This window comes from Camelina sativa, chromosome 5, assembly GCF_030686135.1.
Source record: "Camelina sativa cultivar CO46 ecotype springtype chromosome 5, ASM3068613v1".
NCBI classification, from domain to species: domain Eukaryota; kingdom Viridiplantae; phylum Streptophyta; class Magnoliopsida; order Brassicales; family Brassicaceae; genus Camelina; species Camelina sativa.
In genome coordinates this window covers 36,858,893-36,928,807 of record NC_141884.1, presented here as the reverse complement: position 1 = coordinate 36,928,807, position 69,915 = coordinate 36,858,893, and the positions used below count along the sequence as shown (strand labels likewise).

The 69,915-nt window shown below is 35.2% G+C and overlaps 6 protein-coding genes, 5 long non-coding RNA genes and 1 other non-coding gene across 43 annotated transcripts; 6 read left to right on the top strand and 6 right to left on the bottom strand.

Annotated features, from left to right (window-relative positions):
- Positions 1–17,609: 17,609 nt before the first annotated feature.
- Positions 17,610–17,683, bottom strand: TRNAI-AAU (transfer RNA isoleucine (anticodon AAU)). The gene has a single exon. It is a non-coding gene; the product is annotated as a tRNA-Ile (tRNA).
- Positions 17,684–20,964: 3,281 nt separating this feature from the next.
- On the top strand, positions 20,965–25,452 carry LOC104787970 (floral homeotic protein APETALA 1). Its single transcript, XM_010513635.3, has 8 exons — positions 20,965–21,387; positions 22,803–22,881; positions 22,985–23,049; positions 23,161–23,260; positions 23,487–23,528; positions 23,627–23,668; positions 24,450–24,604; positions 25,050–25,452. The coding sequence occupies exons 1-8, from the start codon at positions 21,203–21,205 to the stop codon at positions 25,150–25,152; spliced, it is 771 nt and encodes a 256-aa protein (XP_010511937.1). The 5' UTR covers positions 20,965–21,202; the 3' UTR covers positions 25,153–25,452.
- A 360-nt stretch (positions 25,453–25,812) lies between these two features.
- Positions 25,813–26,857, bottom strand: LOC104787969 (uncharacterized). Its single transcript, XR_768082.3, has 2 exons — positions 26,243–26,857; positions 25,813–26,042 (listed from the first exon to the last, which is right to left on the bottom strand). It is a non-coding gene; the product is annotated as an uncharacterized LOC104787969 (long non-coding RNA).
- Positions 26,858–33,920: 7,063 nt separating this feature from the next.
- On the top strand, positions 33,921–36,439 carry LOC104787967 (uncharacterized protein At3g43530). Its single transcript, XM_087451178.1, has 4 exons — positions 33,921–34,139; positions 34,378–35,094; positions 35,231–35,392; positions 35,676–36,439. Exons 2-4 carry the CDS (start codon positions 34,828–34,830, stop codon positions 35,712–35,714), a joined length of 468 nt encoding a protein of 155 aa, XP_087307304.1. The 5' UTR covers positions 33,921–34,139; positions 34,378–34,827; the 3' UTR covers positions 35,715–36,439.
- LOC147944833 (uncharacterized) lies at positions 35,218–35,835 on the bottom strand. Its single transcript, XR_015557824.1, has 3 exons — positions 35,698–35,835; positions 35,502–35,585; positions 35,218–35,356 (listed from the first exon to the last, which is right to left on the bottom strand). It is a non-coding gene; the product is annotated as an uncharacterized LOC147944833 (long non-coding RNA).
- Positions 36,440–39,413: 2,974 nt separating the features above from the next.
- LOC104787966 (uncharacterized) lies at positions 39,414–43,700 on the bottom strand. 31 transcript variants are annotated; one of them, XR_015557822.1, is made up of 13 exons: positions 42,716–43,143; positions 42,566–42,605; positions 42,270–42,385; positions 42,031–42,077; positions 41,880–41,921; positions 41,682–41,773; positions 40,899–41,237; positions 40,749–40,822; positions 40,602–40,667; positions 40,382–40,459; positions 40,244–40,278; positions 39,962–40,139; positions 39,414–39,889 (listed from the first exon to the last, which is right to left on the bottom strand). It is a non-coding gene; the product is annotated as an uncharacterized LOC104787966 (long non-coding RNA). The 31 variants fall into 31 exon arrangements; XR_015557791.1 differs by lacking the exon at positions 40,602–40,667 and adding an exon at positions 42,420–42,485 and having other exon boundaries at positions 40,899–41,288; positions 41,682–41,771; positions 42,031–42,165; ... (1 more) ...; positions 42,566–42,643; positions 42,716–43,138; XR_015557800.1 differs by lacking the exon at positions 40,602–40,667 and adding an exon at positions 42,420–42,485 and having other exon boundaries at positions 40,899–41,288; positions 41,682–41,771; positions 42,270–42,341; positions 42,566–42,643; positions 42,716–43,138.
- Positions 43,701–49,512: 5,812 nt separating this feature from the next.
- On the top strand, positions 49,513–50,888 carry LOC109133005 (uncharacterized). The gene is made up of 2 exons (XR_002037892.2): positions 49,513–49,676; positions 50,667–50,888. It is a non-coding gene; the product is annotated as an uncharacterized LOC109133005 (long non-coding RNA).
- Positions 50,889–53,704: 2,816 nt separating this feature from the next.
- Positions 53,705–55,474, top strand: LOC104787965 (uncharacterized). Of its 2 annotated transcripts, none has more exons than XR_768060.3 (5): positions 53,705–54,049; positions 54,238–54,425; positions 54,559–54,660; positions 55,104–55,154; positions 55,273–55,474. It is a non-coding gene; the product is annotated as an uncharacterized LOC104787965 (long non-coding RNA). The 2 variants fall into 2 exon arrangements; XR_768059.3 differs by having other exon boundaries at positions 55,270–55,474.
- A 1,869-nt stretch (positions 55,475–57,343) lies between these two features.
- Positions 57,344–58,526, bottom strand: LOC104787964 (E3 ubiquitin-protein ligase At3g02290-like). Its single transcript, XM_010513632.2, has 5 exons — positions 58,429–58,526; positions 58,138–58,252; positions 57,964–58,051; positions 57,755–57,864; positions 57,344–57,622 (listed from the first exon to the last, which is right to left on the bottom strand). The coding sequence occupies exons 2-5, from the start codon at positions 58,246–58,248 to the stop codon at positions 57,575–57,577; spliced, it is 357 nt and encodes a 118-aa protein (XP_010511934.1). The 5' UTR covers positions 58,249–58,252; positions 58,429–58,526; the 3' UTR covers positions 57,344–57,574.
- A 1,859-nt stretch (positions 58,527–60,385) lies between these two features.
- On the top strand, positions 60,386–62,066 carry LOC104787963 (uncharacterized). Its single transcript, XM_010513631.2, has 3 exons — positions 60,386–60,992; positions 61,081–61,211; positions 61,554–62,066. Exons 1-3 carry the CDS (start codon positions 60,731–60,733, stop codon positions 61,848–61,850), a joined length of 690 nt encoding a protein of 229 aa, XP_010511933.2. The 5' UTR covers positions 60,386–60,730; the 3' UTR covers positions 61,851–62,066.
- Positions 62,067–62,168: 102 nt separating this feature from the next.
- On the top strand, positions 62,169–66,503 carry LOC104787962 (uncharacterized). The gene is made up of 13 exons (XM_010513630.3): positions 62,169–62,679; positions 62,758–62,920; positions 63,013–63,065; positions 63,148–63,207; positions 63,288–63,410; positions 63,534–63,662; positions 63,799–64,461; positions 64,585–64,777; positions 64,871–65,064; positions 65,145–65,249; positions 65,429–65,568; positions 65,660–65,938; positions 66,033–66,503. The coding sequence occupies exons 1-13, from the start codon at positions 62,335–62,337 to the stop codon at positions 66,301–66,303; spliced, it is 2,718 nt and encodes a 905-aa protein (XP_010511932.2). The 5' UTR covers positions 62,169–62,334; the 3' UTR covers positions 66,304–66,503.
- LOC104787961 (uncharacterized) lies at positions 66,300–69,319 on the bottom strand. Its single transcript, XM_010513629.3, has 5 exons — positions 69,008–69,319; positions 67,222–68,726; positions 66,957–67,070; positions 66,717–66,866; positions 66,300–66,620 (listed from the first exon to the last, which is right to left on the bottom strand). The coding sequence occupies exons 2-5, from the start codon at positions 68,647–68,649 to the stop codon at positions 66,486–66,488; spliced, it is 1,827 nt and encodes a 608-aa protein (XP_010511931.2). The 5' UTR covers positions 68,650–68,726; positions 69,008–69,319; the 3' UTR covers positions 66,300–66,485.
- Positions 69,320–69,915: the final 596 nt, after the last annotated feature.

Here is a 69,915-nt window from a genome sequence, read left to right as displayed (position 1 = left end):
TTGCTTCTTATGGCTATACTTCTCTCACCAGTCACTCTTTCTATCAAACACTTCCCATGTGTGATCTCATCCTCCTCCTTTAGATATTATCTTCTCCATTTGCATAATAACATTTAAGGAAATAAGGAATAGTTTTGGTCGATAAGCCCCAAAAAAAATATAGAAAAAGAATAAAAAGAAAAATTGAGAACACGATAATCTATAATTGGGCCCATTTAGCCCAATAAGTTAATCGTATTTGATCAAAATGGGCTCATATGTTTGGCCCCACAGATGACAACTCTAGAACACAGCAATGCGCTTCTTTTTGAGACAACACACTGTGGTGGGTCTTCAAAGATAGAACACCATTTCTAACCATACGACAACTTTCATACACCACAATTTTTACATATACTCTATATTAATTTCATATATCTCATTTTCATATGCAAACAAAAAAAAGATGACACAAATTTTTCTTCTTGTTTCCGGGGGGTATTACGTGAAAATGAAATTGTATGTACATTAGAATATATAACCATTGGAGCAGTATAAATTTGTTACGTGTGGCTATCTATATTTTGATGACGACTTTTCAAATCTTGATATTCGAATTAAATAATAATAAATCTTATTATAGGAAAACTGTTGTGTTGTTTGAAATAACATACTCTCAATCATAAAATATTTTATTTATTTAAATAAATCATCATCTACTTAGATAACATATGAGATAACATTTAAGTATCATCTCTAATCTTGAGTAAGTGATTAATAATATAATATGGCTTTGAATGGTTGGTTCGTACCAGACCGGACTAAAATTGGACCAGTCCGTTATTTTTTTACCATTTACACACTTGTTTAATATATGCTTTTAAATTGTTGCTCCATACCCTCCATACTAGATAGTGCATACTAATATTTTAGTATGGAGTAGAAAGGATTGTAGTATGGAGTAAACATTGGTATGCACAACACCATACAATAGTATGTATAACACAATAATATTATGAATGGTAAAATCAGACTATAGTATAGAGTGATGTGTACAAAGGATTAAAATTATTTTAATAATATTTTTATCAATTAATAATAACTAATACAAGATGTATTTAGAATTACAAATAAAAATTTATTATTTCGATTATCCCATAACATAAGAGTTCAAATATAAAATTTGCTTTCTAAGATTATTAGTCAAAAGCTATTATTGCAATGGAAGAGAGTTATCTCTCATTGCTCTAGTTTTTTTTTTTTTTGAATGTGATTTTATATTTTGTGGATTTTTAATATTTATGAATGATCATATGTACACACATTTTTCAAAAGTACAAAGAAACATAAATTTAACCAATGAGAACAAAGAACTTGGATCCAATTCAACTAGTTAAAAATCATGTTTTTATCCAACTTTCACTTTTGGTATGGAGATTTTAAGGAGTAAACAGAAAAAATCGGACCAATAGTACAATCTCCATAGTACGCAGTTTCTTTTTCAATTGCAGACCAGTATGGAGTAGTGCATACTGGTCTGGAATTGTGAATGGTGAATTTACTGCAGATTGGAACAACTTTAGTCTGGTCCGGAGCAGACTAGACAACCATTCACAGGACCAAGTCCAGACTAATAAAACATATGTTAGTATGGAGTGAACAGTAACTCCATACTACTCTCTCCCTCTGTATTATAAAGAATGATTTTCGAAGATTTTTACATAGATTAAGAAAAGAATTAATGTTTAGTCATAAATGTAATTTTATTTATAATAACATATTTCTCATAACTATTAATCAATAGTAATTCATCAAAATTTAAAATTCTCAATTAATGAATCTTGAAATCTATAATTTCATAGCATCCATTAATAGAAAAAATATATATAATTAATCTTTGTGATACAGGAAAAATTCCTAAAACATCATCTATTTTAATACAGAGAGAGAGTAAAATTTAACTCTCTATCCACTTTTTTTTGGTCTGCTTAAAAAATGTTTATAATCTAGTATGGAATTTAGCATACCAAATAATTAGTACACATTATTTAGTATGGAGTATATGGACCACGTTTCTATCCATCGTTCCGGCTGATAAGTGATAACAATGAACCCAAACTTGTTGTAAATCCAATGAAATCGTCGTGACATTCCAATAAAATCAAATTCGCCGCTATTTTTGTCGGATTTCGTCATGTTTTCTTGTAGAAAATTACAATATGGCCAAAACATGGTTTTTGCTGAAAGTATTACCATTTCACATTAGTTTTCTAGACACCACATATTGAAAGTTCGTTACAAATACATCATCTGAAGTTTTCTAAGTGTTGTTTTAGGCTTTGTTTTTGTTTCACAAAAAAATTGTTGTTTCAGTTTTTTAAAAAACATAAAAACATAGTTTGTTCTTACAAAATAAACTTTATTAAGTAAACAAAAAGTATTTGCAAGATAATAAAAGGTATAAATTATTTTAATGCGGTCTAAATTATGTGTGAAAATTTAATTAGACATATATAATTTGAAAACACAGAGAATACACTTTTGAAATTCAAGATGCTCACCAAATGCATAAGTTGCACACATATAAACCAACAAAAAACAACAACATTGCTTGATATACTTTAATTATTCAAATTAAAAAGACGCGATTACAAAGAAGAGATAGAGGAATTATGAAGCCTCAAGGTCAACTAAGCCTTAGATGAGACACATGGCTTGGGAGCTTAATCGTAGGTATGTCCATAAGCTTATCCACCGTTCTTCGGGGGTGTCGGAGTGGTAGGGGAGGTCGGAGTCGTTGGGGTAGTCGGGGTCGTTGGTGTTAATGGTGTCGTTGGCGTGGTTGGGGTGGTTGGTGTCGTTGGCGTGGTCGGTGTTTTTGGCGTGGCTGGGGTGGCCGGGGTGTCTGTCGTGGTTGGGATGGCTGCTTTGTTTGAGATCACTGGGATAACCGGGATAACTGGGATGGCCGGGATGGCCGCGATGGCTGGGATGGCCGGGATGGCCGCGATGGCCGGAATGGCCGGGATGGCCGGGATAGTGGGGATCGTTGGCAATAATCTGGCAGATGTGCTAGTGAAGACGAGGAGGTTGAGAGCAAGGAAGAGTGCAAAAGAGGTCCGTGGAGTCATTTGTTTGTCGAGTGGAACAAGTAAAGAAGTAGCTAGTAGCGTATTTAGTATTCTTTCAAGTGTTGTGGGTATATGTATTTATAGGGTTTTCGCTAGAGGAATGATTAAAACTTTTATTCTTAAAACTATATATATATATATATATATTAAAACTTTAAATTTAGTTATATCTTATATAAATTTAATTTTCAAAGCATTCATATTATCTTTAGAGTTCTGAAACAAGTTACCTAAATATTCACAAAACACCTTTTTCAAGAAAAAAATATTCATAAAACATATATGCACAATTTGAAGAAACCCAATACTATTATTTTCAATGAAATATATTTTTATGAAAAATTTCTTTTATGATTATGGAATATAGAATAATATTTTTAACATTATTTTCATAATATAATTTATTAATGCCAACTATAATTTTAAACTTAATATGTAAGTTTAAAGCTTTAATTGTCTAGATGAAGAAGATAATGTGGCATATATATAGAGGCAATCTATTATTTTCAGATGATGATCGTAACAATATGTGTCATCATCGCTCCATTTTGTAGTTTCCAAAAATATAGTATATAGTCGTTCCACAGACTCCGACAACAAAATAAACTCTTCGTTTTTTTGTGCAAAAAGGAAAAAGAGTTAAGTTGAGATATTTCATGGTAGAACTGATAGCCCGTATAACTTTTACGTTGCCCTCCTTAACACGTTGGTTGAAATAAACGACATAATGTATTAATGTTTGTAGTGTCCGTTTATAACCGACGTTAGACACCTATATGTATAAAAAAGACCACGTTAACACTTGTTTATTTTGTAGTGTTGTAATGTAATTATGTAACTAGATTATGACCCGCGGTACATTAATTGTGGGGTAAGTTTTTTTTAATTTTTTTTGGTTAATATACTATTTTAATACTAATTTTGTTAATTTTAGTGATTCAATATATAAACCGTGGTATACCATACAATAATTTTTGTTTACTACAATCTTAATTAAATCAGTTTGATTCGACATAGTTTATATTGGTATTGTTAAAATATTAAAATGAGGATTTAATCCGTATTGAAATATCATATTATTGATAGTTTATTTTTTAGTATTATCAATTCAATTCTATAATGTCATATAACTCGTCATGTAATATAACTCGTTTGTGTAATTTTGAAAATTTAATATGTTTAAATATTTATAATTTTAAACTTTTTATTAAGTTTAGATATATCAGTTATAAATTATAAATTTCTTAAAATTTTATAATTTATTATATACAGTAAATTTATTATAAATGTCTATTGAACACGCACTTTTTATATTAATTAAGTAATATATGTTTGTTTTAAAAATTCAAATCACAATATTTGCAGGAAAAAATACACATTTTTATTAACTTTATGTACTATATGATGATTCACAACATTTAAATTTTAAAATCAAAAAGAGATAATAGGAGAATAATTTTTTTTTAATCTGGAATTATCTATATTAATTATAGAATATTATATATATAGATATTTAAAATATTTTAATTGTGTTTGGTTATAAAGATAGTAGAGAAAGTTAACTAAATTTTTTTGGATATGAATATAATCATCAAATGACATTCTAAAAAGTATTTTTGAGCAAAAACTGCTGAAAAATACTAGTATAGATGTTGAGAGGCATTAAATACTTTTAATTTTGAAGATAATAAGATAAGTATGTATGAATGAACAAAGATATGGAAGGAGTGGCGTTGAATTATTGGCTTTTGCCTCTTCGTGTTTGTTGCATTAGCCAAACAAGATCCGTCCACGATTGGACACGCAAAAAATAATTATTTGGAATTATTTTTTTCAAACCAATATTTTTACTTGTTTTTTTTTAAAACGGAAGAATCTTAAAACGAATTCCAAACTAATTTTTCAATACCCACAAAGTTCAGAGTTTTCTTTTCCCGTCAAAAATTTCTACACGTGTGACTAAGGTATAAAATGCAAACTTTTTCTTAAATGTACGTGATCCATAACCTATATAGATCTTAAGATCTATCTACATGAAGATTTCACATTTCAAGCAAGAACTCACCACGACTTGGTTCTCATGTGACCGTAAAAGTGTTGAACCTTTGACGTCATATATTCTTTTGTTATTTGAAAAATTGGTCGTTCAAAAATTTCTATTATGTGGAAGTGAATTTGGAGTAAAAAACACAAGATGTTAGTGTTACAATATTCTATTTTTACTATTTATGCATAGAAAAATTTTCAGCTTACAAATATTTTTGTTATTTACGACCCATGACTTTACATGAAAATTATAGTATATATTTAAATATATCATCATCATCATCTAGTTAGATAACATATATGAGATAACACATTTAAGTACCATCTCCAATCTTGAGTAAGTATTTGATAATATAATATTATATATATATATATATAGATATATATTACTAGATTAAAGGTATCCATCGTAAAACTCCCAACTGATAACGATGAAGCTAAATTCGTCGCAAACCCAACGAGATCGTTGAGAAATTCCGATAAAATCAATTTCGTCGCGAATTTTGTTGGAGTTCGCCATGTTTTCTTGTGGGCAAAAAATGTTTTTCGCCGAAAGTATTATCACTTTACATTAGTTTTCTAGATACCACATATTGAAAGTTCGTTATAAAATACATCATCTGAAGTTTTCTAAGTATTGTTTTAGGTCTTTGTTTTTGTTTCACAAAAAAATGTTGTTTCAATTAAAGAAAAAAACATAGTTTATTTTTACAAAATAAACTTTTTTACGTAAACAAAAAGTATTTGTAAAATAATAAAAGGTATAAATTATTTTAATGCGGTCTAAATTATGTGTAAAAAATTAATTAAACAAATCTAATTTGAAACAGAGAAACTACAACTTTTGAAATTCAAGATGCTCACCAAATGCATAAGTTGCACACATATAAACCAACAAAAAACAACAACATTGCTTGATATACTTTAATTATTCAAATAAAAAAGACGCGATTACAAAGAAGAGATAGAGGAATTATGAAGTCTCAAGGTCAACTAAGCCTTAGATGAGACACATGGCTCGGGAGCTTAATCTTAGGTCCGTCCATTAGCTTATCCACCGTTCTTCGGGGGTGTCGGAGTGGTAGGGGAGGTCGGGGTCGTTGGGGTAGTCGGGGTCGTTGGCGTGGTCGGTGTTTTTGGCCTGGCTGGGGTGGCCGGGGTGTCTGGCGGGGTTGGGATGACTGGTTTGTTTGAGATAACTGGGATAACTGGAATAACTGGGATAACTGGAATAACTGGGATAACTGGGATAACTGGGATGGTCGGGATGGTGGGGATCGTTGGCAATAATCCGGCAGATGTGTAAGTGAAGACGAGGAGGTTGAGAGCAAGGAAGAGTGCAAAAGAGGTTCTTGGAGTCATTTGTTTGTCGAGTGGAAAAAGTAAAGAAATAGCATTCAAGTGTAGGGTGTGTTGGCATTTATTTATAGGATTTTTATAGGATTTGCGCTAGACGAATGACGAAACTTTTATTCCTAAAACTATATATAATTTGTACTATAATTGTCGATCACTTAGCTTTCATAAATTTTTAAGTATATTTTCCGTACTTAAAATCTCTCTTCTTAACTTTTTTATACTCCCTCTGTATCAGAATACTTGATGTTCTAGAATTTTTTCTTGTATCAAAAAGGATGATTTTCTGTATACTTTTATCAATTAATACTAAGAAATTACAAATTTCAAAAATCATTAAATGAGAATTTAAAAATTTGATGAAATACTATTAGTTAATAATTATAAAAATATGTTATTATAAATGAAGAATACATTTATTGCTAAACATTAAATGTTTTTCTTAATTCATGTAAAAATTCTAAAACATCAAGTATTATGATACAGAGGGAGTATATTATTTTCTGTGATGTATGAATTTGAAATGTTATTTATATGTGTTTGTTATGCCCACAGAACACACACACACACACACATATATATATATATATATATATATATATATAGACCTGCTTGCAAATATATATACATATTTAAACTTTAAATTTAGCTACATCTTATATAAACTTAATTTTCAAAGTATTGATCTTAATTTAATCGTTTTGAGTTTTTGAAACAAGTTACCTGATGGAAAAAAAAAGAAACAAGTTACCTAAAAATTCATGAAACATGCACACTTTGAAAAACCCCAATACTATTAAACACTGTATTATTTCAATGAATTATATTTTTTTGTGAATTTCATTTTTATGATTTTGGAATGTAGAATAAGATTTTTGACAATATTTCATAATATAATTTATTAATGCCAACTATTATTTTAAACTTAATATGTAAGTTTAAAGCTTTTTAATTGTTTAAACGAAGAAGATAATGTGGCATATATATATATATATATATATATTTTTATTATATAAAGTTTCATTTCAAAATTAGTCATTAACATGACCATGACAAGAGTCAAATATATTTGATTATTTTTTTCAAAAAAGAAAATTGTGGACTTTTTTTAATTAGTTATGTTTTGTTATTTTCTTAACTATTTTTAATATTAACTAAGATATATATTTAATATGATAAGCATACTATTTGATATATTTATTTAGGGTGTTTTGGCATTTATTTATAGGGTTTTCGCTGGACGAATGACAAAACTTTTATTCCTAAAACTTTTATTCCGTACTTAAAACTCTCTTCTTAACTTTTTTTTTTTCAACCAAACATTAATAAAATTAAAAGAAAACTCCAAGGTTGGTAACCCAAACCGGAGGAAAAGAGTTTACAAAAATTGATTCAGAAATTAAAGTTCTTGAAGAACGAGCCAGACAATCGGCCCTTGCGTTTAAGTCTCGTGGGATCCTGACTAGGGTGAACTCTTCTTAACTTTATATATTAGCCAAATTAATTTTGTTTTTTGAAAACCTAGGAAGTCTTAATATACACATATAGTAATAAAATTTATCTTTCTTTACTGAGTTAGCGTTAGGTAAATATTCCCTTTTGTTTTTGGAATATGGTTTTTTATATATACAAGAAATACATAATATATCAACTAAATCTTTTTCTTTTTTTTTAATAATATTTGAATATATTCAGAAATATTTAAATTAACTTTTACACGTATCAAAATTCTGTTAATGACTAACTTTCAAAACTCAATTTTATATAATAGATATATATATATATATATATATATTATTTTCTGTAATATATGAATTTGAAATATTATTTATGTGTTTGTTATACCCACAAAACATATTTTTTTTTTGAAGAAACCCAATACTATTACACACCGTATTGTTTCAATGAATTATATTTTTGTATGAAATTCCAATTTTATGATTTTGGAATGCAGAATAAGTTTTTTGACATTATTTCATAATATAATTTATTAATGCCAACTATTATTTTAAACTTAATATGTAATTTTAAAGCTTTTTAATTGTTTAAACGAAGAAGATAATATGGTATATATATATATATATATATATATATATATATATATATATATATATCTTATTATATAAAGTTTTTTTTTTAATTAGTCATTAACATGATCATGACAAGACTCAAGTATATTTCATCATTTTTTTTTTGTCATCTAAATTTTTTATTATTGAAACTAGTTGTGGAACCATGGTGAAATACAACTCCCAAAAGAGGGAACCATAAGCCGGCGGACAAAGTTTATGTCCCTGGAGTCAGGCCGGAAGAAAAAGAAATTTTTCCTGAAAACTAAGCCCAAAACAAGGAAAACTAAAGAAAATACAACAAAACAGAAAATTTAAACCCAAATTGCAAGAGAGCGATACCTTTACTAAGAATAGAAGAAACGAAGCTAAAATCTTAAGAGAAGCAAAAAACTAAGAAGCAAAGAACCTCTTCTTCTCAAGCACCTGCGACTGAGATTTACCAAGGGTGCCCGCAGCCAACCCGAAAGTAACATCAACCACCTCCTATCATAATGAGAGCTGATCTCTTGGAACCATGAACCAAGGACTTCATAACCCGGCAAGCAAGACAACTGAGTTAAGAGAACCTCTTGCTATCACAAAGAACACACTTGCGGATACGACGACGACGACTAAAGCACGAATTACCCATTAACATCTAGTTAGAGCTATTTAAAATGCGATCCTATCTAAACAGATCAAGAAGCGGAGACAAGGAGAGAAGCTTAACCCCCAATGTACATCAGTCTCACAAACGAGAACGACAAATCAAGGCAGTTATCAAACACAGCGAGCAACACCAAAGAGAAAAAATAACTGCGAATTAAGAAGACTGTCACAACACCTCCTATTGCTTTATCAACCACCTCCTATCGCTTTGATTTTATTTTTAACTAACTATGTTTTGTTATTTTCTTAACTATTTTTAATATTAACTAATAAGATATAGATTTGATAATAGACATACTATTTTTGATATAAAGTTTTAGCTCTTGACTCTGTTACTTTGAGATGATGATCGTAACAATATGTGTCATCATCACTCCATTTTGTACTTTCCAAAAATATAGTATAAAGTCGTTCAACAGATTCCGACAAGAAAATAAACTCTTCGTTTTTTTGTGCAAAAAGGAAATAGAGTTATAGTCGAGATATTTCATGGTAGAAATGAGAGCCCGTATAAGTTGTATTCTTACAAAATAAAAGTATTTGCGAGATAATAAAAGGTATAAATTATTTTAATGCGGTCTAACTTATGTGTGAAAATTTAATTAAACATATATAATTTGAAAACACAGAGAATACAACTTTTGAAATTCAAGATGCTAACCAAATGCATAAGTTGCACACATATAAACCAACAAAAACAACAACATCGCTTGATATACTTTAATTATTCAAATTAAAAAGACGCGATTACAAAGAAGAGATAGATGAGACACATGGCTCGAGAACTTAATCTTAGGTCCGTCCATTAGCTTATCCACCGTTCTTCGGGGGTGTCGGAGTGGTAGGGGAGGTCGGGGTCGTTGGGGTAGTCGCAGGCGTTGGCGTTAATGGTGTCGTTGGCGTGGTTGGGGTGGTTGGTGTCGTTGGCGTGGTCGGTGTTTTTGGCGTGGCTGGGGTGTCTGGCGGGGTTGGGATGGCTGGTTTGTTTGAGATAACTGGGATAACTGGGATAACTAGGATAACTGGGATGGTCGGGATGGTGGGGATTGTTGGCAATAATCCAGCAGATGTGTAAGTGAAGACGAGAAGGTTGAGAGCAAGGAAGAGTGCAAAAGAGGTTCTTGGAGTCATTTGTTTGTCGAGTGGAAAATGTAAAGAAGTAGCTAGTAGCGTATTTAGTATTCTTTCAAGTGTAGTGGGTATATTTATTTAGGGTGTGTTGGTATTTATTTATTGTTGGTGTAAGCTTGAAGTAAAGCTTGGAGATCAAGCTTATCAAAGAGAAATAGAAATTGAGATTATATTTACGAGATATCTAAATGTAATAGGAATAAGAAAGTTTTCCATTTAAGATTAGGAGAATATACTTAAGAGTTTATATATATAGGGGATGCTGAGATGTAGCAGAACCTAAGAGAGATTAAGTTTGAGAGGTTGTGAGAGCTTAAAGTTTTGAGGTATTTTCTTTGAGCTAATAAAGAGACTTATTCTTTAAACTTCTTTGTTCTTAATCTTTTCGTGTAAAACTATATTTGGTATCAGAGCGTAAAGAAGATCAGGGATCTGTGAGAAAGAGATGACAGAAGACGGAAGCATGGATACTAAAGATAAGCAACTTGCGGTCGCAGGAGATAAACCGAAAGAAGGAGGAGCCTCGTCCTCAATCTCATGTCCTATGCTCAACACAACTAACTACACAGTTTGGGAGATAAAAATGAGCTATGTGCTTAAGGTCAATAAGGTCTGGGAAGTGATTGAAGCTGAGTCAACCGATGGTGATAAGAACAACCTGACCATAGCTTTGATCCTGCAATCTATACCGGAGGCACTGATTCTGCAGGTTGGAGGTTTGAACATAGCAAAGAAGGTCTGGGATACAATTCAAACTCGACATGTAGGAGCTGAGAGGGTCAAAGAAGCTCAGCTACAAACTCTAATGGCTGAATTCGATAGGCTCAAGATGAAAGAAACAGAGAAGATCGATAACTTTGCTGAGAAAATTTCTCAGATTTCTTCGAAAACTGCCTCTCTCGGAGAAATTATCGAAGAACCAAAACTTGTTAAAAAGTTTTTGAAGAGTCTCCCACGGAAGAAATTTATACATATGGTTGCTTCACTTGAACAAGTATTAGATCTTAATACTGCGAGTTTCGAAGACATTGTTGGTAGGCTAAAGGCTTACGAGGAACGCATCTCTGAGGAAGAAGATGCCAAAGAAGACCAAGGCAAGCTGATGTATTCTAACTTTGAACCACAAAGCCGTGATTACAGTGGAGATTACAGAGGAAGAGGACGTGGTGGAAGAAATTCTAGAGGTCGAGGACGTGGCTGTAGTAGTTGGAGAGATCCGTCGCAAGTCACTTGCTTCCGATGTGAAAAAGTAGGTCACTTTGCCTCCCAATGTCCTGATAGATTGCTTAAACTTGGTCTAACAGAACATAAGGAGGTTGAACAGAAGGACACAGAAGAAGCAGATCATCTCATGATGCATGAGGTTGTCTACTTAAACGAAGAACGTTGCATACCGAGTAAGTTTGAAGCAAATACAGTTGGAAGTAATGTGTGGTTTCTTGACAATGGTGCAAGTAATCATATGACTGGAGATCAAAGATACTTTGATACACTTGATCATTCAGTTACGGGAAAGGTAAGATTCGGGGATGACTCGAAAATTGATATCAAAGGAAAAGGAACGATTGCATTCATTGATTCATATGGGAAGCCAAGAGTAATGTCAGAAGTATACTTTATCCCCAATCTACGAACCAATATCATAAGCCTAGGACAGGCTACAGAGGCTGGCTGTGAAGTACGATTGAAAGGAGAACATCTCACTATGTGCAACCAAGAAGGAAATCTGGTAGTAAAAATAGAGCGAACCAAGAATCGGTTGTATAAGGTGAACATGGGTTTAACGAACAATGCTTGTTTGAATCTCACAGCTACAAGTGAATCAAGTAAGTGGCATGCTAGAATGGGACACATTAACTATGCTACCTTGTCGAGTATGTTCACTAGTGAACAAGTGATTGGTGGTCCGAAGAAATCTCTTGCAAAAGAGATTTGTGGTTCATGCTTGCTTGGAAAATAACCTACGCAGGGTTTCCAAGTACGACTGTTTTTCGAGCAACAAAGAAGCTGGAATTAATACATGGAGATCTTTGTGGTCCTATAACACCATCTACAAGTGCTGGAAGTAGATATATCTTTGTTCTCATCGATGATTATTCTCGATACATGTGGACTGTTCTACTAAAGGAGAAAAGCGAGGCACTACTGAAGTTTAAGAGGTTCAAAGCTATGGTTGAAAAGGAAACAGAAGAAAGAATACAAACATTTAGAACTGATAGAGTAGGAGAGTTTGTATCTCTTGAGTTCAATGTCTTTTGCGAAGACTCTGGAATCACTCGATACTTGACAGCTCCGTATACTCCACAACAGAATGGAGTGGTGGAACGACGCAACAGGACACTCATGGAAATGGCGAGAAGCATTCTAAAGCACATGAAGATGTCAAATTACTTGTGGGGAGAAGCTGTAAGACATTCGACTTACTTGCTAAACAGAGTTGTGACAAGATCACTTAAGGATCAAACTCCATATGAGTGCTATCGAGGAAGAAAACCTTCAGTTGGACATGTAAGAGTATTCGGATGTATTGCATATGCTAAAGCAGAGAGAGCACACTTGAAGAAGTTAGCGACAAATCTCGAATTCTTGTTCATCTGGGAACTGAACTGGGTTCCAAGGCCTATCGGTTGCTTGATGCAGAAACAAGGAAGATTGTTGTTAGTCGTGATGTTGTTTTTGATGAAAACAAAGGCTGGAATTGGAGTAGAAACAATCTTAGTGATGAAGAAGATGAGAATTTTGAGTTCACGATTGATGGAATGAGTAGTCATCATCAAGGAGAGAGTACAAATGGTGAGTCACCTGAGAACAATGATATTGTTAAAGTGATCTCTGATAGTGAGGAAACCGGAGAGGATGAGCAAACTGGTGAAACATCGGACAGCGAGACTAGGTATATAGAAGATTCACCTGCAAGGATACCTGAAATTGCAGAAAAGAGACACCGAACCAAACCTAAGTACCTAGAAGACTATTTTGTTTTCAGATTGCAGTAGAAGAAGGGGAACTGGCATTACTATGTCTCAACAATGAACCAAGGTCTTATGAAGATGCAAGAGAGTCTATAGAGTGGAGACGAGCTTGTGAGGAAGAACTTGAATCTATTGAGAGGTTTAAAGTCTGGGATCTTGTAGATCTACCTATAGGATCAAAGCCGATTGGATTGAAGTGGGTCTTCAAGATCAAGAGGAACTCGGATGGGAGCATCAATAAGTATAAAGCTCGTCTAGTAGCAAAGGGTTATGTCCAAAAGCATGGTGTGGACTTTGAGGAAGTGTTTGCTCCAGTAGCAAGGATAGAAACAATCAGACTTCTTCTTAATCTAGCTGCTTCTAGTGGCTGGGAGATACACCATTTAGACGTTAAAACGGCTTTTCTACATGGTGAGCTTGATGAGTAGTACATGTAAGTCAGCCAGAAGGATTTGTGAAGAAATGAGCAGAGGAGAAAGTTTATAGACTCAATAAGGCTCTGTATGGTCTAAAGCAGGCACCTAGGTGCTGGAACAACAAGCTGAATCGAATTCTCCTGTCATTTGGTTTTGTTCGATGTTCAAAGGAACCTTCGGTATATAGAAAGAGTTCTGGTCGTGACCTCCTGATTGTAGGAGTGTACGTTGATGACTTGTTTGTTATCGGAACAAGTCTAGATATCATTAAGAGGTTCAAGGAGGAGATGTCATCAATGTTTGACATGAGTGATCTTGGTAAGTTGTCATACTATCTTGGAATTCAAGTAAGGCAACATCAAAGGGGAATCACACTTGATCAATCGGGTTATGCATTGAAGATCTTGGAGGATGCTGGTCTACAAAACTGCAATTTAGTTCACACACCAATGGAAACAGAGCTGATGTTATCAAAGGCAGAGGATGAGAAAGAGATTGATGCGACGGTTTATCGCAAGAGAGTAGGGTGTCTTCGATATTTACTTCACACTAGACCGGATCTCTCGTATTGTGTGGGAATCTTGTCGAGATATATGCAGAGTCCAAGGTTGTCACATGGTGCAGCATTGAAGCAATGCTTGAGGTAGTTAAGAGGAACTGTAAGCTTGGGACTATCATATGAAAGATCGAGGGTGCCAAAGCTTATTGGTTACAGTGACGCTAGCCATAAAGGTGATCAAACTGATGGAAGAAGTACTTATGGACATATCTTCTATTTTGGGAGCAGTCCGATCACATGGTGTTCTAGAAAGCAAGACGTTGTGGCTATGTCGTCTTGTGAAGCTGAGTATATGGCGGGAACTGAAGCTGTTAAACAAGCAATTTGGTTGCAGGAGTTGTTAGCAGAAATCACTGGCAGTTCGGTGGAGAAAATTCTGATTCGAATTGATAATGAATCAGCGATTGCACTGACGAAGAATCCAGTGTTCCATGGACGTAGTAAGCATATTCACCGGCGATATCACTTCATAAGGGAATGTGTTGAAAATGGACAAGTAGAGGTGGAACATGTTGCAGGCATCAACCAAAAGGCAGACATTCTTACAAAAACATTAGGGAGAATCAAGTTTAAGGAAATGAGGGAACTCATGGGAGTTAAAGACTTGGCAACTTTGGAGTTCAAGCTTAAGGAGGAGTATGTTAGTGTAAGCTTGAAGTAAAGCTTGGAGATCAAGCTTATCAAAGAGAAATGGAAATTGGGATTATATTTAGGAGATATCTAAATGTAATAGGAATAAGAAAGTTTTCCATTTAAGATTAAGAGAATATACTTAAGAGCTTATATATATAGGGGATGCTGAGATGTAGCAGAACCTAAGAGAGATTAAGTTTGAGAGATTATGAAAGCTTAAAGTTTTGAGGTATTTTCTTTGAGCTAATAAAAAGAGTTATTATTTAAACTTCTTTGTTCTTAATCTTTTCGTGTAAAACTATATTTATAGGGTTTTAGCTGGACGAAAGACGAAAGTTTTAGTGATCGCAACAATATGTGTCATCATCACTACATTTGGTATTTTCCAAAAATATAGTATAAAGTCGTTCAACAGATTCCGACAAGAAAATAAACTCTTCGTTTTTTTGTGCAAAAAGGAAATAGAGTTATAGTCGAGATATTTCATGGTAGAAATGAGAGCCAACTTACGTTGCCCCCCTTAACAAGTTGGTTGAAATAAACGACATAATATATTAATGTTTGTAGTGTCCGTTTACAACCGACGTTAGACACCTATATGTATAAAACAAAACCACGTCAACACTTGTTTTTTTTGTAGTGTTGTAATGTAATGTAATGTAATGTAATGAGGAATTAAATACTTTTGATTTTGAAGATGATAAGATAAGTGTGTATATATGAATTGAACAAAGATATGGAATGAGTGGCGTTGAATTATTTAAATTTAGTTGGCTTTCTAACTCTGCGATAGAGAAAGACTTAACTAGTTGTGTTGAATGGGATGGTGAGCCCTGTGACCCTTGTTGGAAAGTAGTCATTGAGTTTGTTTTGCTCTTGGACTGCAATTTGGCTCTCTTGGATCACCTCAATGGTGTCTCCGCTTTACCTTGTATTGAGGTCTCTATTAGATTTGTTCTAATATTGTTTGTTACTAAGGGCTTTGTCCCGACCTTTAGCATAGGCATCTTTGTTTATGTCGATGTTATTTGGGAAGATCAGTCTCTGCTTAGAGCTATGCTTCCTCATCTTGGCACCAGCAGCCTCTTTCTCTTTCCAAATGTCCCTCTTGCGAGTGGTTTGGATGATCAAGCTTCACCGATTTTGCAAGGATCTTCCTCCTGGTTGTTAGCTCCCTCTGCCTTAGTTGCGGAGCTTGTAACCCTTCAGGTTGCAATGGATACAATCTCTCATGGAGTCGTTGTTGGGATTGTTATGTTTCGATCTCGCGTATCTTCGTTTGTAAAACTGTATCTTGCACTTATCCCTAGTTTCTTTTCTTTTGGAGTTTTTGTAGGCTCTTCTCGCCTTGTTTCTTTGTATTTCCCTTCTATTTGGGCTGTAACTCCTCATCTTTTGAGTGAGTTTGAGACTTAATTTCAATGAAAATTATGAGTTTGACCAAAAAAAAAAAATATATGTGATCTATAACCTATATAAATATTAAGATCTATCTACATGAGAAATATACATTTCAGGCAAGAATGACCAACCCACAACGACTTGGTTCTCATGTGACCAACGGGTCGGATGACCACAACAATGGGTCGGGTCGGGTTGGTTTTTTCGGGTTTTCGGTGTTTTGGTTTTTCAAAAATATGTTCGAAGATAACCGAAATTGATTTCGGTTCGGTTCGGGTCTCGGGTAATTCGGTTATTGAAATTTCTACCGAACCAAACCGAAATTTAAAATGGGTTGTCGAGAAAAAGTAAAAAAACGTTGGGCCAGGCCCAGTACAACAATTAAAACGAAAAAGAACAAAGGTATTTGGCTTTTAATAAAACGCTGTGTTTTATTCATCTGCAACCTTTGCAAAACCCTAAAATCAACAGAAACTTGATGGCCGCCGATACCAAAACCAGCAGATCCGACGAAAGAAGAGGAGGACGCCAACGTTTTCGGTTAACCATTCGGGTATCCGAACCTAACCAAAAAATCTCGGGTAACCGAAATAATCTACAAAGCTTCCGATCGGTTCAATTCTCCTAACCGAAGCCTACCCGAAACCGAAAATCTCGGTTCGGTACGGGTTGGAAATTTCGGGTCGGGTATTTCTCGCAGGCCGATGACCAAGTGTTGAACCTTTGACTCATATATTCTTTTGTTATTTGAAAAATTGGTAGTTTAAAAATTCTATTATGTGGAAGTGAATTTGGAGTAAAAAACACAAGATGTTACGATATTCTATTTTTACTATTTATGCATAAAAAAATTTTCAGCTTACAACTTTACATGAAAACTATATATATTTTGGAATTACCTGCCTACCAAGACTTGGTTTCTCATACCTCATATATTGGTTTTTGATAAACAAACGGTAAGAGTTCCATAACATTCAATATATTTTTCTTTTATTATCTAAAATTTGTGGAAGTGAATTTGTAGTTAAGTTAAAGTGTTATTAAAAAATAAGCATTAGAAGAGATTACAATGTTTTTCTCTTTACTATTTATGGATAGGAAAAATTTTAGCTCATGAACATTTTTGTTATTTGTTAACGCAAAAATTCTATGAGTGAGAGACCACTGAGTAAGAAAATAAAATGTATAAATATTGATGTGTAGGAGTAGGAAAAAAAAAAGAGTAGGAAGTTGGAACGACGTTGTCCAAAGATTAAATGAAAAAGTGGCCTATACAGGGATCGAACCTGTGACCTTCGCGTTATTAGCACGACGCTCTAACCAACTGAGCTAATAGGCCTTTCGATTAACTTCTAATGAAAACATTACTTACTATAAAATTAAAGGCTTTGATCGTCAGCTTGATGGGCCTTGACGTACAATTTGGGGCAAAACTATCCAAAGCCTCTCACAGATCTAAATTTGAACAATACTATATTTTTTTGGGTACGTTGAGAAAGTCTAGAAAACTAACAACTTTTTTTTTTTTTTTTTGTTACCTAACGAGACCATTTGCTTTATTTCAAGTTCTAAGCCTCTAAAGGAAAGAGAGATCTGAAAATGAAATATAGAGTTTTTGTGGTGTAAGTGCAACAAGAAGGAGATATACTGAACGTGGTGGTTAGAAGATAGCGTCAACATAGATGCTGCGTATACATCACATTCATATGTACTTCTCCTTTTTTTTTTTTTTTTTTTGTGTGCACACCAACATATGTACTTCTCTTATGTGTGATTTTGTTCAATGCGATTTAAACTACTAATATATTTTTTTTTCTTAAAATTGCAACCATGTTTGTATCTGTAAGAAAAATGTTGATAAAACTGATAAAGATTTCAAAAGCAAATCTCAACTATACGAATCCCATTAGAAATTACCTCTTTCGTTATAACATGAACTTACCAAAATCTGTTTTACGAATTGTTAAGGTTTCAGTTTAATTTATGAAATTTTTTATATATGTTGAGACCTTTCTAAAGATACATATGCATATATACATGTATGTAGCTGTGTATGTATCGAATGGTGGGGCTAAAAGGTTAATGATGTGTACATTAATTGGACATTTGATGTGGCTGGATTGGACCCAACTTGCTCTATGATAGAGACCTAACTAAGACACCTTTGCTCTTCATTCATTTCTCCCGTATACATAATTGAATTAACTGTACATATGTTCACAACAAGCGATCTTGCTATATATATTTTAAAATAATAGGATTGAGATATATTTTAATCTGGTCTTCTGTTGAACCAAAAAAAAAGGAAAAAAAAAATCTGATTCGAAGAAATAAATTATTTGTTAGAATAAATTAATTATCGAACCTCTTCTTTAATTTTATTTATTTTTAAAACCGCTTGCAAGTTGGGTTATTCAGATAAATTGTTTATTATAAGACTCACTAATATATCCTCCTTATACTGAAAAGTTATGATAATTGTAGATTATAGATGTTAATTCTTATTTATTTAGCATTCGGATGTTGAGTTTAAATCCAATATGTTAATACTGAATAATAAATAAATAAAATTTCGTCACCGTGATACAAAGCAACCTCACAAGTCACAACTCTCGTGACTACAAAGATCTCTCATTATTAAATCTCCTTGCCTTCTTTTATTTCTCGAGTTGGACACACACCTCGATCAAAGACTATTATTGGCCTCTTGGGATCTGCCTCAAAGCGACTATGTATGCTTTTATGTGTTCTATATATTTTCTAAAACCACTCCGGATGATGACTAATTTCTGGGAATTGGGACAATGAAGATAGAGCTTATTACGTGCTTCTAACGAGAAGTAATCATTTTTAGTATTGGAGAATCTAAGATACAGTTAAGTGGATCGAGATATTAATGTATATATAACATGTACGTTTACATCGAATAATAAAATGATAGGAAGTATAAAAAGGATATTTAATGGGGGAAAAAGAAGGGTCGAGATGTAACAAAGGCGAAGATAATGGATATTATCGGGATGTTGTCTTCAAGGCCACGAGCTTAGATTCTTTTAGTTTTGCTCAGTTTGTTTTGTTTCTACTTTTTCTTTTGCTGCTTACTACTTTTGCTCATGATCTACCATACATATATATGGTATACTATCTTATAACTTATGTATCTTTTCAAATCTCTGGACGTACATGTTTAAATTTGGTTATGTAACCACGACCATTTCAAGTATCTATGGTCATACCATACCAGTTTTAATAATATAACTGCTACGAAGAAAACACATATGATATCTATATATATAGTTCGAGATTAAAATACAATCTACACCTTTTTAAGCATAGTTCATGTGGCACTTAGAATTTAATACTTTTGGAATAGTTTTTCATTAAATTACAAATTTTTTTTTTTTGTAATTTTCTAAATTTAGTATGATTGTTTTCATGAGACAATAATTACGTAAGCATTAGTTGTAAAGGATGTCTTAATCTGAAAAAATATAAGATAATTCAAATTAAAAAAAGAAAAGATTTTTTTTTTTGACAAGAACAATCAATCAATTAGTCTTCAATCGGAGATATTTAAAGTAATCAACTAAAACAGGAACACTTGACTAACAAAGAAATTTTGAAGTGTGGTCAAGCTTTCACTTAATTATATTGTTATCGAAAGCTACTGCCTACCTATATATGCCTTAACCAATTGCCGGCTTTGTTTTTGTTTTTTTCCTTCCTACTGAAGATCTCAAATGAGAAGACTATTTTTACAACTGGAATTCATTGTAAAATAAGTGTTAAAGCAAATTGAACAAAGTTTTTTTCATAATATTTGCCGGCACAAAGATTATATGTTGTTTATCTTTATATGAATTGACATCAAATATTGTATATATGGATTGTTTGAAAAGCGAAGTTATTTGTAACTGTGATGTACCACAAACTTGAGTTTAATTAGCAACAAAGCACATACTCAATTGATCTTTGTCCTGATCATCAGAAGCTTAATTAGTACAGACAACACTGCACAAATTAATCTTTACAAAATACTTTATCGGCCGGGCTTGAATACTTACTATTATTCTTCCTCTTCTTCTTCCTCTTTTTCTCCTTAAATCCTGCGTACAAATCCGTCGACGCAATACATTACACAGTTGTCAATTTGGTTCTCAGCTCTACCAAAAACATCTATTGCCCAAAAAAAAAAGGTCTATTTGTACTACACTGTTACAGCTGAGAACATTAAATATAAATAAACAAATTTGATAAAACAAAGGGTTCTCACTTTATTCCAAAAGAATAGTGTATAGGAAATTTTGATAAAAAGGAAATTAAATAGATATTTTTTGTTGGTTCAGATTATGTTTCGTAGATCTACAGGGAAATCTCCGCCGTCAATGCAAAGTGAAGGTGACACTTGGGGAAGGACCAGTGGTCCGTACAATGTTACTTCTACCTCTGACCAGTGATCTCTTCACGAGACGTCGATAATCAAATTTTTTTTATTTTGTATCTCTTCGTCCGAAAATTTTGGTAAAAAAATAAATATGGACCCGACAACAAATAGTACAAAATTCACCAATGAGAAATCGACACGCAAATCCTTAAGAAACCACTATGGTTTTTGCAAATAAGAGAAACCAGCTTTAGCTTTTTCCCTAAAACCACTCTTACCCAAATTTCTCCATAAATAAAGATCCCGAGGCTCAAACACAAGTCTTCTTATAAAGGAAAGAAAGAAAAACTTTCCTAATTGGATCATACCAAAGTCTGAGGTCTTCTATTATCTCTCTCTTGTAGTTTCTTCTTGGGGAGTGTTTGTTTTGTTTGGTTCTTTTAGAGTAAGAAGTTCCTTAAAAAAGGATCAAATATGGGAAGGGGTAGGGTTCAATTGAAGAGGATAGAGAACAAGATCAATAGACAAGTGACATTCTCGAAAAGAAGAGCTGGTCTTTTGAAGAAAGCTCATGAGATCTCTGTTCTCTGTGATGCTGAAGTTGCCCTTGTTGTCTTCTCCCATAAGGGGAAACTCTTCGAATACTCCACTGATTCTTGGTAACTTCAATTAACTCTTTCCTTTTTTTTAACGAAAAATCTTTAATTGACACTACTTTATCTCCTTTTGTTTGTCCCTTAAATTGACACTACTTGATTTGCCCTAATTATCAGCTACTGCTTTAATTTATGTATTCTCTAGGGCTTCGATCAGATTTGTAAATGTTTAGTACTAACTTCCTTGCATTTGTATACAACTATAAATCAAAAGATCAAAAGTTTAAGGCTGGGAGAAGTAAACCCTAGCAAGAACTATAGTAATTACCCTTGATATTTATGTGCATATATGCATAATTTCGTCAAATATGAGAGCCTGTAGAAGGATGTATGTTTATTTTTTAATGAGCTAGGGTTTTAAGCCTTAAACTCGTTATTAATCTTTTGTTCCCCTAGCCATGTCTTTCAAAAATTTATAGATCTAAGATTAATTTGATGCCATAGTAAGAAAAGAAAATGTCTATAAGTGTCGTCCCACACTCTTAATTAGGGCTATGAATTCGACTATTAGATATAATGTTGCTTTTTCATTTTTTACCACGGATTACGATCAAACGAAACAAACGAGAATAAAAAAAAATTAGCTAGAAATATCAGGATCTCAAATCGAGATATCTAATATATAAGAATGAATGGTTTAACTGACGAACTAGAGTTTTTTTAAGCGTTAAACGGATTTTGTTAATTCTGACAGCTGTGTTGTCAAAATTGTTTTTGCAAATCTAAGTGAAGAAAATGTTTAATTTTCACTCGACGCTTAGGAATAATGTACTCGTAATATAAATATATGTAGTCTTAAATTTAAACTTAAGTGTTGCTTATATTTTTATATATAAATTTTTTGAATTAAATTAAAAAAACAAACTGAAATAAAGATGTCAAATCTGAGTAGAGAGGCTTTGACCTCTGGGGATCCATAAAAAGAACTAACTCAATCCTAAAATCGGCTTCTTACCGATGGTCAAAATTAGCTCCAACAGGCAACAGCTGTTCTTCTTTCTTTTATTTTTTTATAAATATTATTCTTGTTCTGAAGAAAATGATGTATTGACCAGATTATAATATATTGTACAATAATGTGTGTTCTAACAAGATTTTCCTGTACAGTATTATAAACCTCAGTTAGAACTCTAAGCTAAAGGCATAGGGTTAATTATGGTTCTTACTATTTTTTTAATAGAAATTGGTACAGGGTTTGAATAATTTGATATAGGAAATCCTGGTTTAAGGCATGAAACTGTCACTGATACCTAGCTAGATTTACCCTAAAACGTCATGAAAACACAAGCATCGTACATGATTTACTTACTTTTCGTATATAACTATGCATAGATAGATGTGTATAATCTATATATATGATAATAATTTAGTGGTTGATGGCATATTTGAAGCTAGCCCTAATTCTGTGAATTGAACAGTATGGAGAAGATACTTGAACGATATGAGAGGTACTCTTACGCCGAGAGACAGCTTATTGCACCTGAGTCCGACGTCAATGTATATCAACGTCTCTCCTTTATTTAACTCACATAAATATATAATATCAATCTATATTTGTAGTGTTAATGAATTCTATTTGTATAAAACTTGTGATACACAGACGAACTGGTCGATGGAGTATAATAGGCTTAAGGCTAAGATTGAGCTTTTGGAGAGAAACCAGAGGTACACACTTACACTCATCACATATTATATATAAGGCACAAATGTATATATATAAATTAAAACTGGTAGCATTAATGTGAATTAAAATGCATGAATGCTATGCAAATTCAGGCACTATCTTGGTGAAGACTTGCAAGCAATGAGCCCTAAGGAGCTCCAGAATCTGGAGCAGCAGCTTGACACTGCTCTTAAGCACATCCGTTCTAGAAAAGTATTGCCTTCTCCTATTTCGTTGAACGTATCTATATAACATAAACAATTTACAAGTGTTAATTTTATATGTGAATATTCAAATACATATGTGTATGAGTACACATAATCAATATCACGTTGGTATGGATATGCCTAGATAGGTTTGTTCAAATGATGAATCACGTGTTGTCTAAGACTCCTATCACCAAAGTAATGGTTTGTTAATGTGATATGTGTGTTTGCAGAACCAACTTATGTACGAGTCCATCAATGAGCTCCAAAGAAAGGTATGCAAAAACCCTATCAAATGTATGTCTTATAGAGAAACTACTAATAAGAAACGCATAGGGAAATTTAACAATCGTGCCGTTTCCGAAATGTACAGGAGAAGGCCATACAGGAACAAAACAGCATGCTTTCCAAACAGGTAACACGTGTCATCATTTATCTTTCATCAACATGTTGTCCCATTGCATTACTGTTACCTTCCACTGTTTTACTCCACATTTCCAGTGAAGCTATACCTACGAGATCTTCATATCTCCACTTAACTTCGGCAGCATTAAAGAAAATAAAAAATTGAAACATGTTTGTAGTTTATTCATATAAGCCTAGATGTTGTCTATTGATTGATATAATCATCAGTCTGCACGTAGATGGCCTTTGTCCGTTTAGTTTTAAGGTTGTCTCTCGGATTGAAAATATACATTTGAATTTTGAAATGTCGTCCCATCATTCTACTTAGGTCATCTATATATAATTTATCTGCATATAGACTCCTACTACTTTTAATTAATAATATATATATATATATATGTATATATATGTTTGCACTTATATAAGTGTTCATTGCATGATGCAATTGTGCAGAAAATTATTTGTAAACTGAGATGTAACGTAATTATATTGGATAATCTATATATTTATGAGAATATAGACACTACTCCAAATTTGAAAAATATATATACTTATGTAAGAGTGTATTTTTTTTTTTTTTTAGAAAGAGGTTATATAAGAGTTCATTGCATGAGTGCAACAGTGTAGAGAATTCATTCAATGTAATAACGGTTTCGGAAATTGACAATGATTATATAATTACATACATTCAAAAAAGAAAATGTGCACAGAATTATTTGTAAATTGACATGTAATGTAATTATGTTTAGAAAGTGGTAAGAAATTGGTTTGTGAAACCTGAAAATTGGCAGATCAAGGAGAGGGAAAAGATTCTTAGGGCTCAACAAGAGCAGTGGGATCAGCAGAATCATGGCCACAATATGCCTCCCCCTCCACCACCGCAGCAGCACCAAATCCAGCATCCTTACATGCTTTCTCATCAGCCATCTCCTTTTCTCAACATGGGGTAACTGGATTTTACTAATTCTCTCTTGTTTTCAAGTATTACATTTAACCAGATATGCTATGCAAGCTAGTTACGTGTTGTAAGTTATAGTTTCTGTGTTCCAAGTTTAAGTTGAGTAGATATACATGATCTTGAATTTAGAGCTTTACTGAGAAACATTGCGTAGGTTAATGCAATGGTCGCCAAACGAAATTATACAGTGTAGTGGAAAAGGTAAATGTAATGGTTGCCAAAAGCCTAAGAAACAATTGCGACCAGCTCGTTTTTCGTTGTTGCTGTTGGTTTATGTGTTTATAGTATAAAATCAGAGTTTGTTAGATAAATGAACTTATCTCATTTACATTTTAAAGTGGACTTTAAATCAAAAAATTTCTTTATTGTACGATGAAACATGAATTTTTTTATACCCTTTCATACATATCATCTTGTACGATTGTGAATGCAGTGGTCTGTATCAAGAAGAAGATCCAATGGCAATGAGGAGGAACGATCTCGATCTGACTCTTGAACCCGTTTACAACTGCAACCTTGGCTGCTTCGCAGCATGAAGCATTTCCATAAATATAATTTTTATAATCGTCAACAATAAAAACAATTAGCCACATACATATAAATTAGTGGCTAGGTTCTTTTCATCCAACTAATTAAGATATTCTGGCAAGTCCCATTTTCTTATATCATCATCATATATATATAAATTAGCTAGCTCCTTTTTCTTTGTAATTTTCTTAAGTTTTTTTTTTTGCTTCAATATGAGGCAAAATTGTAATATATTTGAAGGTCGGAGAGAATGAACGAGAACTTAATTGATCGGACCTTTTCTATTTATGAATTTTTGTTGCATTAAATTAGAAGTGGCAACAAGTGCTCGTTATTACAACAAGCCTACTTTAGTGTTTGGGTCCTATAAACCCAAACCAAAGTCGAATCCATTAATGTTTAACTAGTTGTGGACTAACCGAAAGCTGCGATTTAGTCTGGAAGGAAAAATAAACCAATAAAGCAATAACTGTGATTAGTTTGTAAATTTTATCTACACAAATATAGCCATTTTAGATGTAGTGAACGTACGCTCTGCCATCTCCCCCATCCCCACTCACCATAAATATTATACATGGAGACATGTACCGCATTCTGTGTGACTGGTAACATATATGTAGTATCAAACTATCAATGATTTAAGCTGAGTTATGAGTCTAATTCATATATAACTCATAAATGTTATCAATGATTTATTTTGGTTTTCTAAGCATGAAATTTTAGCTCAGTTGTATTTTACATCTTGATTTTCACTTTTGAGTGAAAAATACAACTCTTGAGTAACTCAAAATGTTTTTACTCTTGAGTAGCTCACGAGCTCTGTTATTACTCAAAATGTTTTTAGTAGCTCTTGAGTAACATGCAAACCAACAAACATGCAACTGCTCGATGATAGCATCTGCATATCAAAGAGAATTAGGATGCAATTAAACAACATGCAAGCCAACAATCCAACATGCAAGCAAGCAACCAACTCACAAACAAACATGCATGCAAAGAATTCAAGCTATCAAGCAAAGAAACCAAGCATGCAAAAATAGAAACTCAAGTAAAACCCCCTGGTTTATCATGTGCCATATCACATGCTTCCAGACTCACAGATTAAGCTGAAGATCCTTGGTCTGCTCCACTGATCGCGGACATGCAACGCCTCTCGGACACTGAACCTCGGCCATCTTGAACATGCAATGCAACCTTGATCTTGGACTAGCCTTCCTCTTCCTTCTCTCGCAGCATAACCTCCCTTCCTCCATCTCTAAACCGAATCTAACCTTTGAACATAATTTTCGAGGTGGAAACTAGTTCGCGGGTCTTGGTCGGAAACCAGCTCTGATGGTCGCCTTTCCTCGATGATGATCTAGATCTCTCGACGATTCTCGCTCGCAGCTCATGACGGCTCTCGGATCGACTTCTTGATAGCTTCACTGATCGTGTCTCTCGGTCGCGGATTAATGGTTTTTCGATGATCAGATGGATTTTCTCGATCGCGGTTCTTGATAACACTCGACAGTTCTTGGATTGGCTTTCTTCGACAAAGATAAACTTTCTTTGGCATTTGGTTAGCTTTCTTCGACAAAGGATTGATGAATTTCTCGATAGTGGTTCGACAGGTGATCGATAATCAAACGAATTCTCTCGATAATACTTAGACGCAATGAGTTTTTCTTTGATTCTCTCATTGACAGCCTCTCAGCGTCAATATCCTCTCCCCTTTCTCTCGAATGGGTGAAGTGTGATAATTATAGTGGCCTTGGATCGATTCTACGGTGACAAGCCTCTAGATAAGGTGTCACTTCGTGGTGATTCACACACCACATTTGGCGGATTCATTATTTTGCCCCAACACTTGTCTAAGCAACTTAAAATATTGCTTATGCTCCGCCCACTAATGTCTTCTTCTCTTGATAAAATATTGCCATAGTGAGTGTCCTTCCCACTTATTCGCCCATTTTCGATTTAAATAATACTTAGTGGGTTTTCTTCCCACTAGTGCGGCCATGGTAAGATGGTACTATCGTCCTTTGGTACCAACATTGGCCTCATGGCACCTGCGTTAGCCTTCTGGTACCAACGGTATCCTTTCGGTATTGGCCATCTTTTGGTTTGCCGGTTAATTGATATTCCTTCGGACATTCTTTGGCAATTCCTCTTTTACTTGAACTCCTCCTTCTTTCTAAGTCTTTTTTGAGGTCTTTTTTTTGGGAATTTTTACTTGGGTTTTTATCCCGTAGTACGGGTCACTACATTTTCCCCTCCTTATAGGAATTCGTCCTCGAATTCTTATGGTTTTCAAAAACTCCCTCCAATGAAATTTTCTTGTCTTGTGAAGCTCCATCTCCACGGTTCTGCGATCTCCAACTCCTAAGGCTTTACTTCGTCTGTCCTTGTCTTTAGTTCCTTAGAGATCTTGAGACTTAGACTCCTTTTGCATCATCTCCGTCTTGATTTCCGTATCATAATTGCCTTCATGGATTCTTCGCCTTACTGCACACTTCATTCTTTTACCTTGATTTGCACCGTCTCCACATCTTTCTTCCACTTGAATGCCTTTTCATAACTTGGTCTTCAACGCCAATACTCCTAGTTGACTCATTAAACTTCCTTTTTTCTTGGAAATAAATTATCCGGCAACTGCTACACGCCTTCTTGAGAAATTAGATTCTCCAACAACTCCTTTACACCTTTTGACTTTTCATCTATTTTCTTCTTCGATACTGCCTTTAATTTCTCCTTGAAATATTTTTTTTGATTCCTTCTATTTTCGTTCTGTCACATCGCATTGCATCTTCTTTATCTTGACTACCGATACTTCGTCTTCGGTATAGATGGTAAATGGATTACTCAATGGTTGAGATAACCCTTTCCATTAAGCTCACCACGTTTTTAGTCTTGGACCAATTCGATCCTTTAGACTTTGGCTGTCCTTCGCTTCGTTATCAACCATTGGCTAGGTGATAAAGAAAGCTTCTTCATTTCCAGCAATTTTTTGTTTTTTGTCTTCTCTTTTACTTTTCCATCGTCTCAGGGTACTAAGGTTCTTTCCTTAATGTACAAAGACTTTAGCTTTGTTCACTGTCTTTGGGTACTAAGGCTCCTTCCTTATGTACCAAGACTTGGCTTCGGGTACTAAGGTTCCTTCCTTAAAGTACCAAAGCTTAGGCTCCTTACCAACTGACTTCTCTGGCACACTCATCTTCTGGTCTTGAAACTTCTGAAGCAACACCAACTGATCGGCTGAAAAACTGTCTCGGTTGACCATTGATGCTTCAAAACTCGCTTCTTTGCTGTGAGGGCATGGCTTCGGGGAATATCTCAGGCTTGCTGACTAAACCAACGGTGAAGGTACCCACAAGCAACACGCAAAACTCTCAGTGCAAGGATAATTGACACTCCAGAGTTTAACACACCACCACAAATGCATGCATACTAATGAAAGTTAGATATGCAACATGCAACACACAACACGCAAGCAATCACACAAATGCAAGCAACCAAGAGAATAGACAGAACCCAACGTACCTCACTTGGGACCCCTAAGGTCATGAAGACTAGGGTAATTCTATTTCTAAGGGTTAACTCTTCTACCTTACTTGAGCTTGCACCTCTTCTGAATTTTGGACTGGCTGGGGTGGATGGACATACTTGCCGCTTACACCACTCATCAATCATGGACTGGCCGGGGAGACGGACTGCTGATGGCTTGCTAATGACTCTTTTTGACTAGACGGTCAAATAGCCTGGCTGATTCACTCTCTTTCAACCACTTCTTCGGGCACATCAATCTGTCACCAAAATTCTTTTTTTGGCAACTTGATATAGCCCAGAAATTCTCCACTATTCACTTGCAAGGACTTGTCCTTAGACTTCCTGGCTTGCACCGTTCTTTCTCCATTCGCTTTGCCTAGACTTAGCTTAATATTTTTTCGGGATTATGCCATAGGCTTCTCTGGAACTATCTCCACCACTTCATATCTTTAAGCATTGCCTTATGCATACTCTTGATGGCTCGACTCTAATGAGTCTCCTCTCAACGTCCTTCTTCTCTTATCTCTCCAATAGATATATTCGAGTTTAACGCTTCACTCCTTTGCGGTTTGGTGAAACTTCTCGATCACTTCACAACTTTGCCACTCGCCTTTTCCTTGGTGTGACGATTCCTCCTTGGTTTCCTCATTCACTAGCGCTTAAAAAATAATAATACGCATAACATTAAGATGGATATGCATATTTCTCTCCTTGTCTTCAAGTCTTCTGTGTAATTAGCCTTGGCTTCGTACACGACTTCTCCAGCAACGGCCTCCTTTAGGAGAACTTAGGTATTTCTTGGGTATTGAGGTTGTAGATGTGCTGATGGCATTTTCCTATCCCAAAGGAAATATGTGATTGATCTTTTGAATGAGACATGTTTTATGGAGGCTAAGCCAGCTAAGAGTACTCCCCTAGAAGATGGCTACAAGGTCAATTGAGAGAGGGGGAAGGAAGATGAGCCATTTGAACACCCGACCTATACCACAAGCTCGTAGGTAAGCTAATCTATCTCACACTTACCCGACCTGATTTATGCTTTTGTGTGAACCAGGTAAGCCAACAAATGAAGGTTCCTACCAAGTATCACTTGACCATGGTGGAGAGAATCCTTAGATACCTCAGGGGGAGCTTGGATCGTGGCGTATGGATGGGCAAGAATGCAAGCATAGAGATTGTTGGATACTGCGATGCAGACTGGGCCGGAGATAGGGTGGACAGACGATCCACAACCAACTATTGCACCTTCATAGGAGGTAACATGGTCAATTGGAAAACCAAGAAGCAAAAAGTGGTGGCATGCTCAACCGCTGAAGCTGAATACCGAGCAATGAGAAAGCTCACGAATGAGCTTCCTTGGTTGAAGGGACTCCTTGCTGAATTTTAAAAGCTAAATGATTTTTCCTTACTTTTTTCCTTTAAGTCTGTAGTCATCTAATGGACATGATGGAAACGACTATCTTTGAGTTATGGAAACGACTATGTTTGAGTTTGTATCTGCAACTTGGCACTCTATTGACCAATTTATGAAGTCTGGCTGCATAATTTATGAAGTCTTGCAGGCATATTCTAAAGTCTTGTAGCCTGATTAATACTTTTCAATAATCCTGATCAATAACATTCCCCTGCAGTCATTTTTAACCATATTTCTTAAACAAGTTTGAAACCATTCCTCTGCCGTCATTTTCTTTTTCTCCTCTGTATACTCTGCAGCTAGTTTAAAACCATTCTTCTGCAGTCATTCCCCTGTTTACAATGGTCAAGTTATATATCAAGCCCGAGTTTAGAATAACAACAAGCCAGACTTCGGCTTTGAAGTTTAAATTTTTAATCCAAAAGAAAAAATCTGGTTCATTGCCTACTAGTAGACTTTTATGTGAAACTGAGCAAACATTATAAAAAGAGAAGAAAAGCAAGCTGCAGTTGTTTGAGATGGGTCTTTTATGTGGTGGAAAGGCTTTGGGAACTGGTTCATTTCCTCTATGGTTTTGACTTACATTCGACACAGTTTCTAACCATATTTTCAAAAAAGGTTTGATACCATTCGTCTGCAGTCATTTTTTTTCTCTGTTTCTTCCCTCTCAAAACACTTTGAAGCCATTCCCCTTCAGTCATAGTTTTTCTCCTTTTCTTCCTCTTTTCCTCTCCATGGTTTCTCTCTTCAGAATCTTCGGGAGGGTTGGGAGCTGTATTATTTTCCTTATCAACGCTTTTAAAGCCTTGTTCCATCCAATTAACAGCTCCCAAACCTCCTTTGCATATGGCTTGCACAAGAGCGTCAATTTTCTTATCCCCACTATCATCATCCCAAACAGTTGGCTCGGACTTGTTGATGAAAGCATTCTCAATGTTTACCTACAAAGATGTAGGAAAACAAAAGTGAAATCAACATCTTTCATGGTAAAAACATATTGAATTTACCCAAACACGAAACATAAGTATCACTCCATATACCTCATTTCTTGTCCGATACCAATTTTTACCCTTGAACTTCATAAGAGGAGGACTTATGGTACCTGATGGATCACCAAACTGTTGTCCAAAATTAGGGAAAAGATTATACATCCATATTTGGAGTACTTGTAGGAAGCCATGTATTGTGACTGCGTCTCCCTCCAAATTTGCCTTCTTGACTGATTTAATCAGAGTCTTGAAAGCCAATCTGCCCCATGGATAACCCTCAAACTTGGGCAAATCGAATACCATAAGAGCTCGTTTACGTAGTTTTGTCTTGAGATCTCGGCCCTTGATGACAACAACTAAAATAGACAAATATGCATAGCGAGTTTTGTCTTCATCTGACCAAGTTGCAACATCCTTAACCACTTGGATCAGATCGAACGTACTTGGGTTCTCGTATACTCTGACTCTCTTCTTTTTCCACAAGTCTTCATGAACACCTTTCCCCACATCTATTTCCTTATCATTATTATCTAGTAAAGATGCACAGTTTAGATCTGTTATGTTTTCGAACTCTGATAGGGAAAACCGAGCTGGTGTACTACCGAACAAGCACCAAATCTCGTATTTTTGTTGCAGACAAGTTGCTTCACAAGCAGCGTTTTGACAATCTTCGACGACCAGTTGAATTTATTTTTATCAAACCGTGCAATTACCCCCAAAGGCAAATTACAAATGCGGTTCCACACTACTTCTCCAACAGTCTTTTTCACTTCTCATATAAATGCAATCTTGCTATGGTAGTTGAGGCTTTTTTCACACTCCGGCTCCCAACCAAGTGAGTATAATCTCGAGGGAAATCCCAATTCCATATTTGTTTTAGTCAACAATCTGTTAGCCATGAAAAAACCAAAACACGATAAATCATAAAACGATAAATCATAACTCTAAGCCACAAAGAAAACATGCAGCGAAAAAGGAAGTGTATCATGAGTTATACCAAAAAGGAAAAAACATGAAACACCAAACTCTCTTCTTTTCTCGGCGGCTGTAACAAATATACTTTTGTCTCTGCTCTCCCGTAAGAGTCTCTCCTCGTATTGTTTCTAGTTCTTTCAATACTTCTGAAAGCGCGTAGATGAGCATCTTCTTTATCTTTTAATTACCATGAAAAGTTTTAAATGGTGAGGCAAGTGAATGAATATATAAAGAAAAGAGCAATAGTAAAGAAGATGATTATCTACGCAGTCAAACAAACTCAAAAATTTGCTCGATCATTTAGAAGAGAGAAATTATGCCCTATCAAAGTACATATTTCTACGAGTTATACTAGTTCTTCTAGTTGAACCAGTGTGCCATTGGTATGGCTAACCTACACACGGCATCAATCAACAAAGACTGACCTCAACTTTGTCAACTTTGGATGAGTGGCCTATGGGAAGTCGGCGAAACTCTTCGGTCAGACACAGAGACTTACGGTTGTTCTCTGGTGACACAAAATCAACTGCAATTTTTGTGCACGACTGTTCATACAGAAACAGAGTTTTTGATTAGAGTTTCCACTACAAAACTAATGGTATGATGATAGTAAAAGGTGGAAGATCAGAAACTATTCAGTTTTACTTAGAGCTCTGCATTTCAGGTCAGGTCACCCAACCCTATCGACAAATCTTATACATATCCAACTCAAAACTTTTACGTTTAGATTCTGAACTTGATGAGGACAACTCGCAGGAATAAACACCGCTTCTCCTATATTTTGCACAAATGTCCATGGCTCAATCCCTATAATATCAGACAACATAGAATCCATTAATATAACCCAATCCAGACGAAAAGAGAGTAACATATAGTTGTTTGATTACTTACCAAATTCATTCTTGAGTTTTTTTTATGCTCTACAGTAAAATAGAATGATTGGTCATGTATCAGGTTATAAACCTGAAAAAGAAAATCGAATAAAATGTCAGTACCAAGAAAGTAAAATCTCAGTCAAAAAGGTTGTTGCAAGTAGGTGAGTAATTACCTCCATAACTGGTTGACCAAATGCATGTCTAAATTCTCTGCAATGCTTTTTAATATACTGTTCTAACTTAGAAACATCTTCACTCCCATTTCTTGATGATTCTGTTCGCTTTCCACGTTTGGTTCTTCCTCTTCTTAGTTATGATAATAATACCATCATATTCCTTGTATTTCCGTTTCAGCATTTCAACCTTGGTTTTTCTTTTTTCACTTACAGTTACTTCAGCTATATGTGTTAGTATATTAATCGTGTCTTCCATATCCAAGTGAAGCTTAGTCACAGAATCGCCTCTACCAAGCTCATCTGGGAACCCATAGGCAATGTAACTTTTGGGACCATATCTGGTTTGAGAAGTTTATCAGGAAGCTTTGTTGCAATGTTAAGAATTCCAGTTACTGGATTGCTATATTCTTGGAAAGATAACGCGTATATGAACTCAGTGTAGTGACGAGGCAAAGCATTCTCAAAACTATCATTAGGAGGCCAGTCTTATAGCTTCAACATCTTAGGCCATGAGCTTTTATATATTTTTCCTTTCTTGTAATCATCAAAGAAGGAATCTGCTTCAATGTATTGAGAACAATTAGATAAACAATCAATTGTTTCAACTTTGGGTATCCCAGAACTTTCTTCTGATGATTTCATGTAGTCGCATATAGCTCGCAGCATAACGTCCGGCTCCCAGTTTAAACAAGGTATGTTAGTCCAAAAAAACTCTTTGATTCCGTCCAAGTCATTATGTATGCATGCAGGTTTTACTTCGAATGCTTCGGAAAGAATAAATTCATTTTTTATCAAAAAAAAAAAGAAAAGAAAAAAGAGTTTACCAAGCCGGTTTAGACTAGTAGTTAAACACAATTTTGAATTTTCTCATCTCCTTTCCCAAAATCCTCAATTCACGAGTACTAGGACCCGAGTTCGATTATCTCCAAAATCCCCAATTCTTCTGGAATTCGAGTACAAGTACGACTATAAACTCATACAAGTACGACTATAAACTCAGACAAGTATGGCTACGGTGGCCGAACTTCATACAAGCTCCGAGTAAGTTCGATTGTGGATTTCGCTGCTCTTTACTTGTTAGGGTTCGATTTGTACAACAGTATTTAGCTAGAGAAATTAGGGAACTTGTTAGGGTTCGATTTGTACAGCAGTTATTAGCTAGAGAAATTAGGCCAAGAGAACTTGTTAAGTTTTTTGAATTTTTTATGTTGAATGCTATTTCAGAGATATATTACTAATTAATTCTTTTCTTTTCTTTTCTTTTGGATTTGGTGCATAGATCTATTCCTCCACCTCACAAATTAGTACTTGATCAATCCTTCTATACACAGAAATGTAGGATGGACTTAATGTGCAATATTACTGAAACACTTGAGACCATAGAGGAAAAATTGAAGGATAAGGCTGTGTGGTTTAAGAATCACCCACAGTTCCAGCATCTATTTCATATGCCTAGATAAAGTTGTCATAAACTCGTAGGATTGTGGGCTCTAGTTCTTAGGACAGCTTATATTGAGGATGGTGAATGCTGGTTTGTTCTAAATGGAATTTCCACAAAATATTCCATTAGAGAACATGCTTTGTTAAGTGGGTTACGCTGTGATGAACTCCCATCACAGTATGAGAATTTTTTTGAAGAGAAGAATAATCTAAGTCTGAAGTTAGCTGAGAACTACTTTGATCATCTAAAAAGGTAGATGTCAAAGAAGTCCATAGAGTTCTGATCTCCATGAAAGAGGATAATGAAGATCTTCCGAAGATAGCATTGCTTTTCTTCATAGGTTATGTCCTTACCAGAAGGAATAACAAAGCGAAAGGTTATATAAAGTCGTTCTTTCTGAAGATTGTGGATTATCTAAGTCTCTGTGAAGTCTTTCCTTGGGGTACTCTATCATTTCTTTACTACCTAGAGAGTCTTAAAGATATGGTCAAAAAATTCAAAGGCCCAGTGGCTTCATGGACATGGTCTATACCGTGCTATATTACTCATCTAGAGGTATCTATCATGGAATTTCATTACATCTTTAGAGTTAAAGTTATTATATTTCTAATAATCCTTCCTCAAACTACTACTGTACACTACCTCGAGATTTACAACGATCTGTTGATAATAATGGACTTTCTTTCTGCAGATATTGCCTTTTGAGTGTATTGCACTGCTCAAGAAAAAATATAGAGTTGATGTAGAACGAGCAGCGAGTACATGTCCAAGAATGTGCATGACGGAGTTTCTCAAAATCGGTGAAAAAGGCTATCCACTTCAGAACATATACAAGGAAATTGGAACTGATAAGGTTAGAATTCTTGAACAAAGCATGTTCCTTTAGAAAATAATGGAACTAACGACAGAAGATATCTTGAAAATAACCAATTAGATTAGAAGAATACTCATAGGGTACTTACCTCATCGTCTAATCTTTTCTGCATAACTCGATTTCTCTCAAGCTTTTTCCCTGAAATCATTCTTACAGCGAAATAATCTTGAATCTGAAGCATAACCAAAAACACAATAAGATTTATCAGTCATATAACTAGAGCAAGTATCTTGAATGTGATGTTCTCTTTTTCTTTTTACAGGAGATCGAATCCCTTTTGTTACCTACAACTGATGAGTAAAATCTGGTGGAAACAGTCCAAGAACCCAAAACAAATCACTCGATTGTCAAAATATGGAAACACGTTTTGATGGTAGAGAAAAGGAAAATATTTTGGAATGATCTCTACCAAAGAGATCAAGACCACCTAGATTTTCCTGATGATGATGTTGAGCCACAGCCTGATGTTGAGCCACAGTCTGATGCTGAGCCACACCAAAATTTCCCTCTTCATCAAGCAGAATAGTCACCGCACGAGATGTTGCTCATCAGTGGGAATGATGTTGAGCCACCCCAAAATTCCCCTCTTCATCAAGCAGAAGAGTCACCACCTCACAATTCCCCTCATGAAGAATATATGTGGAACGAAGCTGAGCCACCGACTCAAGGAAATGAGGGACGGCTTCATCAAGAAGACGAGGACGAAGGGGAAGAAAAGAACCCATCTGACTCAGAGGATGTACCAACCCTGGTTTTGCGAAGAAGTTTGCGCACTCATAAACCACCAAACAGATTGTCTCCTAGCAGAAAAAAAATTGTTAAGAAGAGGATTGTTAAGGGTACAAAGATTGTTAAGGGTACGAAGAGTAGAAAGAGTAAGTAGTCGCATGCGTTCTAACTCTTCAAGTGTAATTCCCAAAGTCTTCGTAGACAACTAAATGATAGTATGAAAACCAAGTATGTTATTGAGCCATTAGGCTAACTCTTGTTGATCACTTTCTATTGGTTATGTAATAACTTTAGCTATTTACTTTGGGCTTGATTGGAACAACATATACTAGAGCATTAGCATTATGCAGCATAAGCATTAAGGTGCATAAGCTGTATGCTCTGATTAATATAACACATTTAGTTGATTGGTATAGCAGTGAGTATCATATATGATATTTATTAAATAAATATAATTTAAATGTGTTTTATTAAGAAAATTAATTATCACTCATTGCTATATAATATTTTTAATATATTTTATATTTAATAAATACTAAAAATTGTTATATATATATAAATATGTAATTTAATAATTTTCAATTATATATGTTTATAATGTAACACATTAATTACAAAATAATTAATATATATTATAATTTATTTTTTATAAAACTTTATATCTATAATTACATTTTTAATTTCAATAAAATTTTAAATTATATATAATATAACACATTAAACTATAATAAAATAATATATATTATAAACATTATATCCACATTAATATTTTAATGTATTAAATAAATTACTATATTATTTTTAATAATAACATTAAGTAGTTTATCATATATATATATATATATTATCTTATAACAAATAATTTTTATATTTTATGAAATCATAATTTTCTATTTTTACAAAATAAATTAATTATTTAAAATTATTTTAATATATATTAATATTTTAGAGTTAAATGCTTGGAAAATGCTTCAAATGAGAGCATATAGAAAGAGAGCATATGAGAGCATCTGCAGCTTCTAAATGCTCCTTTATATGCTCTCCTAAGAAATGTTGATTGGATGATAAAATTAAAAACACTTCTTCATATGCTCTTCCAATCAAGGCATTTATCTATTGGTTATGTAATGACATTATCTATTGGTTAGGCTATGATAGCTCTTCTTCTAATGTTATAAAAGAGATTTTTCAGCCATTGTTTAGGCTATACTTTATTTTATTCCAGGTTTTTGAGAGAGGTTATTGGAGAGACAAATCCTTGACTCTGTATGCTTTCAGAGAAGATTTCAAACTCCTGCAACTGGGTTTGGTGAAAACAACCAGTATGTAAGGTTACATGAAAACAAACAGGGTAACTGGGTTTGGTGAAAACAAATATGGTGAAAAAAACTGGGTCTGGAGATGGTGGTGCTCGAATGAGAGAAAAGGAGATAAGGTTTCAGATTGGAAATTGAAAATGAGAGGCGAACAAAAAAAAGCCTAAAAACATTACTTGCATATGTCATTCAGTTTTTTGCAGAGGAATGGTTTCAAACTGACTGCAGAGCATACAGGGGAGAAAAAAAGATAGAAAAAAAATCACTGCAGAGGAATGGTTTCAAACTTGTTTAAGAAATATGGTTAAAATTGACTGTAGGAGAATGTTATTGATCATGATTATTGAAGAGTATTAATCATGCTACAACACTTCAGAATATGGCTGCAGAACTTCATAAATTCTACAGCTGGTCACAATAAATTGGTCAACAGAGTGCCAAGTTGCAGTAACAAACTCAAACATAGTCGTTTCCACCATGTCCATTAGATGATTACAAAATCCAAAGAGACTTAGAAGGCCGAAACATTGCTTACCAGGTTATGAGATTAAGTTTTCCATTTTCTTTCCGTGTGCCTATCTGTCTTTTGTTATGTTCACATTCGTATTCAAATATTTATTAAATATTTGAAACTTTAGATTGAAAGAGGAAGAGAATTACTTCTCGGAAAAAACTTTAGATTGAAGTCTGTTGCATAATTTACAAAGTCCTGCAGCCATATTCTGAAGTCTTGTAGCCTGATTAATACTCTTCAATAATAAGTATATCTATTCATTTGATTCATATACAACTCTTTTATAGAGACATAAGTGGTTAAACTTAGAGGGGGTTATTGTAACTATGATTTTAATGGATTTGGAAATCCAGACAAAAATTATGTGTTATTCAATCATTGATTTTAAAATACTTATCAAAATGATGTGTTATTGGTTCTATGATTTGCAAATACTTGTTAAAATTCCATGTTATTCGTTTAATGATTTGTTTTTTGGATTTCAAAATCCACATTATGTTTTAAATGGATTTGAATGGATTTGAAAGTGTAAAATAGAAGGATTCAAATCCAAGGATAAAACATGTTATTTCAAAATCCATATGTTTTGATTTCTATAATTTACAATTCCATATGTATTTATAAATCACTTCTCCAATAACAGCCCCTTAATAAAAATAAGAGTAAAAGGTAGGCTCCAACGGCTAGATTCTGAATGGACATGGCTAAGGAAGAGGGTATCAAGACTATCTAATGTCTTGTATTCATCAAGATAATATTGAAGAGAAGAGAATTAATCAAGCTGCTAGAGTTCAAGATTATAAAAGCAAGACTTCAAAAACTGCAGATCATAATTATACAAGCAAGACTTCAAAAACTGCAGAAACTGTGCACCCGACTTCAGAAGGGCCAGATTTCAGAAACAGAGTGCCCAAGCATTTTAATATTCCCTTTAACCTTCTAGAGCGATGAATGACTAGCTTATTACTCAAATATTTGCTCTCTCTTCATTTATGCAGGTTAAATATACCAAATCACATGATTCCTCAGACAGAACACCCAACTATTCTATCTATTTTGCATTCTGATAATCCAACCGTTCTTAATGTCTTGGTGGATGTGGTAATCTTAGTTTCAATTTTTTTCCCTCCACTTACTGATTTTCTTCATCCTTACAGCCCTATATGACTATTAATATTGGTCCTTTTTTCTGGATATTTCAGAGTGGTGTTGAGAGGCTAGTGCTTGGAGAGAACTATGAAGTGGAAAAGGGAGTTGCCTTTGGGAGAAAGCTCTCAAATCTTAAGGAAGTTCTCAATTTAGACCTGCTATATCTTCACTTAAACCATGTAGGCTACATGATGTAGCCTGATTAATACTCTTCAATAATCCTGATCAACTCTCTCAAGCTATCGATGAATAAAACAAAGGGGAAGATAAGAAAAAGACATTGGATGACGAATGTTGCGAAACAAATAGAAACTTCCAAAATAAGAAAAAGAATTTGACGACATTGACATTTTAAGTTTTTAACTCTAGAAGAGTGACAACAACCTAAAGGATTACATCGAATGATCATCAATTGTTTCTTGAATTTTCATCAGGTAACTCTCGCCTACAGTCAAACCCCTTATGCATGACCGCATTTAGTATAGCAATATTTCCCCGCAAAACTCCATCAACATAAGCAAGAATTTCCCGATCTATATAGGAAGCTTTGGAATCCACATGATAGAATTTATACAAAAACTTCTTATGAGCCCCAACCTCTACCAATTTCAAGAGCGTAAAAGCATTTTTACGAAGCCTATCCTTGCTTAATTTCTTCGAGTCATTAACATTTTCTTCTGTTTGGCAATGACCACCACCAGATTGATATCTATCTTGCAACATGCTGACACTTCTAATTATGGCTCTTATCTCGTCTCTCGATTTTCTCTGCAAGAAAAAAAAATGTCAACAAAAATATTGTTTACATAAAAAAGGGTTAGCCCATATATATAAACTTACAGTGTCATTGAAAAACTCTTTAGCTTCATGAAGTTTAACATTGAAGAGATTTATATGGTCCTCAATAGATGACCTTAAAGTTTTAAGCTCTGTCTGAAACTCTGGTGTACTACAAAAACAGTGCCTTGAGATGATGTGTGAATTTCTTCTGAAGCATCTATCCAATTGGAATTATTTCCTGAAAGAATATATATAGTCTTCGAGTAAAACCACACAATGGAGAGGAATTCGTTATACAAACTAGAACATAACAAGAAAAGAAACAAAATCAAATCAAATTACCTTGTAAAATGTCCATGCTGGTGATCAAAATCATGCTGGAAAAGGGAAAAAACACTCATCAATTTAGTAAAATGCTACATTAGTTTTGTGTGCATATAAAAAAAAAATGCTAGAGCAATAAAACAAATTCTGAACAACTTTTCCAGTAACAATGTCGCTTCCAGAGATTTCAACTTTTCCAGTTTGGGTCACCTTGAAGAATATTCCGAGCCGGCTCTATTCAAGAAAGAGAATAAGCCAAATAGCATCAGGTTTGGGTGAACCAATGCTTACCAATAAACCTAGACTTAAAGACAACTTTTCCTCATGAGATATTTTAATCGTTTGCAATGACAAGGTGACAAGGACTAAATTATACCAGAAGCTAAGTTTTTTGCGTCAGGAGAAGAGAACTCACAATTTCTCATCAGACATGGAAGAAAAACTCAAGACAGAATTGTTTGGGTTAACGGGAAATCCATAAAAGAAATCTCAAATCTGTGAAGTTAATACAGATTGAAGGTACCTGAATCATTAGAGAAATCGTTGATCAAGGTGGAGCTCAGCTATGGAGATCGAGACCAAAAGTTATGCTTGAGGCTGTCTTAAAACCCAAAGTTAACACTCAAGACCGATTTAATCATCACAACAAAGAAGAAACAAGGAGTTAAATCACCTGAGTCTGGGTTTTATCGGAGAAGGTGTTCCTCGCCATGGCCACCAGAAATGGAGAAGAACAAAGGATTATACTTGTTTGATTAATTGAAGATTTTGATAAATACTGAGAAATTAATACAAGTCGAGTTCACCTGAAGGTCTCAGAGGACGGCGGAGCTAGGCGGAGCTCATCCATGGAAGTTGCGACCATGAATTGTGACTAAAGAACTTCGATTCTCTCAGCTTCAGTCACAGAGCATTTCGGGTGGAGGGATTCACCGAAACAAGGATTCAATCGAAGAAGAGGTTATGTTATTGGTGTTATATGCAGATTCGTGTCAGCACCAGGAAGAGATCACTGGTCAACAGTAAAATCGGTATTGAGGTATTTAAAGGATACTCTGAAGACCTGATTAACATTCAGAAAGCATTCAAAATTTGGAATTGAAGGGTTCATCGATTCTGATTATGCAACTGACCTTGACAAAAGAAGGTCAGTCACATGCTATATTTTTAAGGTATGGGGAAATACAGTCTGTTGTGACTCTATCAACTATTGAAGCTGAATACATGGCATTAAGTAAAGCTACAAATTAAGGAAGCTCTTTGGCTAATAGTGTTGTGTTGTATTGTGATTCTCAAAGTGCTCTAGCATTAGCAAGGAATCATGTTCATCATGAGAGAACTAAACATGTGGACACTAAATTTCATTTTATCAGAGATGTTGGAGCAGTAGGTGACATTCTCCTATCTAAAGTTCACACTAGCAAGAATCCGACAGATTTTCTAACAAAGGCATTACCTGGGCCAAAGTTTGAACTCTGCTGTGATCTCCTTGAAATCGTCTAAGTGTGATGGCAGCTTGCAGGTAACTCCATATCAACGACATAAGCTCTCGCAAGAAAGAGACAGAGCAAGAGAAAACAAGTTAGATTTCTCAAGGCAAGCTGTCTCTACGTTGATATAAGATGACTAACGAAGGAGGAGTTATCATATTTACCTGTAATGGAACCATAGTCGGGTTTGGTTCCAGATGGAGAAGCTGCAAAAAGGGGATTCAAAATGAAGACAAGTCAGTTCATGGCAAGTTCGTAATCTTTGAATCAAATCACAAAGTCGAGAGCAGCAGTTAACAAGGTATAAACGGATACCTGAAACTGAAGGAAGTTGTAGAGAAGTCGGATTCTCATTGCTACAGCTGAAACGTGAAGAAATATGATTAGTATATCACATAAAAGGAAGGTACCAATATTTCTTCTCATCGTGAAGAGAGAGCAACGGGAGTTCTAAGAAGAGAAGGAAAAGAATACAACTCAATGTTAGAATTTATTATTCCGGTGATTTCAAAACATTTGGGACAATAGAATTCAAGGGTTAGAGTTGGAGGTACCTGAAGTTTGTTTGAGCTAGGTGAAGCTCAACATTGGAAGCTGAGATTTTGATTAGTCAAAAGCTTATGGTCCTCGTAAAAAAAAAATTAGCATCCTCATGAGATATTTTAATCGTCTGCAATGACAAAGAGACAAGGATTCAATTATACCATAAGCTAAGTTTTCTGCGTCAGGAGAAGAGAACTCGCAGGTACTCATCAGACATGAAAGAAAAACTCAAGATAGAATTGCTTAGGTTAATGGGTAATCCATAAAAGAAATCTCAAATCTGTGAAGTAATACAGATTGAAGGTACCTGAATCATCAGAGAAATCGTTGATCAAGGTGGAGCTCAGCTATGGAGATCGAGACCAAAAGTTAAGCTTGATGTTGTCTTAAAACCCAAAGTTAACACTCAAGACCGATTTCATCATCACAACAAAGAAGAAACAAGGAGTTAAATCACCTGAGTCTGGGTTTTATCGGAGAAGTTGTTCCTCGCCATGGCCACCAGAAAAGGAGAAGTACAAAGAGATTAGACTTGTTCGATTAATTGAAGATTTTGATAATATATGTGAAATTAATACAAGTCGAGTTCACCTGAAGGTCTCAGAGGACGGCGGAGCTAGGCGGAGCTCATCCATGGAAGTCGCGAGCATGAATCGTGACTAAAGAACTTCAATTCTCTCAGTTTCAGTCACGGAGCATCTTGGGTGGAGAGATTCACCGAAACAAGGATTCAATCGAAGAAGGGTTATGATTCGAAGAAGCGAATCCAGGCATGTGCATAGAAAATCAAAAGGAGATGATCTAAATGGATTTACATGCGAGATTATCAGAGAGAGAGAAAGGAAGGAGATGAAGAGGCTTCATCGATGGTGTCGGTGTCGTTTTGAGTGAACCAGCGTCTAGGTGGAGTTTTGTGGAACGAGACTTTGGTCAACTCAGACACTTGGGCCTCATAGTGGGCCTACGACAACGAGGAACCAAACATGAAGATTGGACTTGATAATTAAGAGATGTAATACTAGTTGCAAATAGTATTATACGTTGGTTGATATAAAAGCTCAATATAATCTAGAGGTGTTGATGCACGAAGGAAGCATTTAAGAAGTTCCATCTTAAATCAAATCATTGAAGAGTATTAATCTGCCTAAGACTTCAGAATATGGCTGCAGGACTTTAGAAATTATGCAGCAGACTTCAATCTAAAGTTTTTCCCCAGAAGCAATTCTCTTCCTCTTTCAATCTAAAGTTTCAAATATTTAATAAATGTCTGCATATGAATGTAAACACAAAAGAAGAATACACTCTTCAAGAGCGAGCCACCACTGAAATAACAAAATAACAGTATATTACTAGGATTAGAGCAAGCGTTATGATTAGAGAAACTCAAATATGGCACAAACACAAGTTTTTTCTAACATAAAAGGAATACAAATTTATCCACCATGTGCTAAGAAACTTAAAGCTGAGAAAAATGTGAAAAAGCAGATATGGACGCCCGACAAACTAAACCAATGCATTTCACGCTTGCTTATGCAATGGAGAGAGACATAACACATGCATTTCACACCTTCCTATGCATTGGAGATAGACGTATTTCCCAAAATCTTTTTCATCCATCCAACCTTATGGTCGGATTCCACAGAACTGTTCTCATCCTCACAACCTTTAGATGAGATCTCCACTTTATGCTTCTCCTATTCCAAACGAAGTTCCATTAATTGGGTAGTTAGTTGATTGATGACTTTACCTTTCTCACGAATTTCATCTCGAGCTCGAATCAATGCTTCTTTTGGCCATCCATCAACCACTCCTTCATCAAACCACTCAAAATAGTTGCAGTGATCGGTCTTATGCTTCTGATGACACAAATAACACAAAATGTATCAGGAAGCCACCACAATCTCATATTGTAAAAAAAATCAACTCTACTAATACCTTAAAACAACCGACAATCGAAGAACCTTCTTCCCGGATTGTAATTGATCCACGATGTGACAATCTTTGCAGGCAAACCACATCTACACATTCGACCCCCAATTGACGATTCCAAGCTCAAATTCATCTATCTAAACAAAATAAGACCCAGAAATCATTTACACTCCAATTAATAGTCCCATCTATCAAAACAATTAACACTCCCATTTACAGTCCCATTTAGACCCATAATCATAGGCATATACTATTCTTGAAGTGTTAAAATGCCAATTTCAACAATATCTCATCACAAAAGAAGCAAAAAACTTGGTAAAAAAATGAAACTCAATCAAAAACTACTAAGATGTAAGTTAAACAAAAACACTAAGATCACTCTCGATTCTACAGTGCAAAACCTCAGTTCTGTAGTGACTCGATTCCACAGTGCAAACCCAAAATCAAAACGAATCAATTCTGTAGTGCAAAAACTCGATTCTGCAGTACAAAACCCAATCAAACCCACTAAGATGCGACTCGATATGATTCCTAAATAAGCGACTCGATTTGATTTGATTCAAAAACAACAATCCCAAGTAGATAGAATTTACCAGGTGGACGAGCTTGATTTCAGATAAGATGAAGGATAAGCTTCTATTCGAATCACTGCTTCGTTGAAGATCAAAGCGAAAGTAGAGAAGTTGGTTTCATTCTAGGGTTATTTTCCCCCAAATTTGCTCCTTTGCGTTTTTGATAGCCATTCCTTCGACCCCTGAAAACTAAAAGAGAGAAAACTAGTGGACTTTGTTTTGATTTGGACCAAAACAAATTTTAAAAATGGTCTGATTTTGAAGTCATTCTAAACGCTATTCTGAATAACGTGCCATTTTATGATGTGTTATGCAGTGACCGATTAATATTATCGATTGATGGGAATCGCAGCAGTGAACCAGCGAGTTAAGATTAATCGGCCACGAAATTGGCTAGGCGGCCGCGGAATCGGCTAGGCGGCCGATTTCAAAAAGAAATAGAAAATGTCACACCGAGGGCTCAAACCCAAGTAGTCTAGATTGGTCACATATGCTTGTAACCACAATAGAACTTTTATATTTTTCAATATCATTCTTGTAATTATCTCTACAATTTTATGTTTTTATCACGAAAAAACAATTTTATATAGAAATAACATTTTCTTAATGTTATTAATAATTATCTACAATTTATTACTTTTTGGAATGTGTTTAGATATATTATTAATGATAATTTTTAATAAAATAAAATAAAAATTAAATATTTTCTTAATTAGTGTTTGCTCAATCAGATGGAGTATTATCTATCATATCCCTACAGTAGGGACCCTACGTATGATAAACTTACCTAATGACACAAAATTAGAATTTAACTCAAATCCTGACACAAAGATCATGATTCTACATCTATGCTTTCACACATCTATCGATTCTATTCATTTAGTTTTGAAAAATCATTGTTATCTCACATCTAGTCACATCTCATCATAAAGTCTATTTCATTTTTGTTTATTTTTTCCTTGGAGAGCTAATTTGTCCAAGACCAATGACGCATTAAAGAAAAAGTTGCTCAATTAAAAATTTTCTCAACAAATTAATTTGAGTATTGTTCAAATTACTTTGATATTTACTATTACATTAAAACGCCTTTTTTGTTTGCTACTGTTGAGGCTGATTAAACTGAGAATTTACCACATTTTCTTTTCAATGTTTTCTTTTTCCTTCTTCTGCCACATTGGGTCAATCTATTAGGCATTAGCCCAACACTAGAAGTGGGAACAAAGGACGAAGTTGGATCCAAGGAGTTTACGATGCTTATTCATTGGATATTCTCCAACTCAGAAAGGATACAAGTGTTTTGACCCAGCAACCAACCGGATGTATATTTCTCGAGACGTCAAGTTCATGGAGGAGCAGACCTACTATCCAACCAAGGATTGGGAAGGTCTCAAGGAGCTGACTCGCTCACCATCAGGCATTGCATTAAGCTTGTGGTACCTCTTAGACAATCTTGGCAATCCAGAGCCAACTGTTCCTGACCAAGATTCCTCAGGACCTGTACCGGATGCAACAACAATCCATGTAGATTCAGCCTCAGAACCTTCTCATGTTCCTCATCCGGAACCAACCGAGGTGCTAGTTCCTCAGGATTCTCCTCTCACAACTGATCCTGGAAGCTCTTCTCATGAGGTTCATCCGGAAAGAGCCAATGTGAAGGATGATACTGAAACTTCAGCTGGATCTCTTGAGGCCCCATCAGAAGATACGGTGGACAAAGAAGCACCTGTCATGCTTAGTCACAGTACAAGAATTCAAAGGCCTTCCAAGTGGACCAACAACCGGGTGTATTACAACAGCCAAGCTGTAGCTCATCCAGAAATTGAATCTGTTTGCTATCTTGCTCTTTTACCAGCAGAACATCAGGTGTTTCTTAGTAGGATTGAACCTGATCTCATCCTGGACACTTATGAAGAAGCCATTGCCAAGAAGGAATGGAGGGATGATGTTGGTGAAGAAGTTGGGGCCATATAGAGAAACCACACATGGGATGAGGCAGACTTGCCTAAGGGAAAGAACGTGTGAGTTCAAGATGGGTCTTCACTATCAAGCACAAAATCAATGGAGATATAGATCGCTACAAAGCTAGACAAGTGGCTTGTGGCTTCACTCAGACCTATTGTAATGACTACAAGGATACATTCGCTCCCGCTGTCAAACTACCCACTGTAAGATTTGTTCTTTCCTTGGCTGCTAATCTCTCTTGGGGCTTATGGCAGATGGATGTAGAACACATTCTTACAAGGAGAGCTTGAAGAAGAGGTTTACATGAGACCACCTCCGGGTCTTGAAAACTCCATTGCTCCTAGCAAGGTTCTACGGTTGAGGAAAGCCATCTATGGGCTAAAGCAATCCCCACGAGCTTGGTATCCGGAACCAACCGAGGCGCTAGTTCCTCAGGATTCTCCTCTCACAACTGATCCTGGAAGCTCTTCTCATGAGGTTCATCCAGAAGTAGCCAATGTGGAGGATGATACCGAGACTTCAGTTGGATCTCTTGAGGCCCCATCAGAAGATACAGTGGACAAAGAAGCACCTGTCGAGCTTAGGTGCAGTACAAGAATACGGAGGCCTTCCAAGTGGACCAACAACCGGGTGTATTACAACAGCCAAGCTGTAGCTCATCCAGAAATCGAAGCTGTTTGCTCTCTTGCCCTTTTGCCAGCCAAACATCAGGTTTTCTTAGTAGGATTGAACCTGATCTTATCCCGGACACTTGTGAAGAAGCCATTGCCAAGAAGGAATGGAGGGATTCTGTTGGTGAAGAAGTTGGGGCCATGGAGAGAAACCACACATGGGATGAGGCAGACTTGCCTAAGGGAAAGAAGGGCTGTGAGTTCAAGATGGGTCTTCACTATCAAGCACAAAAGCAATGGAGATATAGATTGCTACAAAGCTAGACTATTGGCTCGTGGCTTCACTCAGACCTATGGCAATGACTAAAAAGATACATTCGCTCCCATTACCAAACTACCCACTGTAAGAGTTGTTCTTTCCTTGGCTGCTAATCTCTCTTGGGACTTATGGCAGATGGATGTAAAGAACACATTCTTACAAGGAGAGCTTGAATAACATGTTTACATGAGACCACCTCTGGGTCTTGAAAACTCCATTGCTCCTGGCAAGGTTCTACGGTTGAGGAAAGCCATATATGGGTTGAAGCAATCCCCACAGGCTTGGTATCACAAACTGAGTCTCACTCTTTGGGATCAAGGCTTTCGCCGATCCGAGGCAGACCATTATTTACCCACAAGTCTCCTAAGGGCATTGTGGTTGTTGTTCTCTATGTTGATATTGATCATCTCGGGAGACAATAGGGCAGGTATTGAATGTATAAAATCATCTCTCAAATCTACTCTAGACATCAAGGACCTAAGAGAACTTAAGTATTTCTTGGGTATTGAGGTTTGTAGATGTGCTGATGGCATTCTCCTATCCCAAACAAAATATGTGATTGATCTTTTGAATGAGACAGGTCTCATGGAGGCTAAGCCAGCTAAGACTCCCCTTGAAGATGGCTACAATGTCAATCGAGAGGGGGAGAAGGAAGATGAGCCATTTGAAGACCTGGGCCTATACCGCAAGCTCGTAGGTAAGCTAATCTATCTCACACTTACCAGACCTGATTTATGCTTTTGTGAGAACTAGGTAAGCCAACAAATGAAGGCTCCTACCAAGTATCACTGGACCATGGTGGAGAGGATCCTCAGATACCTCAGGGGGAGTTTGGATCGTGGCGTATGGATGGGCAAGAATGCAAGCACAGAGATTGTTGCATATTACGGTGCAGACTGGGCCGGAGATAGGGTGGACAGACGATCCACAACCGGCTATTGCACCTTCATAGGAGGCAACATGGTCACCTGGAAAACCAAGAAGCAAAAAGTGGTGGCATGCTCAACCGCTGAAACTGAATATCGAGCAATGAGAAAGCTCACCAATAAGCTTACTTGGTTGAAGGGACTCCTTGCTGACCTTGATATTGATCAGTCCACACCCATAACCATGCATCTAAAAGACAAATATTTGAATTCGTCGACAGAGAAACCAAAAATATTTTTTTTTTATATGGTATAAAATTCTTCTATTCAAAAGGCTCGGAAACTTCTCCAATGCCCTTGTAGTGACCCTCACTACGGGATAAAATTTCAAATCAAAATTCCCAAGAAAAGACTCCAAAAGAGCTTGGAAAGATGGAGAGGCTGAAGAAAATATGGTTTTGCAAAAAGATGTCCGAAGGAAAATCAAGCATTCGGCAAAACAAGTAGATGGCCAGTGCCGAAAGCATACCATTGGAACCGGATTACCAACGTACTAGTCAGCGTACTAGTCATAGTACCAAAGTACAAAAGGACTATCGTAGCATCGGACCAAAATTATACTAAGTGGAAGGGAACCACAAAGTATAATTTAATCAGAAATTGGAAAATTAGTGGGAAGGTGCCCACTAAAGATTATTTAATCGGATTCATTGTGACAGTGGGAAGGTCCCCCACTTACACAATATTCTATCGGATTATATGTTAGTGGATGGAACTACCAACATATTTAATCGAAAATTAGGCAATAGTGGTCGGACCACTACGATTATTAAATTGTTTAGGGAGTGTTAGTGGTGGAACCACTAGCATTAATTTAATCACACTATGGACAAGTGTTTGAGCGGAAAAGAGAGAGGGGACGCATGGGAGTCTTGCATATTCATGCAAATTCGCCCATTCCCCTATACATACCCCCAACACTCCTTCACTTCTTCATTTTTACGGAGAGGAGAAAAGGAGTGATTGCCACGAGCTGTTCGAAGAGAGAGAGGAGTTTGTGAAGAAGTTTGGTCCAATCAAGAGTTGTGCCGTTTGCGTGAAGCTAGTGTCGAAGTTCAGTGAGAATCTAGCCGATCAAAGCCGAGATCTTCGACCATTTGTGAGTTCAGGGAGCATTTAATTCTGATCTAGTTCAATGTCGGAAGACTTGTTCTAGATTCGGTTTTGCATGTGCATTTAGATCGCATTTCTTGATATTTCTTGTGTGATTATCTTGATTTTATGCATCTAAATTGGTTGTTGGGCATTTAAGTCTGATCTATTTCATTGTCGAAAGACTTGTTCTAGATTCGGCCATGCATGTGCATTTAGATCGTATTTCTTGATATTTCTCGATAGATTATCTTGAATTTATGAATCTAAATTGGTTGTGGAGAGGTTCCCCATGCTAGATCGTGTGCGTGATCTCCGATCCGCACATGCATCTATTACATGTGAGGTTAAACCTTGATACTTATTGTTTTTGTGCTCAAAAACCATTAACTTAAATATCACTTGTTGGAAAAGTCTTAGAGCGTGGCGTCAGATTAAGTCCGATTAGCCATAAGCGTACTAAAACTTAGGGATATGGCTGGCCTTTGCAATGATTTCGTCACATCATGAAACCTAGACTATGGTCTTGTGCTTACATGTTGATACGAAGAGCTCGAAGAGACTAGGCTCGCTACCTTGGCCGATGCTGTCTACACGATGGTGTGGCGTGATAGTGATGTACCGGTTGCAAGCTTTTGTGGCTACAACTCGGGAGTTCACGGTGTGGTGAGATGCAAGACAGCATATCCAGTCCCTAGGAACTTGATTAGAATGTTTTTCTTTATTTCAAGTTCTTAGTTGCATGCTTGATTCATTAGCTTAAATCGCTTATTTTCTTGCATGCATGTTGGTTTGTGATTGATTGCTTGCTTGGTTTATTTGCTTGGCTTATTACCATTCTGCATGCTATCTCTTATTGTTGAGTGTTGATGGTTTGTTGTGTGGTGGTTAGATTGATTCCTTGATTTGGAGTTGGGATGGGAATCTAATCTTTTGCATGGATCCTTGAAGCTCACTGAGTAATCTTAGATTACTCATGAAACTCTTTGTCCTGCAGGTAACCACACTAGAGGAAAGCTAGAGGGCGTGTTGGGCGATAGGAAGTCGGAGTATTTTGTGTGCCTTTGTGTAAAACCAGTATGTTTAATATGTAAATCCTTTTGGCACTAGGCCTTGGCCACAAACTTTATAAGTTCTTTTGGTAACCTTTTTGTGTAATAAAAATTATTATGTCTAAATTCGGTTTTCATATATAAATAAGCACGATATTGTCTGATAAGACTTAGTCCGAGTCGGCTCAACACTTGGGCATCACGAGGGTTGGCAAGCCTAAGTGGTGTTCAAAGTGGTGGAGATAGCGCCAGCGGACTGGCTAAGGGTCTTGATCTCTTTAGAACCTCGGCCGGATCGTTGGTGTCTATTTCCAAGTGGTGTTTCTGGGCCGTTCTGCGTCCTAGTCCTAGAACGGTTCGGGGGCGTGACAACGGTGGTATCAGAGCATGGTTATAATGCCTCGCAGGACTCGTATGTTTTCAAATGTTTTACTGAGTCAAAATAGTCGCATAAAGGCACTTAGGATAATCCGGTTTCGTTCAGCAACCCGCGGTATACCGTGGGACTATATGTTTACCAAAATTATTAAATTTAAAATTGTAATTGTAAGTTAATTTATTTGTTTTATTTGATGTTTAAGAATATTTTTATAATAGTTGTATTTGATTCTTAATTCTAGGATTTAATCTGTGCTATACCGCATAATAATTTATTTTTTACATAATCATAATATAATTATTTTAAATATGTATAATACTTAATATTAATGGTGTTAACAAAATAATAAAATGATGAGCTACCCTTGTTATAGCACCAAATTAACAATATTTTAAATTTATATTAATATCGATCCAAATTGTTCCGCCATATAACCCCGTCCCTTAAACATATTAATTAGTCTTATTTATAATCGTTCTGAACCATTGTCTAAAATTTCTATTTGATTTGGGACGTTATACATACATTTTTAAAAAAAAACGATTGAGTAATATACGTCTGTTTAAAAAAATTCAAATAGCAACATATGCGAAAAACTTGTATTTTTATTATACAAATGTTTTATGTGATAAAATAATTTTAAAAACAAATAAAATCATATAAGGATGGAAAGAGAGAAGGAAATTGGAAAATAGATATTGGGATTTATTGGGAAGTAATTTTAGGAATTTTTGTTAAATATGATAAATATTAGTTTAGAACTCCAAAGTTTATTACAAAATGTATATATAGATAATTTTCGCAATTATTTAAATCAAGTATTAATTTATATTTTAAAAGTAACAATGACCAATCAGTTATTAAATTATAAAACATATACATAAAAACAAATCATGAAACCTTATTTTATATATGTTTTGCTTACTTTTTGCTTATTTTTTTCGTTAAAAATACACAAATTATGCTGCTGAAATTAGTTGAAGAAGTTGACAGAGCAGAAATGCATAATTAAGAGGATATAGGAGACCAACGCAACAATTTTAGGTACAATACCACAAATTTATAACTTACCACATGGCACGATCACTCACCAAAATACGAAGAGTGCATATACTCTTCGACCGCTTCCGTCTTTACTCTCGTACATGTACTGAAATAACAAAAACACAATAAAAGAAAAAATATTTCAAGATAAAGAATTTTTAAAAATATAACTCAAAAGGATAGCAAAACCTGATCGTACATCATCTTTGGTGAGGGGAAAAAGCCTTTCCCCAATTATGAAGGAGATAGCATGCAACTTAGGAACCTTTCCGCATGTAACCAAACCTGATCGTACTATCTTTGTTTTTGTTTCAAGTGCCTCATAGATCTTGCGGACAGCTGTCTAAACATTATGAAACAAAACAAAAAATTAACCAAACAAAATTATAATAGAAACTAAACTATATGTACTCAGTAAAACTTAATTTTCATACTCTCGGGCCATAAATATCAGTCGTTCCGAGTCAACAATTGCTATGCATATTCTTTAGTAGAAAGGTTGACTTTTATATTACCAATGAGAATTTGGGACATTCTGATCTTCGAAAACCCGTTGCTTGGTAACATCATAGGAACATACGTGTGTTCTCCCCGGAAGTGGTTCGGGTCAAACCCACCAAACACGATCTACCCGCCATTTGGATCTTCATGGGTTCCATCTCCCTTGTAAGACCTCAACCAAATAGAAAAAATGTGTCTCATTATCAAATTTTTACTCACGGTTGGTTTTCGATGAGATAAAAACGTCCGAGAAGTTACGACACGAGGACAAATGGTGGGAAAGAGATAGAGGATATCCCCTATATATTAAAAGAGAAGTATTTTGGAGAAAAAGCTGACGTGTCGTCGCCAGAGAATTCCGTAACTAATTTATTGTCCACTCTTATGATTTCATAAAATTACATAAAACTGTCACTGTTATATATATATATATATATATATATATATATATATATTTTTTTTTTGTCAACTGCTACTGCTATTCAATTTATTTATATACACAATATTTTGCTCATATAAATTCTAAAATTAGTAAATATTATTCAAAAATTGATAAATATTATTCCCTACATATTTTCAAAATTAAATTAATTTCACTATCTATTGTATTATAATAATATAACTATATTATGAGATGTAAAAATATATATATTTAAAATCATATCTTCATAAAAATAAATAATGTTACCACTCTAATAATTTTATAAAGCTCTAATGGTGAAAGAATCAAAGATCATTTGAAACTGGCTCAATATTTATTCTTTTGCTAAAAACAATAACTATATTTGCCCAAAAAAACATATGATCACCAATTAAAATGACATGGATATATACTTTTATTTGGATAACTATGTAGTTAAACATTATATATAAATATGTAGTTATAGTGTTTTTACAGAAATCTTAAAATTTAGAATATCCAGTCCAATAAAATTGAAAGCAAATAATAATATTATACCAATAGCTGGATATATAGGGATTTAATGACCAGTTGAAATTTATAAAATCCAGTGATATAATACCATAACTAAGACCAATTATATAAGGCCTTGTTTATCGGCAGGTTGTTAGTGGGGCTTTAAGGGAAAAGAGATAAAAAATAAAACAGAAAATGGAAAAAACTTGAAGAGCTCCTCTCCTCTTATATAGTAACCTCAATTTCACATAAGAGACTGTGACGTGTCGCTAAATCGTTGGCTCCGTTTAATCCACAGCAAAAAATTTGGCCGATTGTTTTTTTTTCTCCCTCTCCCTCTCTCTCTCTTTGTCGCGAATCTCTCAATCGGATGAGATGGGATCGGTTGGAATCATAGGAGATTGGAATCGGAGGAGGAGATTGAATCATCGATGTGGCTTATAGTCCGATGACTCCAGATGGATTCTTTCTCATTAGCGCAAGCAAAGGTATGATCTTTGATATGGATGATTCTAAGTCTTTGATCGATTTTTATTTATAAATCTATGATCTTCAGTTCAAAGATTCTCTATTGTCTTTTTGTTTCTGTGGTTTGGTCTTCACTAGGAACAAATTGATTCCAGGTTCCAGCCTTAAGCTTCTGTCTGTTTGTTTGATAGAGTAGCTGTTTGTGTAGGTTTGAATGATGAAGGGGAATGATGCTGCGACGTCGGTTGAGCTGTTGTATCTATCACGTAGATGGAGAATATGGTACACTTTCTCGCTGAATCGGGAATGATGCATAGGAATATGAGAAGAAAGGATTTACTTCTTTGGCTTCTCCTCCTACTCGGCGTGTCAACATCTTTCTCCCAGGCTAGTTAGGTTGGTTGATATGATTCTTCTCCGTCTAAACTATCTTCTGTTGTTCTTGATTCATCTATGAATTCTAGCTTTGTTTTTATTCGTTTGTGTGATATTAATCTAACGGGTTTGTTCTCCTTTTTTTGTTTAATAGTTTGTAACTTGCAAGTGAAGTTCACAGTTGAAGAGCAACGGAAAATTATGGATCGAAAACACAACATCCGTAACATGTCTGTCATTGCCCATGTCGATCATGGTATATATATATATATATATATATATATTTTTTTTTTTGTTTACTGTTATTTTTCTAATCGTTTCTCTGATGATTTATGAAGCTTTTGTGTTTCTCATATTCCTATGCTTTTATTTAAAAACGTGAAGCGTTTATAGTATTGTTCTGTTTCTTATACTCTGTAATGTTTTGATGTGCTTCTTCTTCTCTTTATTCATCCTGCACTTAGTTAATATCTTGTACGAATCTGATGTTATGTGTGAATACTTGCTCTTTGTTTAGTTTTTTAGTGTTTCTGCTCCTCTATGGAATAGTGTTTCTTTTAGTTGAACTTGAGAATTGTTTGTATTGGTTTATGGTGTCCTAAAGAAGTCCATTGCAGACAAAATCACAAAGGGTAAGCTATGTTATGGTTCTACCTTGACATATCATACAAGCTGAAAAATGTTTGTACTTTGTTGCAGACTGATCTTGTTGGTGAGCCAGAACTAGCTTCATTGATGCAGCTGATAAAGGTTTGTACTTTGTTCTGCTTCTTTTGATTATTGTTTTCTCCTTGAACATCTATTTATTCTCTTTGCTCTGTGTTTAACATTTATGCTATGGTTATTGTCTCATATTGTGAGAAAGAAGGCAGCTATAGAGATCCAAGAGGAGTGGGAGATTTTACTGAGTTGCCGTTCTGATACACTGACCAAGAGTTGGGTATCAAGCACAATATTGAGACCGTTCCTCTTCTTTATCAGATTTTTGTCTATCCAACATCAAAAGATACAGTCAAGAGATATACATCAAAACAATATTTTCAAAATAAGAGACCCATAATTATATACTACCATTGGAGGATGCAATTTAAAATTAAGAGATCAAGAGTTCTTAAAATTTAGAAAAGTACACAATTAATTCATAAAAAAAATTAAACAGTGAATAAGAACCCCAAAATATGAACCTACCGATAAACTTGCTCTAAGAACCTACCGATAAACTTGCTCTAAGGGCTCTAATGACCAATTATAGTCTTCCTCCTCATGAAATAATTTTGTAATTTTCTTTCTCCATCAATTACGAACACATATATTACTTTTAAAAACTAATAATATTCAAATTAATAGAATTTTCCATAATAAAATACCTTCTGGTATCTCTTATATAAAATATTCATGCTTTATATCCTATTTTATTATTTGTCTTTCTCTTACTATATTATTTACATTAAACTGTCATTAGTATAACTAAGGAATATTTCATTCAATAATTAAAGGAAATCTATACTATTAATTGGAGAATACACTTAAGGGTTTTAAAAAACCATATCAAATATTCATGTTGTCAAACTGACCCAAATTACATATTAAGAAGAAGAAAAAATTAAACAACAGGTTTATTATATTTTAGGAATTGTTCAAATTAGTTCCATAATAATCAGGTTATGAGAATTTTGTGTGGGTATATTCATGTATGATAAAATACGGGAGGAGAATTTTGGGAACAAGAATTCAAGCAGAACATATGCGGACATACTATTTACTCATATGAATTACGAGGAACGGAGTTTTTTCGGGTCAAAAAAATTTAAACTTTACAATCAGATATATTAGACGAGTTTGATCGCTGGACAATTATATTTTTTTAAAAACTATACAAAAATAACTCCACACGTGATGCGGTCCGGTCCGAATCTAGTAAAATTGAAGGTTCACGAAAGGAATAATAAGAATACGTGGATCACATGGCTGAGAGGGAAATATGTAAATGAGGCAAGGCAGTGAAAAATGATAAAATTGAACTAATTAGAACTTCCTTAAAAAAAAAAAAACTAATTAGGACTTGGTGGACGAAAATTATGGTGCGTATCTAGTTCTACTTTTTCGGAAAATGGTTTTGTTACATGGTTTGTTTGGGCCTGGGGACTATTTTTCCTAAAACCTATGATGACAGTGGAGAATAAAACATCGAATGAGCAGAGATTTCTAATCAAATTCAATTGTCAGGATAGTCTAGTTAAGAATGTCGAGTCATATAAAATTCCAATTGATGGAAAACATACAGAGAAGTTGTGGCGAAAGAAATTTGGTTGGGTTACCTTACCAGAGAAGTTGTGATGAATGAAATTTGGTTATGCTATATTTCTTAAATTAAGATAAATCTAGAGACAATCATTATCACCATTATTCCACGTGATCGTTTATTTTGCATTATTTATGCCGTTCTCACCATTTTTGGTGCAAACCAACTCGTAAAATTTCCAGAGTTCTCAATCAAAATTTTTTTTTCTTAATCATCAACAGAAAATATGATATGGTGTTTATAGTTAAACCTAGAGAAAAAAAAAACTCTAACCGCGCAAGCACATATCCTTTTTGGACTGAAGTCCATTCTTCAACAAAAATAGTAAAATACTACTCATTTTGCCCTGTTTTGCTTTTTCGAAAAGAAAAAAAATTTGCGGTTTGTTCAAGATTTTGGTCCTGATGTTATGCAAAGATCATATGACAAAGAAAAAAAAATACATATTTTTTGGATTGAAGACCATTGTTTCAACAAAAAATAAGAATACTACTCAATTTGTCTTGTTTGTTTTCTCGAACAACAACAAAAAATTGGATTGTTCAACGTAGGAGCGGAGGCACGTTGAATGTTAGATGGGTGCAATTGACACCAATAAAATTTTAAAATTGTTCTAATTTACGAGATATGGAGAAAATAGAGAACAAACTTTGTTAATGTTAACGAACAAAACAAAGTATACATAAGAATTGTAGATCAAAACAGAATAGATCAAGGCGTTTTTTCTACCCACCTCCTAATACTTGTCCCAAATGAGTTATATCACAAATAAGAATAAATATATCCCATTAAACACCACAATGAAATTATTAGTTTAGCCAAAAATAATTTAATCAAAATTTTCCAAATTGTTGAAGAAGAATAATTGTTACTCCACATGCTCTGTAATTTCGTCACCCTTCAAGAAAAGCATTGTCTGCATATGAAATCACAAACATACAAATCAAACCCAATTTATTACTTTCCAAAAACAAATATGGTCATAAGAAGAAATATATAGACACAACCACAAATTTTTGTTAAGATACAGTATATAAAAAAAATTAACCTTGGAACAAAAGGGACAAGCTTCACTTCTCTCCATCCATTCATAGATGCATGCAAGGTGAAACATATGTCCACATTGCAAAACTATCTTGGGGTTCTCCTCAACGTACTCTGTCTCCATTTACAATAGTAATTGCATTATTAACACACACTCACTCACTCAAAACGTTTTATAAATATAAATTCCGAGTTTCACAATTCTTTGTTTACCATAGAAACATGTCGGGCAAACGTCTTCTTCTTCGTCAGCGACATAGGAGATTTCTCCTCTTTCTAGGCTTTCAAATAGTTGCTTGAACTGGATCATATACGAAAGTGTTAAGCTCTTCGTTTAGTTTTTGGGAGAAGAAGAAAAGGAATTAGGGTTTGAATATGTGGAGATACCTTGGGGGAAAAGTTATTCGTTATTGGGTTAGTGAAGCCTCTGATTCTTGGTACGTTTCGAGATTCATCAACGTGTTCCGTAATTCGAAAACAACAAAGTAGAATACCCATTGACCTGAATTAATATGTAAACTTATTAAATGGAGATCACCAATAATAAAGACACAAGATTTGAGTTAATCAAGTAGGTGATTATGGTAATTAATCAAGATTTTTCCGAAAAGACAGGACATAATAGAAGAGGGCAGATGAACATAAGAAATTTGATTAATGTTTGTTCTGTTCTCATACCTTTGGATCGATCTTACTGAAAACTCAAAGGAATAGAGAGAAAGAAAAAAAAAAGAGAGGAAAGAATAAAATTAAGCAAGAGAATAAAAAGCAACAAACTTGAACAATGAGGAAGCTTTGGTCCCGTAATCGCAGCCAAGTAAGATTCTTTGGAGAGCAACACAAGGAAACGTGGAGATTTTGTGGGATATTTCATGACGTGGCATGCCAAAAGAGTTTAAGAAGTTTGACTCTTTTTGGAATGTGGACTTATTATTTTTTCCAATTTACACTGTATCTGCTTTTATTCCTTAACTGAGTAAACCCGCGGTAAACCCATGGACTGAATTTTTTTTATGGAAATTTATAATAGTTTATTATGTTATTATGTAATTTATAATAGTTTATAATTAAAAATTTAGTTTGCTTATATAAAAAATTTTGTGTTTTAAAAATGTTCATTGAAAACTTGTCAATAAACCTATCTAGTATTTTTTTTTTTGAAAATTTAAGTATTGAATATATTTAAATCTCAACTTACTTTTATTTTTGTAAAGAACGGTGGGTAAAAAATAAATATAACTTTTTTTATATATCTATATATATTTTTAAAAAAATTTAAAATCTAAACTGTTAAACGGAACTGGTATAACTTTTATTCGATTAGATTTTTGATAAAATTTGTAGTTCTAGATTTTATTCGATTAGAATTTTAAAATCTAAGCTGTTAAGTTTTTTATATTTTTTTTATAAGTACGAATTAGATTTGATTCAATTATATGTTATTTGATTAGATGATTTTATTTTAGATCTGCCAACGATTTTTAATTTTTAACTAGTTATCTTTATTAAATTAATTAATTAATTTTAATTAAGTATTTGTAATGGTATTTGAATGTAATTTTTACACTTTTTAAGGTTAGTTTCATATTTGTACTTCCCAATTAATATAGTAGGATGCAAGAAAAAAAATTGTAGAGTTGAAAATTTTATTTATAAATCTTCTTAAAGTTTAAAATTTTTAATTATAAATTTGTAACAAATGTAAAATATGTGCTTCTTAGCACAAGAAAGGAAAGATAGTAATTGGTTTAAAAAGAAAAAGGGAAAGATAATTATGGTGATTACACTTAACTTGATATTATGCCAAATCGCTACTTTAATCACAAAACCAAGTTGGAGATTTAGGTTTTTTAAGAAAAAACAAACAAACCCACTTTTTATTGGTTGATTATATATATATGTGCTGTATATGCAACTAACACACACCGAACAAGACATTTCTATGATAAGCATTACGAACTTTTTAATTGGCTAATTAAAGATCAGTTATGACAATTCTACTACTTTTAAGAGATTATAATTATGTTACATATCACATATGGTTTGTAACAATTACGGTTGGCAGGAATTAGTGTTGGGACCTACGGCTTGATGATGATGAACATGATGAAGAAGAAGGGCCAACGACCCAACACTCGATGTCTAATAATAATAACACAAAAGAGTTGAGACATCATTATTCATACTCAAAGGCACAATACAAAAGTATCAAAGTAACTAAGAGAATTAAAGTTTGGATACAAAAAGTATATAAGTAAATAGCCATCATTATTCACCTACAATGGGTTTTGATAACTAGAGACCGGAGAAACATGATTACAAAGGAACTCACCAAAATGATTAATCTATGTGCTTAGAATTCGATAAACATGGAATGAAAGAAAGAAAGAAAAAAAATGGTTGGTGCACATGATTAGTGATTGCAAATTTCACAACAATTCTATATCCCATGAGATTTGTCCATCATTATTCATTCACCCACAATATATGGGTTTTGATAACTAGACTCGGAGAAACATAATTACAAAATAACTCACGTAAATGATTAATCTTCGGGTTTAAAATTCGATAAACATGGAACGAAGTAAGAACAAAAACATATAGTATTTATTAATTATGCTTTGGTGCACAAGTCATTGCAAAGGTCACAACGATTCTATAGGCCATGAGATTGTAAATGTGGATGTCGGTGCTATACACAAAATGTACACAATTAGCAAGTTTAAGTGCAACGCGTCTAAATTGGGGAGCTACTACCAAAAGCAAGGACATTAAGTTACTCATTAAATAACATTGTGGCTACTACTAAACTTGGGGAGAAACTGAGGATTACGTATATAAAAAGTGTGGGGGAGCTACCAAAAGCAAGATCATAATTACTCATTGTTATATCGCTCTTGATCTCATTTACTTTATCCACCATCTTATAACATTTTCTTGTCCAATTCTATTGAGAAAGATAGATAGAGAGAGAGAAAGAATGGGAAAGAAAGGAGACGGGTTCTTTCTAAGCAGGATCAGGGCTAATGTAAGAGTCCAAGCACCGACAACTACGAGCCAGCATGGCTGCAGCCACGAGCCACCAAGTTCCTCCACAGAGATAAAAGGAAGAAGAATCATGGTCGTGGTTGATTCTTGCTCTGAGGCTAAGAACGCTCTTCTTTGGACTCTCTCGCACTGTGCACAGCCTCAAGATTACATTCTTCTTCTTTACTTTCTTAAAGCTAAACCCTCTCAATCAGGTCAATTGTCTTGATTCGTATTTTATTTTTACCACATAAATGATTCTTATTGCTTTAATGCTTTTACATAATATGTTTTGATCTCTAGGTGGTGCTCTAGCTACCAAAGAACAAGAAGAAGAAGAAGACGAAGAAGAATCTTGTGACAAAACCACAACGTCAAGAGCTAATAAAAAAGTTTTAGCCTTGAAAAACATCTGTGAGCTTAAAAGACCCGAGGTTAGTAATACGTTTCAGTTTCTTTACCATACCTTTTTTTTTCTACAAAACATTTATAATGATTTATTTATTTTTCGAACAATTCATCATTTACATATATTCTCGGAAATAACAATATGGTTAAATTGTATAAATGAAGAAAATCTATATCGCACATTCTTCTTCACAATCTTTACTTTTCTTTAAAGTGAATTGCTCATTCCATTTTGCACAACACAGATCGTTATATGTTCATACAATATTGATGAACACTTCATTGTAATATCCCTTTCACCATATATTTATTCAAAATATTACTTTTTATATTTAGAAAGAAATCAAAACAATAATTTGTTGAATTAGGTAAAGACAGAAGTGGTGGTTGTAAAAGGTGACGAGAAGGGTCCGACCATAGTAAAAGAAGCAAAAGAAAGAGAGGCTTCCTTGCTGGTTCTAGGCCAGAAGAAACAGCACGCTACGTGGCGGTTACTAATGGTATGGGCATCGCAGGCCCGACCCGTGACGTCCAAACACGATTTTGTGGAGTATTGCATCAACAACTCTCCTTGTATGGCCATTGCGGTTCGAAAGAGAGGCAAGAAGCTTGGTGGATACACTCTTACAACTAAGCGCCACAAAGATTTCTGGCTTTTGGCATGATTTACACCTAGTATTTACTTTTCACATCTAAATTAATATATAACCTTTTTTTTTAACATTAAATCATGGTTGTGGTTTTATAAAGCTGTTGACAAAGAAAAAAAAATCATGGTTGTTGTGTTGTGGATTTGTGGGTGCAATTATTATATGAGTTTACTTCTTCCAAAATGTATTTTTGTTTTCAAATGTAAAAAAATTTAGTCGAGGGTTGAGATTTTTTACTGTCATTGTAGTTAAAGCAAGGTAAATCTTATGTTATTGTAAAACATGGGCTTTGGGCCTTTTAATTAAATTAGGCTTATGGATCATACTTTACTCGACCCGTCCGCCCACCCGCCCGTTTCCTCTTCTTCTTCTACTTGTAGTCTGAGCTATTCGTGTTAGGTTAAAAACAAAATCTCCCAAAACCCTGTTCGTTCACTAATAAAACCCTAGCCACCACCACCGTCGTCATCGGCGCCGCCTGAGAAAAAAAAAAAAAATCATGGGGAAAGATAACAAAACGAAGAAGAAGCCAAACAAAAAAGGCGAAAGAAGAACGGGACCAGATGCAGTCGCCATGAAAGCGAAGCCGAAAAAAGTGGTAAACCCATTTGAATCAATTACGTCTCGCCAGAAGTTCGAAATCCTCGGGAAGAAGCGTAAAGGTGAAGAACGACGCATCAGTGTCTCTCGAACTCTCGCTGTTGATAAGAGGAAGAACACATTGGAGAAAGAGTATGAGCGGAGTTTGAAAGCTTCGGTTTTTTTGGATAAGCGTATTGGAGAACAGAACGATGAGCTTGGAGAGTTTGATAAGGGTATAATTCGATCGCAGAGAGAGCGTCAGGTTTGTTTATTTTGATATGAAAGTAAATTAAAAATTAGGGGATCAAAAACTGATCTTTTTTGTGTATGGTGTTTGTAGTTGAAATTAGCGAAGAAGAGTATGTATAATTTGTCTGATGGGGAAGAAGATATTTATGAAGATGGTGCTCTTGGTGGTTCTTCTGTTAGGGATGATTTTGATTCTGGACTTTTGTCAGATGAAGATCTTGAAGATGATGATCTGGAAGCTTCTGAATCCAAGAGTATGTTTTGCTTGCTAACACTTTTTTGCTTTTTCAACTTTTATTGTGTCTGTAAACCTTGAGAAAGCTAATATTGTCTTTCTCTGTCACAGGGATGAAGCATCTGAACAGAAACAAACAGGTTGACGCATCTGGAGAGGAAGTGGTAAGAACAACAGGTCTTTTAGAATGTCTGGGTGTAATTTACCTTGAGGTTGACTACTGATATTCTTGGATTCTCTCTACAGAGGCATAAGAGCAAGAAGGAAGTCATGGAAGAGATCATTATGAAGAGCAAACTTGGCAGGGTGATTATTCCTCTGTTTTTTCTTTTTGCATGGTGGGTTTATTTGCAGTTGATGATTTGTTTAATTTTTGTGGTTTTTAGATGGAGAAAGCTAAGCAAAAAGAGGAAAAAGAAAAGCTAATGGATGAGCTGGATAAAAACTTCGAGTCCTTGGTTAATTCTCAGGCGATGGAGAGTTTAACTAAGCCTTTTGATGTCGAAGAGGTGAAAATATGATCACAGTTTATAGTTGTTTAAATACTGAGCATATGTATCTATTATATGAGTCTTATCAGGCTTCTTTGTTCATGATTTTTCTTTTGCGTGATGTAATCCTTTTGTCTGCAGGAAAAAGGCAATCCTTATGTAAACATTCTGAATGTTATGGCAATGGAGATTCGTGCTCGTCCTTCTGAGAGGACAAAGACACCTGAAGAAATAGCTCAGAAAGAGCGAGAAAAATTAGAGGATCTTGAGGTATGTCTCTGTCGAAAGCCATTGCAGTTTTACATTCTGACTGTTAAACTATAAAGAGAAGGGTTTATCTTATTGTGAAGTCAAGGTCTTATGGTTGACATCGTTTAATACTGATACAATTTTTCAAAACTCCTAGGAAGAGCGTAAGAAAAGGATGCAGGAAACTGATGACTTGAGCGATGAGGACGAGGAAACTGGCGGTGAGGAATTAACAAAGAGGCCAATGGCCATTTCTGGCGACGATCTTGGTGATTCCTTCTCAGTGGAAGAAGAGAAGCCGAAAAGGGGGGGATGGATTGATGATGTTCTTGAAAGAGAGGACGATGTTGATAATTCTGAAAGTGATGAGAATGATGGATCGTCTGAGGATTCAGAAAGTGAAGAAGAAGATGATAATGATGATTGTGAGTTAGATGGGGGTGATGAGAAGCAAAGAAAAGTTCATCATTTAAAAGACTGGGAACAAAGTGATGATGAGCTAGGGGATGAACTGGAAGATGAAGATGAAGATGATGATGAAGAAGAAGTGGAGCCAACAGTACATAAAAAGCTGAAGAATGACGATGCTGCTCCGTATAAAGGAGAAGGGTTGTCTGGAACTGTGAAACAAAAAACTAATATGATGAAATTGAGTTCCACGCAGCGTGATATTCCTTTCATGATTGATCTTCCACAGAATTTTGAGGAATTGCTTGCTCTTGTGGAAGATTGTTCAAATGAAGATGTTATTTTAATTGTCAACCGAATCCGGATAGCACACTCCATTAAGATTAAAGCTGAAAACCGAAAAAAGATGCAGGTAAGATTTAATATAGCTTTCAAAGATCTACCTGCTTGCAGTTTTTTTGTATAAGTTTTCAGGCCCCTGAACTGGTTCATGCCTCAATTGCTTTTTGACTGTTTGTTATTGTCTGCCACCCAGGTCTTTTACGGTATTCTGTTGCAGTATTTTGCCGTTCTTACAAGCAAGAAGCCCTTGAACTATGAGTTACTAAACATGCTTGTCAAACCTTTAATTGAGATGAGCATGGAGATCCCCTACTTTGCTGCAATATGTGCTCGCCAGCGGCTTTTAAAGACCCGTGCACAGTTTTGCGAGGCTATCAAGAATCCTGGTTTGTGATGCTTCCATAACCTTTTGTAGTGTCCTTTGAGAAACATGCCTATTCCATCTTTTTACCCTAACCAGTTCAGAAACATTCTTTCAGAGGATGGATGCTGGCCTTCCTTGAAAACATTGTTTCTCTTGCGGCTCTGGTCCATGATTTTTCCGTGCTCTGACTTTCGCCATGCTGTGATGACCCCATCGATATTGTTGATGTGTGAATATCTTATGCGCTGTCCCATCTCCTCTGGTCGTGATATTGCCATAGGTTCCTTTTTATGCTCCATTGTTCTGTTGGTAAGGAGAAGTTGATCCCGACCTTTTTTCCTTGGCAGTTTCCATTTTCATTTTCTCATGCAAACGAAAATGTACTGTAGGTTGCTAAACAATCTAAAAAGTTCTGTCCTGAAGCCATATTATTTATCCGAACTCTCCTGATGGCCGCTTCAGACAAAAAGTCACCATCATCTGAAGAATCTGAGGTACATTATTTAATAAGGCCTAGCTTTGTATTGTGCTTACGATTTAAAGTGATAGATGTTCAATACTGTACCTAAGAATTGAAGACATGCATAGGCAGCTGTTTTATCATTACACCTGTTGTATATCTTGAACTTCTATCAATTACTGGGCTAATAAGCTCTCGTATATCTTGTTACAGTTTTATCATTTCATGGAATTAAAATCACTGACTCCATTGCTGTGCATACAAGACGACGTGAAGGAGGTCATGCCTCTTAACTTCCTAAAGATAATGGATGAGCCAGCAGACTCTCCATATTTCAGCTCTGATGATTTCAGGTATGTTCTCACTTCTGAACTCTATTTTCTTTGTTTGACACCAATCCAGCAAAAAGTGTGTATTGTAATAATGTTGGCTTTGGTTCAACAGAGCAAGCATCCTTTCAAGTGTAGGTGAGACTCTTAGAGGGTTTGTGGAGATAAACGAAGAATTGAGTTCCTTTCCAGAGATATTCATGCCCATCTCAACTTTATTACACCAAATTGGGAACCAAGAAAAGATCCCACAAACTCTCAAGGAGAAATTAGTGGATGTCGCAAAGCTCATTGAAACGAAAACCAAAGAGCATCACAAGGAACGCAAACCACTCTCTATGCGTAAGCATAAGCCAGTACCCATCAGAATGGTCAATCCCAAATTTGAAGAGAAGTAAGTCCCTCTTGCATTCACTCTCATTCAGTTTATTCTTACAGAGGCCACATAGGATGATCCCTGTAACGGTTTGTATACAATTGTTGTGCAGCTTTGTTAATGGCAGGGATTACGATCCAGACAAGTACCGTTCTGACCTCAAAAAGTTGAAGAAAAAGTTGAAACAGGAAGCCAAAGGAGCACAGCGTGAGCTTCGCAAAGACAACGAGTTCATGAGCACTGTTAAAGCAAAAGAGAAGGCTGTGCATGAACAAGAGAGAGCAGAGAAACATGGCAAAAATTGGGCTTTTCTTCAGGAACAAGAACATGCTTTCAAATCTGGACAACTTGGTAAAGGCAAAGGCAAGAAGAGAAGACGTTGATACCAGTGCCACTGTGTTCTATTATTCCGTTTTTCAAACCTACCAACACAATTTTGTTGTTTCTGTTGGATAATCAAAAAAAACTAATTTACAGAGAATTATCCCTTCTAAGAAACAAAAAAAAAAGAAAAAGATTTTCATAACATTTCTTCTTCGTTGGTCAATGTTAGCGAGCAATAAGCTCAAAATTTGAATTTGTCCTTCATGCGTACAATAAGCTTGAATTTTTCTTCTGCTTCAACTTGCTGTTTGATGTCACCTCTTGATGCTCTGTCCGGATGAAATTTTAATACAGCTCGTTTGTACGCTGCATGTACCTAATTTTACAATTGGTTTCGATCATGATATGTAAATACAAAAGCAGTTAACATATATAACTAACTGTAAAGATAGAATCAGGCTAACAGGCTAACCTCATCTGGCAGAGGAGATGTCCCGCCACCAACATGAATCCCTAAGCCTCGAAGCAGCGATGCCATGTTCAAGCTCCTGAGTTCCAGCTGTTTAAGTGATTTGGTTAATTCTGCACGGACTTTCTCCTTCATGTTCATGCTTTCTTCATCCTGTGATTTGGAGATGGAAAACCAAAATGAGTTTTAGCAACAAATCAATGCATTGTTCAGAGGAGCAATCACTGAGGAAGAGTAGAAAACCTTCTTCAGTGTCTCTCTCACTTCCTCTACCCTCTCCTTTTGCCTTCTTTCCATCTCCAACTGTCGCATGTTCTCTAACTTTCTTCTCTTACGTTGCTTCTGAGCTTCTTCTGCCTGTAACAGGGCACAATATAATTCAGCAGGCAGAAACTATGATGAATAGGTTCTTTGAAGGTGAAAGAAACACTTAAAGTCTATATCACCAGTGGCAAATTTTCAATAATTAACGGGAGCTTTCAGAAATTTGAGCAGAGTGTGGTCAAACCTGGACTTGTAATTGTCGTTGCCTGGACTCCCATTCTTCTTCTTGTGCTTTCTTGTATTCATCAGTCTCCTTTAACATTTCTCTGTTAAGCATGACATCGACTACAGGAGCTGTACCGTCACTACTTTGCACTTGTCCACTTGTAGATGGAATAGGATCAATGATCGGTTCTCTTGATTGATCTAAACTCGAGATCCCGTGCTCACCCCTGGCTCCATTACTTTGCGTTGTAACTCCATCCCCAGCAGAAGTCTGTGGCGGAGAAAATTTTAAGGCGTCTTCTTCTTCTTCAACTTCCTTGGTATAAGGTTGATATGTGGTGTTTTTCTTTGGATTCTCTTCGGGTGACTGTGAAGTTCCACATTGAACTTGCACTTTGTTTGGCTGTTCTACAACTTTTTTGAAACTAGTTTGAACTATCGGTTCATTTGACGAAGTAAAATGACTTGACGGTGTAGCAAAACTTTCGTGTTCAACTCGTATTTCAGGTGACAGTGGGGACGGTCCCTGAAATTCCTCTTTATTGAAAAAACTAGATTTAGCTCGGTAGTCTTTCTCCACCGAGCCAAAGGAAGACGCCATATCAGGAATTCTACCATCGGTTCCAAAGTTAGTAAAAGAGGTTTCTTTAGCACCATCTGGATTTCTAGTGTCAAAGTGGAGATTTGAAGGACCAGCCTCCTCACTCAGACCAGCTTTTCCACCATCTGGATTTCTGGCAGCAGAGAAGGAAGATGCTTGATCATGTTGTTCAGTTCTCCTTTCAAAATCAGGCCTGAAATTAGTGTCACAGTGGAGATTTGATGTACCAGCCTCCTCACTCAGACCAGCTTTACCAGGCTTCTTCATTTTTTTCAAGAAAGCTGCGTGTTCCCACTGCTCGCGGACCTCACTACGAGACCCTTCTAAAATCTCACAATCAGAACCGTCGCTGTCGGAAAAGTCACTGTCAGTATCAGAACCTAAACCAAATCGAATTCCAGAAGAGGGCATTGTAGAGAAAGGCTGGTTGCATTTTGTAAATCTAAAACTAGCACACTTTTCTTGAATGAATTGGCAATCATCATTATCCACTTCCGCAGATGTTTTACCCGCAGGAGGGTTACCGCTTGAACTACTCCCAGCTTTATGAACATTTCCTGTCTCATCCTCCTCCTCCTCCTCATCATCATCATCATCATCGTCAATACTAATCACTCTCTGCAAAATAGACTTATTCCCAGTTCTTGAAGTGCCAGAAGCATTGCTTTTAGATGACTCGGGAAAATCAAGAATGATAACCTCATCATCATCAACCACAATAAACTCCTCCCTTATGCCATTTGCACTGCATCTTTTAGTTGGCATTCTATTCCAAGAACGTGATCTAATCTGACGATTCTCTCCCATTCCTTTCTTATGCTGCTGCTGTATATACGTGGAACGCATCAACTAATACCAAAGAGGTTTCAAAGCATCAGTTCTGAAGAGTATTCCTAGTTGCAGTTGCATATAGCTAAAACCACCTATAAGCAGAGAAGATGCAAAACACTCTTCATCAAAATACTTAAATTAGGTAACATAAAACTCAAAACAAAAGTGGAACTTTGATAAAACTATTCACTAGATACACGCAACGAAACCTAGACATGATCATATGTCTGAACCTGAAATATAAAGTTTATATAGAAATCTACCAAATCGGAAACTTCAATTGGTTTTAGCATCGATCAATTCGAAATTTTGAGCACGACCCACGAATTTAATGATCGAACTGAGCGAAGATTTTGAAGACAATTGAACTAACCTTTCCGACTACATACAACGGCGGAGCCTTGCTGCTATAAAACTGAACCCTAATTTTTGGGTCTGAGAAAGGGAAAAAAAAACACGAACTCAAATTAAAAAAAAAAGAAGTTTCGGAGAAAAGAAGAAGATGAGAGATCGATGGAGAGACGACGACTCGTGCCCAGCACCTCAGGGGTAGAGACGTGGCCTAAACGAATCGGAGAAATTGGGTTTGGTTTGTTGATTGGTCTGTTTTGGATTGAGAGTGAAACTCATGTCATTCTAAACATGTCTCTCTCCATTCGTGTTTTATGTTCATTATTTTCTTTGTGATTTTTTTTTTTTTTTGCTTCAGAGTTAATCAGAATTATATATAGGTTTTGGAACTTTTTTAATTAGAGTGTTTTTTAAAAAGGGAAATTTTGTAAATCATGATGAAATGCCGTAAAAGAAAAAAAATTATAATGAAATTTGAATTTAAAAATATTATAGATACCCAAAAATCTCGCTAATAAATCATTGATTATGATATTTTCCCTCGTACATCATCATTTCTATTTACTTTTTTTTTCGTTATAATCATCACTTCAATTTCGATAACACAAAAAAAAAAACTTAAAGACGGCACGAGTCATGTTAAATATTTATTTTTTGCATATTCGGAATACCATTGTTGAAATGTTATATATGATATCTCGCGAATTTGTATTGACTTTGTAGAAAGTAGAAAACTACAAAGCGTGTCTACTTGGTTGTTTGTACTGAATAGAAGCCCCACTCGAGATAGGCTTCGATCCTGGGGACTTCAGGTAGACCCGCCATGTCTACTTTGCGCAACGGGAGAAGAAAGTAGGGACCATCTTTTCTTCGACTGCCCTTTCAGCTGGACTTTATGGAACATCATCTCTACCCGATGCTCTCTTAACC

Bases quoted from the DNA above. Each gene is read 5' to 3' on its own strand.
- LOC104787962 (XM_010513630.3), top strand. From the start codon at position 62,335: ATGGGGAAAGATAACAAAACGAAGAAGAAGCCAAACAAAAAAGGCGAA. The intron at 64,462-64,584 runs GTAAGATTTAAT...TCTGCCACCCAG, and splicing joins AAAACCGAAAAAAGATGCAG to GTCTTTTACGGTATTCTGTT. The intron at 65,939-66,032 runs GTAAGTCCCTCT...ATTGTTGTGCAG, and splicing joins AATCCCAAATTTGAAGAGAA to CTTTGTTAATGGCAGGGATT.
- LOC104787961 (XM_010513629.3), bottom strand. From the start codon at position 68,649: ATGCGTTCCACGTATATACAGCAGCAGCATAAGAAAGGAATGGGAGAG. The intron at 67,071-67,221 runs GTTTGACCACAC...GCCCTGTTACAG, and splicing joins AACGACAATTACAAGTCCAG to GCAGAAGAAGCTCAGAAGCA. The intron at 66,867-66,956 runs GTTTTCTACTCT...TCCAAATCACAG, and splicing joins TGAGAGAGACACTGAAGAAG to GATGAAGAAAGCATGAACAT.
- LOC104787967 (XM_087451178.1), top strand. From the start codon at position 34,828: ATGAAAGAGGATAATGAAGATCTTCCGAAGATAGCATTGCTTTTCTTC. The intron at 35,095-35,230 runs GTATCTATCATG...TTCTTTCTGCAG, and splicing joins GCTATATTACTCATCTAGAG to ATATTGCCTTTTGAGTGTAT. The intron at 35,393-35,675 runs GTTAGAATTCTT...TTCTTTTTACAG, and splicing joins AGGAAATTGGAACTGATAAG to GAGATCGAATCCCTTTTGTT.
- LOC104787970 (XM_010513635.3), top strand. From the start codon at position 21,203: ATGGGAAGGGGTAGGGTTCAATTGAAGAGGATAGAGAACAAGATCAAT. The intron at 23,669-24,449 runs GTAACACGTGTC...GAAAATTGGCAG, and splicing joins ACAGCATGCTTTCCAAACAG to ATCAAGGAGAGGGAAAAGAT. The intron at 24,605-25,049 runs GTAACTGGATTT...TTGTGAATGCAG, and splicing joins TCTCCTTTTCTCAACATGGG to TGGTCTGTATCAAGAAGAAG.
- LOC104787963 (XM_010513631.2), top strand. From the start codon at position 60,731: ATGGGAAAGAAAGGAGACGGGTTCTTTCTAAGCAGGATCAGGGCTAAT. The intron at 60,993-61,080 runs GTCAATTGTCTT...TTTGATCTCTAG, and splicing joins AGCTAAACCCTCTCAATCAG to GTGGTGCTCTAGCTACCAAA. The intron at 61,212-61,553 runs GTTAGTAATACG...TTGTTGAATTAG, and splicing joins GTGAGCTTAAAAGACCCGAG to GTAAAGACAGAAGTGGTGGT.
- LOC104787964 (XM_010513632.2), bottom strand. From the start codon at position 58,248: ATGGGTATTCTACTTTGTTGTTTTCGAATTACGGAACACGTTGATGAA. The intron at 58,052-58,137 runs GTATCTCCACAT...TATATGATCCAG, and splicing joins CGAATAACTTTTCCCCCAAG to TTCAAGCAACTATTTGAAAG. The intron at 57,865-57,963 runs GTAAACAAAGAA...AAATGGAGACAG, and splicing joins TTGCCCGACATGTTTCTATG to AGTACGTTGAGGAGAACCCC.